This window comes from Platalea leucorodia, assembly GCF_965183815.1.
Source record: "Platalea leucorodia genome assembly, chromosome: 9".
NCBI lineage: Eukaryota > Metazoa > Chordata > Aves > Pelecaniformes > Threskiornithidae > Platalea > Platalea leucorodia.
Genome location: NC_138831.1, coordinates 27,661,666 through 27,732,356, shown reverse-complemented (window position 1 = coordinate 27,732,356; position 70,691 = coordinate 27,661,666).

Genomic DNA, 70,691 nt, shown 5'->3' with positions numbered 1-70,691 from the left:
CAGGATTATCCCAGCAGAGGAAGGCAGTCCAGCTTGTGCAACCCATAGCAAGCTGCTTTGGGTCCTTCTGCCAGCTCTCCCCTCTGTTGAACCTCATCCGCTGCCCTCTCTCTTGGTCCCCTCGATCGGCAAGGTCAGGAGCTCAGCTAGGACTGCAGCCAAGAGTAAGGATATGTGGTTAATGGCTGCTTAGCGTGAGCCACAAGGTGAGAAACAGGAGAGGCAACAACTTACACAGGCAGACTGACAGGCTGTCCAACACGGGGGTGAAAGGAGGCAGCAGCAGAGACCGCAGGTGCAAGCATCGACCCACCGATCGCTGGTCCATGCACGTACTCTGTGAGGTGCAATGTTGAAGAGGTTCTGCTGGAAACTTTGTAACCAGGTGTAATTAGGCAAAAGGAAGATTGTCACAGGTTACCAGCCTGGGTCTTGCAAGAGAGGGCATGCCAGGCTTGCGCAAAGCGCTCTGCCACTCCCTTGAAAGGCCCTGTGAGTAGAGAGTGCCCGGTGGCCGTGGAGGAATGCTGGACTTGGCGATGGCCAGGGGGGATGGAGAAACTGCCAGGCTCAGCCAGGACCATACGGCTTTGTGAGGGTGGCCACAGGGGAAAGGGAGCCCCGGGTCAGGTGGTCCCATGGTGTAATGGTGAGCACTCTGGACTCTGAATCCAGCGATCTGAGTTCAAATCTCAGTGGGACCTCAAGCTTTTGGCTCCTGCAGGGCTTTCCTCCGCGTGCCTACACCTTAACAGCCTTGCTGTTGGGTCACTCATTTAATGCACTCTGATCATCCTTCCTTTCCTGTGCTCCCAGACGTGGGACTGACGTCAGTGCCCCTTCTCCTGCCCTGTGCCCACCACACCTCTGCAGCTTTCCTGAGCGCTGACCCCTGCCCCCTCTCTGCATCCATGGGTTGACGGCTGCTCCTGAATGAGAAGATCCAGCAGAATCTCAGCAAATCACACCACAGCTGAGGTGGAGATGGTGCAGTCCAAGCCCGGCTCAAAGCACGGTCAAGTACAGGAGGTTTTCCATGGCCTTGTCTGCTGGGATGTTGGACATCTCCAAAGGTGCAGAATCTACAACTTCCCTGGGCAACCGTTTCCCATATTTCACCACCCTCACGGCGTTATTGTGTGTGACGTTACTTGTGCTTCCACCCCTGTCCGTTGCTTCTTGCTCCCTCCATTCCTCTGACGCTTTTCTGTCTCTCTTTTGCCTGCTTACTTATTTTTGATACTCTCATATCACTTCAGGGAGCTTCACCCTCAACTGGCAGTGCTCCATGCTTGGGGATATAATTGATGCCATTGGAGAGGGTTGATTCTTGGAGGGCAAGAGGAGGATGCCTGGAGCAGCACAGGCTTTTGTGCTGTGTTCCAGAGCCCTGGGGGGGGGTGGGTGGGGTGGGGGGTGTCACAATCATTCCTTGCTCATGAAGCATCTAAACACCTAGTAGTTGCCGCTTGCCGGTGACCACCTCGCTGGTGATTAAGCCCTTGTCTCTTTCACTTGAAATGTTTTTCTCCCACTTCATACCACCTAGAATTATAGAATGAAGCATAGAATGGTTTGGGGTTGGAAGGGCACTTACAGATCATCTAGTTCCAACGCCATTGCCATGGGCGTTGGAACCGTCCACTAGATCAGGTTGCTCAAAGGCCCATCCAACCTGGCTTGAACAGTGCCAGGGAGGGGGCAACCACAACTTCTCTGGATGACCTGTTCCACTGTCTCACCACCCTCCCAGGAAAGAATTTCTTCCTAATACCTAACCTAAATCTGCCCTCTTTCAGTTTCAAGCCATTACTCCTCGTCCTATCACTACACTCTCTGATAAAGAGTCCCTCCCCATCTTTGCTGAAGGTCTCTCGGGAACCTGCTCTTCTCTAGGCTAAACCACCCCAACTCTCTCAGCCTGTCCTCCTAGGGCAGGTACTCCAACCTCTTGATCATCCTTGTGGCCCTCCTCTGCACCCACTCGAGGAGGTCCATCTCTTTCTTATGCTGGGCGCCCTGGAGCTGAACACGGTATTCCAGGTGGGGTCTCACGAGAGTGGTGTAGGGGGGAGAATCACCTCCCTCCACCTGCTAGCCACGCTTCTTTTGATGCAGCCCAGGATATGACTGGTTTTCTGGGCCGCAAGCGTGCACTGCCAGCTCATATTCAGTTTTTCATCCGCCAGTACCCGCAAGTCCTTCCCCGCCCGGCTGCTCTCAATCCACTCATGGCCCAGCCTGTATCCATGTTTGGGATTGCCACGACCCACGTGCAGGACCTTGCACTTGGCCTTGTTGAACTTCATGAGATTCGCATGGGCCCACCTCTCTAGCCTGTCAAGGTCCCTCTGGATGGCTTCTCTTCCCTCTAGAGTATCAACCACACCACTCAGCTTGGTGTCATCTGCAAACTTGCTGAGGGTGCACTCAATCCTACTGTCCATGTCCCCGACAAAGATGTTAAATAATACTGGTCCCAGTACGGACCCCTGAGGGACACCACTCATCACTGGTCTCCACCCGGACACAGAGCCATTGACTGCAACTCTTTGAGTGTGACCATCCAGCCAATTCCTTATCCACTGAGTGGTCCACCCGTCAAATCCATGTCTCTCTGGTTTAGAGACAAGGATGTTGTGCGGGGCAGTATCAAATGCTTCACACAAATCCAGGTAGACGATGTCAGTCGCCCTTCCTTTATCTGCCAATGTGGTAACCCTGTCGTAGAGGGCCACTAAGTTTGTCAGGCACGACTGGCCCTTAGGAAAGCCATGTTGGCTGTCACCAATCACCTCTCTGTTTCCCACGTGCCTTAGCATAGTTTCCAGGAGGATCTGCTCCGGCACAGAGGTGAGACTGGCCAGCCTGCAGTTCACCAGGTCCTCCTTTTTTCCCTTTTTAAAAATGGGGGTGTGTGTGTGTGTGTGTGTTTACATTTCCCCTTTTCCAGTCACTGGGAACTTCACCAGTCTGCCATGACTTTTCAAATTTGGTGGATAGTGCCTTAGCAACTTCTTCTGCCAGTTCCTTCAGGACCCTCGGATGCATCTCATCAGGTCCCATGGGCTTGTGCACATGCAGGTTCCTTAGATGGTCTCGAACCTAATCTTCCCCTACAGTGGGTGGTACTTCATTCTCCCGGTCCCTGCCTTTGGATTCTGTGAATTGGGACAATGTTGTTGAGTGCCTCAGCCTTCTCCATGTCGGCTATAGCTAGGTCTCCCGTTTCGCTCTTTGAGAGGGGAGGGGTACAGTTTCTGTCACCTTCCTTTGTTGTCCTATGTTCCTGAAGAAACCCTTCTTGTTAGTTTTCACGTCCCTAGCCAAGTTCAGCTCCAGCTGTGCCTTGGTTTCCTGATCCCTTCCTTGCACTCCTGGGCCGTTTCCCTATAATCTGCCCGGGATGTGTGTCCCTGCCTCCACTGCCTATGCGTTTTGGTTTTGCGTTTTAGTTTGGCTACGAGGTCTTGACTTAGCCAAGCTGGCCTCCTCTCTCCCCTGTCTGATTGATAAGGCCAATTAACTCGGAGGTCTCAGGTTAGCGTGGAGGAAGATTTTAAGTGGGTTTGTGTCATACGGATTGCCATTGTCACATTGCCCTCTTCATGGTGAGTGTGGCCACCAGTCGCGGTGAAATTCAGCCATGAGCTCTCAAGTGCAGGCACTCAAGCTAATCCTAAGAGACGTTTCTCCAGTGGGTCATCGTAGACACGCAGGAGACAGTGGGTCAGTTCAGGCAGAAGGTCAAGACTGCACAATCCCATACGGGAGAAGAGACGCACCTCTCCAGGCATGTAGCAAAGCTCAGTGGCAAAGAAGGATCATTGTGGGCTGGAGGGAAGCCCCTTGCGGGCAGGACTGAAGGCCACGAGGACCTTGCTTACCGTCATCAGGCTCTGCCACAGCCTGTTTTCCTGGTTTTTCTGCCCACAAGCCCAGGGAACAAAGGCAGATGCATAGCGATGAAGAGCAGACCAGAGGGTCAGGCAGGTCTCTTTCAAGTGACTTCTCCCTGGGATCTCCACTGCCACGTCCCTTGACGACTTGGCCAGGCCCTCACGCTTCTTCCAACCAGGGGTCTGGGCCCAGCTTGGGAAGTGGAGAACCTCTTGGAAACAGGCCTGTGGAGCCAGTTGCCACCTCACACCTAACATCCAAGCCACGTTCTGGCTTCTGGCCAGTCAGGTACTCAGGTAGCAGGGAGCTCCCTTGCAGATAGATACCCATGCCGTCCTCCTGCTGCCAGCTCGTGAAGCACTCAGGCAAGGAGGACTTCTGGAAGAGGCCACTCTGGATTGCCTTTGCAAGGTGACAGCAATTGGCAGAGGTTCCTGAGGCCTGGAAGAAAGTCAGTGTCACTCCTGTCTTCCAGAAGGGCACAAAGGAGGACCTGGGGAACTGCAGGCTGGCCAGCCTCACCTCGATCCCTGGGAATGGGAAGGAGCAAGTCATCCTGGAAACCCTTTCCAGACACATGAAGAACATGAAGGTGATTCTTTTTGTCATTACCGTCTTTCATCAATGAGCTTGTGTTGGAAGGGAGCTTTCGAGATGCCCCCCTCCAACCATGTATCCACCAAACAGGCACGCTTTCACCTGAGCAGGGGCTTGAGGCATGGTCCCCATCCTACCAGCCAGGGGCTCTCACAGCTGTGCCTCCCAGGCCCACAAGTGGGCCACCAGAAGACGACAGTGAGGGTGGCAGCGCTGGTGAGAAGATTCCAGGGTTATGGGGTAATGTCTGGTGGTGGGCAGGAGGTAACTATAGGATTAGGAGTGAAGGCTTCCTTTGGGATTTGCAGTGAAAGCTGTGAGCCAGACTCTTCTAAGAGGTGCACTGCAAAAGGGCAAGAGGCAACAACCACAAGTCGGAACAAGGGAAATACCAGCTGTCTTTGTGGGAGAAGAAGTGACAGGGGGCATGGTGCTGCCCTGCAAGGGCTGCCCAAGAGGCAGTGAGCTCTCTGACAGTGGCAGTGTTCAGAAGTCGACGGGCAAGGCCCAGGGCTTCCTGAGGTAAATGGGAAGCTTAGTCTGCTCGGAGCAGGAAGGCGTCCCAGAGAACCACCAGAGGTCCCTTCTAACCTTCGTTATTCTGGGGTGCACGGAGTCTCATGGGCCCTTGATGAGCCACTGAAAGGCAATGCCTTGGAAGGCGGCAGCAGCATGAAGTGCCATGGAAGCACCAGTTGTTTCAGGAACGGTGCTAGGACCTGAGGAAACGCCCTTGAGGAAAGTGGCACTTTGGGAGGAATGAGGCTTGGAGCTCTGGTATCCCCGGCGTGCCCGAGACCAGGGCACGGTGTCCACTGAAGTCCACAGCAGGGTGACTCATGTTTGCCTGGAGCTGAGGGTTTTCCCCAACTCTTCCACATCCCGATGACTCCCAGGTGCTCTGGGAGACTGATGCAGTGTCCCTTTGTAGTTGGAAATGCATCCTTTCCATCCAGGGATTTTCCATCCCTTACCCAGGAAAAAGGGCCATGAGCTTTGGGCTCCCTGCCCTGCGGCTCTCCTCAAAAGCAGGCCATCCAGGCTGTTGGCCTCTGGGATGACCGTGCTGAGCAAAACAGGTCAATTTGGGTGTGGGTCTCTTTCAGGGAAGGACACGGGCATCTCTTTGATCACAAAACCAGGCCATGGTAGAGCCTGATGAGCGTAAGCAAGGTCGCCTTGGCTGTCACTCCTGCCCGCAGGGGACTTCCCTCCAGCCCACCATGGTCTTTCCTTGCCATTGAGCTTTGCCACATCCCCGGAGAGGTGCGTCTCTTCTCCCATATGGGATTGTGCAGTCTTGACCTTCTGCCTGATCTTACCCACTGTTTCCTGTGTGTCTACTATAACCCATGAGGAGATATGCCTCTCAGGGTTAGCCTGAGTGCTTGCACTGAAAGAACTTCAGAGCTGACTTGCAATGCCCTTCATGGTTGAATTTCACCGTGGTTCATGTACAAGCTCACCGTGAAGACGGCAAAGAGACAAAGGCAACCCATATGACACAAACCCACTTAAAATCTCCTCGTACACTAGCCTGACACCTCCAAATTAATGGGCCTTATGAGGCGGGGAAACGATGAATCGTTTCGATGTTTGATGGTATGAAAAGGGAGTACAAAATTTCAGATGAAAGAGGCAAGGGCTTAATCACCAGCGAGGTGGTCACCGGCAAGCGGCAACTACTAGGTGTTTAGATGCTTCATGAGCGAGGAATGTTTGAGGCCCCATGGGGCACCTGGGACACAGCATAAAAGCCTGTGCTGCTCCAGGCTCTGCACCCTCCTCTCTTGCCTCCCTTTCCTCGAGGAACGAGGTAAGCCTCAGTCCGCTCCATCTCTCCCTGTGGGCTGAACTGCTGTCACGGTGGCTACTCAGGTTGACACTGGGGCTGCCTCAGCTTGGCCTTGCAACAGAACAGTTGAAGGGCTGTCACCTCTTGCCCTTTTGGTGGAGGTGGCTGGGGAGAGGTGGGAAGAGGGGAGTTCTTTCCAGCAGAAGGGGATCAATGGGGCTCCGCTGCAGGGTGGTCTGCCCACCAGAATTACTGCCTAAAGGCAGGTGGTCTCTAGGCAAATGGCCAAGTGCATCCAGTGCCTCCTGCAATGCAGCAATGTTTGTTCTGGAGATGGGGTATGATCAGTCTTTCCACAGGTGCTTTAAAGCCCCTGTGCCGGGTCCTGTCCCAAAAGCGGGTCAGCCCTCCTGTGCTGTGCAACTCGCAGGGCACGATGAGGGCCGTGGGAGCTGCAGGTACAGTGTGTGTTTTTGAAAACAAAGAGTGTCCACGGAGAGAGCTGAGGAAAAGAAAGACAGAGTGATACTGAGGTTCGTGTTCCCTGCCTGCTCTGTGTTTCAGCTTTGCCTCCCTCACTGAGAGATGTCTTGCTTCAGACCCTGTCTCCCACGTCCCTGTGGTGCTTCTGGCCCAACCCCACTTGCAAGCAGCTGCAGTGAGCCCTGTGTCGCCCGCTGCGCTGACTCAACGGTGGCCATTGAGGCCTCCCCGGTGGTGGTGACCCTGCCGGGCCCCATCCTCACCTCTTTCCCTCAGAGCACAGCCGTGGGATCCTCTCTGTCAGCTGCTGTTGGGAGCTCCCTCAGCGCCGCGGGGGTTCCCATCTCTTCTGGGGGCTCCCTTGGTCTGGGGGGGGCAGGGCTGTGTCTGCCTCCCCCTCGCTGCAGTCTGAACTGCTGAAGGCAGCGGATCATCCCCTTCGGAGTGGGAAGGAAGACGGGGACCCTGCAGCACCAGGAGCGTGGCCACGGCTTGCAGATGGGCTTGGGTGTCCGCATCCCAGCTGGCAGGAGGGACCTGTGCCCACTGCTCCTCGCTGCACGGCAGGCCTCGCCGTGCCTCCTCTGGCTCTGCTTTGCTCTGAGCTCCTTGAGAAAGAGCTCGTTCTCTTCCACTTTGCTGAACCTCCTGCTGATGGGTGGAGGGTGTCGGAGATAGGGCCTGCTCTTGGTGGGCTGGGATTGCCAGCAGGGAGAGCAGAACGGGGAGAGGCAAGCGCTTTGCGTGGAGCTTGTTGTTGGGAAATGGGCCATTCTCTGTGCCTCCCTGAACCCTGCAGACGTGTTTCTTGGTCTCTGTTCTGTGCCACCGCATTTGCTCCTTCTCATTAAAGACTTTGTGCAGCATAGCTGGAGACTCGTGCTGGTTTGCTCTTCTCCCCCTTCCGTTAGCCACCTGCTCTGCAAGGAAGAGGGAGAATCTGCTCTCTCCCAGGACAGGCGCCTCCGGTGCTGCTCCTCCCTTTGCGACGCTGCAGGGAGGACACTTTGTGTCCCCCTTACAGGCTTCAGTGGGAAGCCAAGAACTCCCAGAGCTCCCCAGAACGTGGGAGCTGCAGCTCAGGCCAGGCTGACCCACACAGGAGGCCAGGCCACTCCTGGGCCCTGCGCTCCCGAGCTCTATCTGGCTGAGGGCAGGCCTTGGCAAGCCAGACAGCCACCTTCACACAGCAGAAGACTGCAGCCAGGTGCCCCTTCACCTTCTCTTCTCCAGGCTGAACAAACCCGGCTCCCTCAGCAACTCCCTCAATCACCACGTGCTCCGGCATGCTCTCATACCACCTTGTGCATGTCCCCCCTTCCTCTTCCCATGTACACAGGAAGACCTCTTCTATGGCTCATACTTCCCGACTGCGGTCCTTCTGAAAAATGCCACCAGTGCTCAGGCAACCTGTGGTGGGATGGCGTGAGGATGTCTCTGTCCTGTCAGTGGTGTTGGAGAGAAATGCCCCAGAGCCTGCAATGTCCCTGGAAGGAAGCTTTGTGGGTTGAAATCCTGCTGGTCGATGCCACATCCTAGATTGGCACCTACAGAATGTGCCACTGGGCCTGACATGGGGAAGGATGCATCTCAGGAGCTCTCCAGCTTCGGGAGCAGAGGGCGGAGGGGCTCCCAGGTGCCTACCGAGAGGGAAAAGTTGCCCCAGTCTCCAAGAAAGGGGAAAAAGGACTACCTGGGGAACCAAGGAAAGGTGATGATAAAGTGGAGCAAGTTCAGCGGAGGATCCGTAGGATAGTCAGGGGCCGGGGGCTCTGGCCTTGTGAGGAGAGGCTGAGGACCCAAGGCGTGCTTAGCTGGGAGAAGAAAAGGCTTTGCGGGGAGCTAATAGGAGCCTCCCAGTGCCTACAAGGAGGCTACTGAGATGGCTGGGGGATGAGAGCCGACGGTCAGAAATTGAACAGGCCGCTTGTGACTGGCTAGAGGAACAAAAAGGATCACCCAGAGGGTGCCTAAGCAAGGGAACAGGGGTCCAGAGAGGCTGTGAAATGTCTGTCCTCAAGGCATTTTATGAGGCGAGAGGACAAAGCACCCATCAGCTGGTGTGAGCCTACTTGAAGCACTCTCTTGGCTCCCTGAAAGGCCTTCCGAGGCAGAAGGGTTGTTGGAGTGTAAAGTGGCGACAGGGAAAGAGAGTATTTTGTGGGTGAATGTTTGAAGACTATCCAAGCGCCTCATTTTAGGTGAGAGGCATGCAGAACGTGAGTTCTGTAGGGGAGAGTGGAAACGTGGGAACCCTCCAGCCATGTTTCTCTTCTAAGCCTCCCTAGCTAGTGGCGGCAGCTGGGACATGCAGCAAGAGAGAAGAGGCTGTCAGGAGTGCGACTCGAACCCACGTCTCCCTGCGAGACTGCAACCTGAATGCAGCGCCTTAGACCGCTCGGCCATCCTGACCCACCACTGCTACTTCTGCTGCAGCTGCTGCTGCCACTGCTGCTGCTGCCGCTGCTGCTGCCGCTGCTGCCGCTGCTGCCGCTGCTGCTGCCGCCGCCTCTGCCACTCCTCCCTCCACAGCTGCCAGAGCCAGCCCAGCTCAGCCAGCCTCCTCCGGGCACTGCTGCAGGGGGAGCTGGCTCTAGGGAGCACCCTTGCCCTGCTCCCACCAAGGGCTGCTGATAGGCAACCGCAGCTCCTACACGCACTTCCGACCACCCAGTACCCAGCACGCTTTTTGTTCCTTCCTCCTCTCTCTGTCTGGTGCTTTCTGCCCTTTCTGGAATACGTTTTCACAGAGGGGCCGCAACCTTTGCTGATGGCTCAGCTGTGTTGTGCGGTGGGTCCACTGTGGAGCTGGAACTGGCTGTGTCTGACACAGGGCAGCCCCTTACCTTGTCTCACAGAGGCCACCCTGCAGCACCCCCTAACGCCTCCACTTCCAAAACCTTGCCATACGGAGCCGACACAACGCCCATTGGGAATACCATAGGGCATAACACTGAGCTAGCACAGGTCTCCCTGTGCCCCAGACGGAGGCACATTCACGCTGTCCCAGGCGAACGTGTGCTAGCATAATGTGCCCTTTGGTTGAATTAGAAAGGCACAGCAACTAGCCTGGATTTCTTCTTAGGCACCGGATATGTCCATATCATGTACACTTGCCTAGTGTACATCGGCTCGGCAATCGGTGAGTGAAAAGCAGGCAATGCTAGGGTAACGATTCTCTGCCCTGTCGTATAATGTGCAAGTAGGCCAGGTGGATCATTTCTAGCACAGGTTTCTCGGCCTATATAACTTGGTTGGATATGAGCATCTGCCACATGCCATGCTGCATGCCCATAAGTAATTTGTTTTGCAGGACTCTACCCATTACCCGTTCCCGGGCTGACAGCCGTTTCGTGACCCCGTCATACCCCCCTGCTCTCAGGCAGACCTGTGGTTGGCTGTCAGGACCAGCCAACCCTACCCGTGTGCCCAGAAGCACATCTGGAAAGGCAGCCCCCACTCACCACATACAGGGAAGAGGCAACTTTTGACAGCGTCATTCCCCGTGGGTTCTCGTATTGCTCTGTGGTTGCCTGACGACCATTTTGGACACCGTCATGCCCGCATGTTCTCAGTTCTCCCTCCGATGGGCTGTCCACTTCCTTTGCACCAAGAAGTGTTCGGATATACAAAGATACACCATGCAGCGGTATCCACTATGGAATGAACGGAAGCACCTAGCGCAACCTATGTTCCTGTGGATGGCCCATTGCCTGCAGAGCCAGAGGTGACCTCACAGTCAACATCCAAGCCATCTTCTGGCCTCTGGCCCATCAGGTACTCAGGTAGCAGGGAGCTCCCTTGCAGATAGATACCCATGCCGTCCTCCTGCTGCCAGCTCACGGAAGCACTCAGACAAGGAGGACTTCTGGAAGAGGCCACTCTCGATTGTCTTTGAAGGGTCATGGCAATTGAAAGGTCATGGCCTGGCAAGAGAAGGAGCAACTCATTCTGGAGCTCCATCACGGGTGCTCTCCATGCCACAAACTTCACAGACGGCTCGGTGTTGTGGAGGCAGCTGGAACCAGCTCTGTCTGACACAGGGCAACCCCTTACCTCTTCTCACAGAGGCCACCCTGCAGCACCCGCTCTCCCCTCCACTACCAGCACCTAGCCACATATAGCCAATACGGTGCCCATTGGGCATACCTGCTCAGCCCTGCCCCTGGCTGGACCTGCGCGTGGGCAGGGCAGCAAAGAGACTAGGATGGAGAAAACCCCCAGATGGTCAAGCTGATCGCACTGTTGTTTGCCAAAACAGCACCAGCCTTGTCCTTCTCCCCACCTGCAGATCCCTGGAGGTTGTGCTTGTGGCTGGGAAGTTGGGATTGAGCTGCCTGATGGGAAGGGAGAAACACCTGTGTCTCCAGGACGCTCACTGCCCTTTGGGGAGAGCTCTGCCTGCTGCTCCACACCCACCCGTCTGCCTTGCTGTGGGGCGCTTTGGGAGTGCTGGGTCCTCAGAAGGCAAAGGAGAAAGAAGGTGGCAGTGGCAGAGAGAAGGAGCGGAGGGAACAGGAGAGCCATGGGCATGGGTGCCCAGAGGGCTGCAGCAGTGCAGGTTAAAAGTTGCTTGGGAGAGGCAGTAGCTGCCAGGCGCAGGCGAAAAAGGGCAATTAGCAGAGGATGGTTTCGATCCATCGACCTCTGGGTTATGGGCCCAGCACGCTTCCGCTGCGCCACTCTGCTCCCCCCAGCGCCTCAGCTGGGACCTCCCACAGCCCTGCCTGATGCTCCCTGGCACTGCCAGCACTCCTGCCTCCTTCCCTTCCTCTTACCTGCGACCTCACCTGCGCAGGAAAATTGTCTCCCTGGAAACTTTGCCTGCTTGGGGCCTGTGGTGGGTAGCTCAAGGGTCTTGCTTTGCCCTTCTCCCCACACCTCCTGCACATAACCCTGCAGGGGGACTTTCTCTTTGACCACCCGGGCTGGCTCGGCAGGCGCTGAAGGGAACCGCCGGTGCGAGAGGGCAGCCCTGTTGCTTTGCAGGGCGAAGAGGAGCTGCTCTCCAGCGAGCTCATGAGCGCTGCAACCTGTCACGTCCCACCTGGGGGAAGAGGGCGAGTGACTAAGATTCGCAAATCCCCTCGGTGTGGATTCAGGTGAGCCAACACTCAAGGTCCGTACGCAAACACCAACTTTAATCGAAAGCTTCTACAGAAACAAGTATCGAGTACGAATATTTGATGCTCGCCAGCCCTCTCGCGATTATATCTACCCCGGCTATGCGGCTAAGCTAGGCAGCTTTATGGAAAATTGAGGCAGGCCGTGCAGTACTTCACGACAATTTAACAACCTTAACAACTTAATAACCTTAGGAGAAGTGAAAGAGAGAGGGGGAGAGAGGGAGAGAGAGAGAAAGAGGAAAGAAGAGGAGAATCACCGGTCCTGGATCCAGCGCTGGACCTGCCAGTGGGGGTATTCGCTCCCTATTTATAGATTGCCGTCTCTGGACCTCTGGAACCTCGTCTCGTCCCAGTTCCAGGAGTGGTAGAGATACCAGTCGCATTAAGAGGGGCAACCAGTCAAACCAAGAGGATTGATACCAGGTCCCTCCCCCAGGCCGCATGTGTGGGGAGAAATAAGACACTTCATAGACCGCGGGGGATGGGGCCGAGGCAAGACCGTCCCACCTTCGCAGGACTCCCTCCCTCAGCCCCACTCCTGGTACCTTCGCAGGACTCCCTCCCTCAGCCCCACTCCTGGTACTGTCCGGTCCTGCAGTCCTAGCGACCGCTGCTCTACGTTGTGGTTTTAGCAGCCGTTGAGCACCAAGGCTGTTTGAGACATCTCGTTGTTTCGCACTAGCGGTTCTCTACACCACCCTGCTTGGCAATTCAGCTCCCAGGGGGCTGGGGCACTGTGCCCGGCGTAAAAGGCAGTTCTTTGCTGGCCAAGGAGGGAGACAAATTGCATAGCAGTTAGCGCCTTGCCTTTCATACCAGCTGGGAGGGCCTTGCCCTGCCCGTGCTGCGCTGTACTCCTACAGAGCTCCCGGCTTGTCCTCCCTCCTGGCACAGCCCCGCCCTTGCTGCTCCCTGACAGCCAACTGCTGCCCCCGCCACCATGCAGGGTGCCAGAGAGCCAGAGAAAATCCCCAACCCCTCCTCTCCATGCCTGGTGCCATTCCTGTCCTGCCCAACACTGCTGGAGGTGGAGGTGGTTCCCAGTCACCACGGGGCAGGGCTGGCCCAGCTGGACTGGGTGGTGGCCAGTCTTAAATGCTGCAAGGCATCCCAGGAAGGCTCTGGGCAGCCTGAGCTGGTAGAGCCTCCTGGTGAGAGGGAGGGATGAGGTGGCACTGCTGAGGCCTGCATTTTTGGGCTCTGTCTGCTCATTTCCTGTCCCATCCACAGGCCAGAGAATGCAGCAACCAGGCAGAGGAGACAAGCAAAAGCGGGATGGACATGGCTGGCATGTGGGTGCAGACATGAGCATGGGGAGTGTGGCCCCAGCCTGCGTGCTGCAGGGGCTATTGCTCAGCGGAAGGTATTTCACTGCAGATCAAGAGGTCCCTGGCACAGCTCCAGGTGCCCTCGCCATTGGCCCCTTTCCTTCTCCATTCATACTGACAATCTCTCTGAGCTTCTTTTTCCCTTGCAGTGCTTCCCTCACCCACAGTGGAACGGCTGCGGGGAACGGACAACGCACCAGCAACCAACCGTCAGGGTTTCCCTTTTCCTTAGGATGCTGCACCATCCAGGCAGGCTACCAGCAGCTCCTCCTCTGCTGCCGCTCTGTTGGGAGCAGCTGCGTAAGGGACTGAAAGAAGCCCTCTGGGAAGCCTCCAGCTCTTTTCTATCCCACCCATCAGGGTCTGTGATGGCAGGGGATGGTCTCCTGATGCCACAGTCACCACCATGTCCTCTTTTGCACTTCCACATCTTTCCCAGAAGAGGCGGAGACAGGAGAAACCCACCCCTCGTCATCTCATCCTTAGGTTAAATTTGGAAAGCCCCTTGAGAAAGCTTGTCCATGTGTGCAAGGGCTGGGGAGGGGTCAGGCAGAATACCCCCAGAACGCCAGACAAGATCTCAGACCTGTGGTGTGTCTTCACTTCATCGTTAGCACTGCGGCCCATGTATGCACAGAAGGACCTCTTCTGTAGGTCATAGTCAGTGCTGTCCCCTTCTCTTCCCGCCACTTGCTTGCTGCTCCACACCAGTGTGCCTGCCTTCGTGACACCTAAAGTCAGGGGCACTTTGTGAGTGCTGGCAAGATCTCAGATCCATGAGGTGTCTTCCCTGCTTTGTTAGTGTCCTGGTTTCAGCTGAGATAGAGTTAATTTTCTTCTTGGTAGCCGGTATGGGGCCGTGTTTTGGGTTTAGAATGAGAACAATGTCGATGATACACTGACGTTTTGTTCTTGCTATGTAGTTGCTAAGTGGCACTCACAGTGGTCAAGGACTTTTCAGCTGCCCATGCTCTGCCGGGCGCACAAGAAGCTGGGAGGGGGCACAGCCAGGACAGCTGACCCAGGCTGGCCAAGGGGCTATTCCATACCATGTGACGTCATGCTCAGTATATAAACTGGGGGAGTTAGCCGGGGGAGGGGCAACGATCGCTGCTTGGGGGACGGGCTGGGCATCGGTTGGCGGGTGGTGAGCAATTGCAGAGTGTATCGCTTGCTTTGTGTTACTATTGTACTATTGTTACTTGTTTTTATTATTGTTGTTATTATTACTATTACTGCTGTTCTATTTTTATTTTACTTTAGTTATTAAACTGTTCTTATCTCAACCCACGAGCTTTTCCCTTTTGCCCTTCCGATCCTCTCCCCCGTCCCACCGGTGGGGGAGTGATCGAGGGGCTGCGTGGTGCTTAGTTGCCGGCTCGGGTTAAACCACGACAGTTAGCAATGAGGGCCATGTTGTGGAAGCTCTCTTTGGAGATGAGCTGCTGTAGTTTCAGGTGTAGGGAAGACAGCTGGTGAGGCTGTGCTGCTTGGGATGTCAGGTGAGACCAGGCTCTTAAGGTCTGCTCAACAACCACCAACAGTGGACCCCTCATCATGGCTCATACTCAGCACTGGTCCGTTCCCTTCCCCCGACTTGCCCACCTTGTCAATGGGAGCAGAATTTCCCATTAATCCAGGAATTTGGGGGGGGAGGGGCGAGGACAAGTGCAGCAGGCAAGCGGGTTTTGCTGTCTCCCTGGGCACCAGGTACAACGTGGAGCTGAGTCCCGCAGCTGCAGTGGGGTCAACTGCAGGCAGCCCAAAAGGGGATTGCGCTCCGTAGTTGGCAGGATTCGAACCTGCGCGGGGAAACCCCAATGGATTTCTAGTCCATCGCCTTCACCACTCGGCCACAACTACCTGCTCCAGCCCTCTCTGACATGCTGATCACAGGCCCTCTGCAATGGCACCGGCCTCCCTGGCAGTTTCAAGGCCAGGCCTCATGCGAAGCCCTGCGGTTCAGACCTCCACTGAGCATGATGGGCACCTGGTGCCAGGCTTCCAGAGCCCTCGAGAGGCGTAACGCCAGGGGCTACAGCTGCAGCTCCCAGCGCCTTGTCCTCAGCCGGGCACCTGGGATATCCTGCCACGGGGGATGTTTTCACTCCCAAGACGGCATCTCATCTGCTCCCAGGGAAGAAATGAAGGCTGCTGTGTGGAGGCAACCAGGGATGGCTGTGACTGTGGGGTGGGCTATTAGACCCCGCTTTGCTTCTCAGATTTATCTGAGGGGGACTCCAAGCCTGCTGTGAGCACTAGGGTGGAGACGCCCCTGCAGGGAAGATGGTGACCTCCTGGCAACACCTCCAGCCTCTTGGGGACGTAAGGTGGTGTCAACCCTTGAACAAAACCCACAGCTGCCATGCAGGCTGCTGGTGTGTAGAGGGAACGGTTTGCAAGAGTGGGAGAGATCTATGGAAAGGGCAAGGTGGAGCCTGGCTGAGGAAAAGTGTGGACGGGAAAGGGAGAGTAAATGGGAGGTGTGGATGACTTAAAGGGAGAGAGGAGAGACTTTGTTTTGGTGGAATAGGAGTGTCTAGGTCTTTTTCCAGCTCTGGCCAGCATTGTCCAATTCCTGAACATGGACTAAAATACCAAGCGGCCTGCAAAACTGATCATTTCCATCACTAGATGAAAGTAGCTCCTATTCCCTTTTGGCTGTGGAGCAGGACTTATTGGGAAAGGGCGTTGAGTAGTTGGTGCGGAGGTAGTACATGTGGCAGTGCGTGTCTGCATGCAGAGCAAGGGTAGGAGGTGGTTGCAGTCGAGAGGCTGAGCATGAGGAGTGACTTGAGGAAGTCGGGGGGGACGGTGCTGGAAGGAGGAAGTCAGCCAATCTGTGAAGTGGAGGAGCAGGAGGCAGGCCAGGCTCTGATCTGGAGGAGCAGGAGGCAGTGCCGCCCACAGGTGCATTGGTGGTACAGTGCTGAGCGGAGCTGCCTTCCAAGCAGTTGATCCGGTTTCTATTCCTGGCCGATGCTGGCAAACGTCTCTTCAGCCTGGCTCCAGGGTGCCTTATATCTTCCGCAGGTAGCCTCTCCTGCTGAAATACCACCCAGCTTTCCCCTGAGGGTTCAAGCCATTCCCCTCACCTCCCTGCAGCCTTGAGACCAACTGAGACCTGTGCTTTCTGCCTGCAGGGAGGGCTGCAGGCTGGGCTTTGGACTGCGGTGCTGGTACAGGAGCCAGGAGAGAGGCTTTTTAGTCCTGGAACTGCTGGTGCTGCTAGCTGCAACAGGCAGGAAAAGCATGCTGCTGGGGCAGGGTACAAATGAAGATCAACAATGCCTAGGTAGTCATCAAGGCACAGACTGGGCTTCATGAGGCCACCTATGCAATTTTGGAGTGCGGTGGGAGGAGGTCTGTTCTTCATGTAATGGCTCAAAGGCCTGTCTGTCTGATCTGAAGTCACCCTGGAGATGCTGACCTACCCCGTCCAGGCTCCGGCATTGCAGAGACATCCTGAAGGTTACTGGAACTGGGTTTAATGATATTCCTGGTAACTAAGAGGTTACCAGGTGCCCTCATTTTCTTCGCAGCTTATGGCCTGTGGGCCGAGGGAAACACAAGGAGCCTCTCTCAACAAGACTTTCTACCTAAAGGGGACAAAGCTTCCTAAGCCTCCGATTCCAAGGTTGCTTAAAGAAAAAAACCAACGTTCTTTGCTGTGCTCTCAGGGTCGTATGGGGGGTTTGTGTTAGCACAGTATTTACAGACTCCCACTCTGTCGTCAGCAATGCTACAAGTAGGTGGAACTACAAAGAGGGGGATCGTGGCTGCGCATGCTCCGTTCCCTACTGAAATGCCCACCCTAACCCCACCTTGCAGTCACGCTGCCTACGTCCAGACCTGAAAACCAGCGCTTTCCTCCTTTCCACTCCATACCCATCCCCTGGGTTTATTCCCACAACACCAATGAAAGAGCGAATTGCAATGGCTGTTTTTCATACAAAGACTGCGAACAACAATTGAGAGGACCTATCAAAAGGGCCGTATCAACATTCACATCTGACCAGCGGGGACACTGACCACCCTCACAGTAAAACAGGGTTACTATGTGTGACATTTCTCGTATTTCCACCTCTGTCCATCGCCTCTTGCCCTCTCACTGGGCACCACTGACAAAAGGATGGCGCTCTCTTCTTTACTCTGCCTGTCCACCCTCCCGTCCCAGCTGTTCAGACAGACGCCTAAGACGCCACCTCAGCCTTCCCTTCCCCTGGCTAACCAACCCCAGCTCTCCCAGCCCGTCCTTGTATGACAGATGAGCCAAGTCCTTGATCACCTCAGCGTCCCTTTGGCAGGGCTGACAGAGCCCTAGCTGTGCAGAAGGTGGAATCAGCCACACAACGACACCCATGGAGTCCCTATAAAGGCACCTGGCATGCCGATGTCCAGGTCTCCTGCAGAGGAAGGAAACTTTGCAGAAGGCTTTCCACTTGCTCCCAGGAGCAGATTAGTCCAAGAGAGAAAGCGGAAGCAACAGCATTCAGTCAGGGGAAGACGTGCACCTGCCCCAGGGCTGATGCACCTTAAGCAGCAATGACTGCTGAGAGGCTTTGGTGGCGCAGTGTTGAGGAGAGTAATGCATCATCGGGGAGACTAAGCAGCGACACTGGATCTCGCTTTGTGCTTCGCTGCACGCTTGCATGTAGGGGGCCCTGGTTTACTGCTGAGCAGCTTAGGTGATTTTGCCTCCAAAACACCTGCAACAAGGTGCATCACCAAAAGGAAAGGAGCTATAAAACCTGACTTCCAAATGCCAGGGCTCTGGCTGAGATTCAGGCTCAGAAAGGCAAGTTGTCCCAGCATGTTTCTGAGGGCACCCTCCACAACTCAGCTGAGCACGCGTGTCCACTATTTCCTGTGGCCTCAGAAGTGTTGTCACTTCAGCCCAGTTCATAAGCCTGCTTCTGTCCTCTGTCAGGGGCTACTCAGGGCAGGCAGTGAAAAGTCACTGCTTCCTGAGCATACGTGCAAGACACGCTGGGTGCACTGGCAGAAGAAATTACGTTAGCTCTTGAATGCTTTCCGTGGCGGTACTCAAGGCTGGCCCTGAGAAAAATCACAGGTCTGTGATCACCAGATTACAGACTCAGGCTCCATTTCTCTGAGAATTTTAGTCTTTCTCCTCCCTGATTGCTTATTTTTCATGCTCTGGTATCACTTCAGGGAGGTCTTTTCACAACTGGTGGTAAGCTCAGCACAGAATCCACTATTCTTCCTTGCAGAGCAGGTGGCTAGCTGACGGGGGAGAAGAACAAACCAGCACAAGTCTCCAGCTATGCTGCACAAAGTCTTTAATGAGAAAGAGCAAATGCGGTGGCACAGAACAGAGACCAAGAAACACGTCTGCAGGGTTCAGGGAGGCACAGAGAATGGCCCATTTCCCAACAACAAGCTCCACGCAAAGCGCTTGCCTCTCCCCGTTCTGCTCTCCCTGCTGGCAATCCCAGCCCACCAAGAGCAGGCCCTATCTCCGACACCCTCCACCCATCAGCAGGAGGTTCAGCAAAGTGGAAGAGAACGAGCTCTTTCTCAAGGAGCTCAGAGCAAAGCAGAGCCAGAGGAGGCACGGCGAGGCCTGCCGTGCAGCGAGGAGCAGTGGGCACAGGTCCCTCCTGCCAGCTGGGATGAGGACACCCAGCCCGTCTGCAAGCCGTGGCCACGCTCCTGGTGCTGCAGGGTCCCCGTCTTCCTTCCCGCTCCGAAGGGGATGATCCGCTGCCTTCAGCAGTTCAGACTGCAGCGAGGGGGAGGCAGACACAGCCCTGCCCCCCCCAGACCAAGGGAGCCCCCAGAAGAGATGGGAACCCCCGCGGCGCTGAGGGAGCTCCCAACAGCAGCTGACAGAGAGGATCCCACGGCTGTGCTCTGAGGGAAAGAGGTGAGGATGGGGCCCGGCAGGGTCACCACCACCGGGGAGGCCTCAATGGCCACCGTTGAGTCAGCGCAGCGGGCGACACAGGGCTCACTGCAGCTGCTTGCAAGTGGGGTTGGGCCAGAAGCACCACAGGGACGTGGGAGACAGGGTCTGAAGCAAGACATCTCTCAGTGAGGGAGGCAAAGCTGAAACACAGAGCAGGCAGGGAACACGAACCTCAGTATCACTCTGTCTTTTCCTCAGCTCTCTCCGTGGACACTCTTTGTTTTCAAAAACACACACTGTACCTACAGCTCCCACGGCCCTCATCGTGCCCTGCGAGTTGCACAGCACAGGAAGGCTGACCCGCTTTTGGGACAGGACCCGGCACAGGGGCTTTAAAGCACCTGTGGAAAGACTGATCATACCCCATCTCCAGAACAAACATTGCTGCATTGCAGGAGGCACTGGATGCACTTGGCCATTTGCCTAGAGACCACCTGCCTTTAGGCAGTAATTCTGGTGGGCAGACCACCCTGCAGCGGAGCCCCATTGATCCCCTTCTGCTGGAAAGAACTCCCCTCTTCCCACCTCTCCCCAGCCACCTCCACCAAAAGGGCAAGAGGTGACAGCCCTTCAACTGTTCTGTTGCAAGGCCAAGCTGAGGCAGCCCCAGTGTCAACCTGAGTAGCCACCGTGACAGCAGTTCAGCCCACAGGGAGAGATGGAGCGGACTGAGGCTTACCTCGTTCCTCGAGGAAAGGGAGGCAAGAGAGGAGGGTGCAGAGCCTGGAGCAGCACAGGCTTTTATGCTGTGTCCCAGGTGCCCCATGGGGCCTCAAACATTCCTCGCTCATGAAGCATCTAAACACCTAGTAGTTGCCGCTTGCCGGTGACCACCTCGCTGGTGATTAAGCCCTTGCCTCTTTCATCTGAAATTTTGTACTCCCGTTTCATACCATCAAACATCGAAACGATTCATCGTTTCCCCGCCTCATAAGGCCCATTAATTTGGAGGTGTCAGGCTAGTGTACGAGGAGATTTTAAGTGGGTTTGTGTCATATGGGTTGCCTTTGTCTCTTTGCCGTCTTCACGGTGAGCTTGTACATGAACCACGGTGAAATTCAACCATGAAGGGCATTGCAAGTCAGCTCTGAAGTTCTTTCAGTGCAAGCACTCAGGCTAACCCTGAGAGACATATCTCCTCATGGGTTATAGTAGACACACAGGAAACAGTGGGTAAGATCAGGCAGAAGGTCAAGACTGCACAATCCCATATGGGAGAAGAGACGCACCTCTCCGGGGATGTGGCAAAGCTCAATGGCAAGGAAAGACCATGGTGGGCTGGAGGGAAGTCCCCTGCGGGCAGGAGTGACAGCCAAGGCGACCTTGCTTACGCTCATCAGGCTCTACCATGGCCTGGTTTTGTGATCAGAGAGATGCCCGTGTCCTTCCCTGAAAGAGACCCACACCCAAATTGACCTGTTTTGCTCAGCACGGTCATCCCAGAGGCCAACAGCCTGGATGGCCTGCTTTTGAGGAGAGCCGCAGGGCAGGGAGCCCAAAGCTCATGGCCCTTTTTCCTGGGTAAGGGATGGAAAATCCCTGGATGGAAAGGATGCATTTCCAACTACAAAGGGACACTGCATCAGTCTCCCAGAGCACCTGGGAGTCATCGGGATGTGGAAGAGTTGGGGAAAACCCTCAGCTCCAGGCAAACATGAGTCACCCTGCTGTGGACTTCAGTGGACACCGTGCCCTGGTCTCGGGCACGCCGGGGATACCAGAGCTCCAAGCCTCATTCCTCCCAAAGTGCCACTTTCCTCAAGGGCGTTTCCTCAGGTCCTAGCACCGTTCCTGAAACAACTGGTGCTTCCATGGCACTTCATGCTGCTGCCGCCTTCCAAGGCATTGCCTTTCAGTGGCTCATCAAGGGCCCATGAGACTCCGTGCACCCCAGAATAACGAAGGTTAGAAGGGACCTCTGGTGGTTCTCTGGGACGCCTTCCTGCTCCGAGCAGACTAAGCTTCCCATTTACCTCAGGAAGCCCTGGGCCTTGCCCGTCGACTTCTGAACACTGCCACTGTCAGAGAGCTCACTGCCTCTTGGGCAGCCCTTGCAGGGCAGCACCATGCCCCCTGTCACTTCTTCTCCCACAAAGACAGCTGGTATTTCCCTTGTTCCGACTTGTGGTTGTTGCCTCTTGCCCTTTTGCAGTGCACCTCTTAGAAGAGTCTGGCTCACAGCTTTCACTGCAAATCCCAAAGGAAGCCTTCACTCCTAATCCTATAGTTACCTCCTGCCCACCACCAGACATTACCCCATAACCCTGGAATCTTCTCACCAGCGCTGCCACCCTCACTGTCGTCTTCTGGTGGCCCACTTGTGGGCCTGGGAGGCACAGCTGTGAGAGCCCCTGGCTGGTAGGATGGGGACCATGCCTCAAGCCCCTGCTCAGGTGAAAGCGTGCCTGTTTGGTGGATACATGGTTGGAGGGGGGCATCTCGAAAGCTCCCTTCCAACACAAGCTCATTGATGAAAGACGGTAATGACAAAAAGAATCACCTTCATGTTCTTCATGTGTCTGGAAAGGGTTTCCAGGATGACTTGCTCCTTCCCATTCCCAGGGATCGAGGTGAGGCTGGCCAGCCTGCAGTTCCCCAGGTCCTCCTTTGTGCCCTTCTGGAAGACAGGAGTGACACTGACTTTCTTCCAGGCCTCAGGAACCTCTGCCAATTGCTGTCACCTTGCAAAGGCAATCCAGAGTGGCCTCTTCCAGAAGTCCTCCTTGCCTGAGTGCTTCACGAGCTGGCAGCAGGAGGACGGCATGGGTATCTATCTGCAAGGGAGCTCCCTGCTACCTGAGTACCTGACTGGCCAGAAGCCAGAACGTGGCTTGGATGTTAGGTGTGAGGTGGCAACTGGCTCCACAGGCCTGTTTCCAAGAGGTTCTCCACTTCCCAAGCTGGGCCCAGACCCCTGGTTGGAAGAAGCGTGAGGGCCTGGCCAAGTCGTCAAGGGACGTGGCAGTGGAGATCCCAGGGAGAAGTCACTTGAAAGAGACCTGCCTGACCCTCTGGTCTGCTCTTCATCGCTATGCATCTGCCTTTGTTCCCTGGGCTTGTGGGCAGAAAAACCAGGAAAACAGGCTGTGGCAGAGCCTGATGACGGTAAGCAAGGTCCTCGTGGCCTTCAGTCCTGCCCGCAAGGGGCTTCCCTCCAGCCCACAATGATCCTTCTTTGCCACTGAGCTTTGCTACATGCCTGGAGAGGTGCGTCTCTTCTCCCGTATGGGATTGTGCAGTCTTGACCTTCTGCCTGAACTGACCCACTGTCTCCTGCGTGTCTACGATGACCCACTGGAGAAACGTCTCTTAGGATTAGCTTGAGTGCCTGCACTTGAGAGCTCATGGCTGAATTTCACCGCGACTGGTGGCCACACTCACCATGAAGAGGGCAATGTGACAATGGCAATCCGTATGACACAAACCCACTTAAAATCTTCCTCCACGCTAACCTGAGACCTCCGAGTTAATTGGCCTTATCAATCAGACAGGGGAGAGAGGAGGCCAGCTTGGCTAAGTCAAGACCTCGTAGCCAAACTAAAACGCAAAACCAAAACGCATAGGCAGTGGAGGCAGGGACACACATCCCGGGCAGATTATAGGGAAACGGCCCAGGAGTGCAAGGAAGGGATCAGGAAACCAAGGCACAGCTGGAGCTGAACTTGGCTAGGGACGTGAAAACTAACAAGAAGGGTTTCTTCAGGAACATAGGACAACAAAGGAAGGTGACAGAAACTGTACCCCTCCCCTCTCAAAGAGCGAAACGGGAGACCTAGCTATAGCCGACATGGAGAAGGCTGAGGCACTCAACAACATTGTCCCAATTCACAGAATCCAAAGGCAGGGACCGGGAGAATGAAGTACCACCCACTGTAGGGGAAGATTAGGTTCGAGACCATCTAAGGAACCTGAATGTGCACAAGCCCATGGGACCTGATGAGATGCATCCGAGGGTCCTGAAGGAACTGGCAGAAGAAGTTGCTAAGGCACTATCCACCAAATTTGAAAAGTCATGGCAGACTGGTGAAGTTCCCAGTGACTGGAAAAGGGGAAATGTAAACACACACACACACCCCCCCCCCATTTTTAAAAAGGGAAAAAAGGAGGACCTGGTGAACTGCAGGCTGGCCAGTCTCACCTCTGTGCCGGAGCAGATCCTCCTGGAAACTATGCTAAGGCACGTGGGGAACAGAGAGGTGATTGGTGACAGCCAACATGGCTTTCCTAAGGGCCAGTCGTGCCTGACAAACTTAGTGGCCCTCTACGACAGGGTTACCACATTGGCAGATAAAGGAAGGGCGACTGACATCGTCTACCTGGATTTGTGTGAAGCATTTGATACTGCCCCGCACAACATCCTTGTCTCTAAACCAGAGAGACATGGATTTGACGGGTGGACCACTCAGTGGATAAGGAATTGGCTGGATGGTCACACTCAAAGAGTTGCAGTCAATGGCTCTGTGTCCGGGTGGAGACCAGTGATGAGTGGTGTCCCTCAGGGGTCCGTACTGGGACCAGTATTATTTAACATCTTTGTCGGGGACATGGACAGTAGGATTGAGTGCACCCTCAGCAAGTTTGCAGATGACACCAAGCTGAGTGGTGTGGTTGATACTCTAGAGGGAAGAGAAGCCATCCAGAGGGACCTTGACAGGCTAGAGAGGTGGGCCCATGCGAATCTCATGAAGTTCAACAAGGCCAAGTGCAAGGTCCTGCACGTGGGTCGTGGCAATCCCAAACATGGATACAGGCTGGGCCATGAGTGGATTGAGAGCAGCCGGGCGGGGAAGGACTTGCGGGTACTGGCGGATGAAAAACTGAATATGAGCTGGCAGTGCACGCTTGCGGCCCAGAAAACCAGTCATATCCTGGGCTGCATCAAAAGAAGCGTGGCTAGCAGGTGGAGGGAGGTGATTCTCCCCCCTACACCACTCTCGTGAGACCCCACCTGGAATACCGTGTTCAGCTCCAGGGCGCCCAGCATAAGAAAGAGATGGACCTCCTCGAGTGGGTGCAGAGGAGGGCCACAAGGATGATCAAGAGGTTGGAGTACCTGCCCTAGGAGGACAGGCTGAGAGAGTTGGGGTGGTTTAGCCTAGAGAAGAGCAGGTTCCCGAGAGACCTTCAGCAAAGATGGGGAGGGACTCTTTATCAGAGAGTGTAGTGATAGGACGAGGAGTAATGGCTTGAAACTGAAAGAGGGCAGATTTAGGTTAGGTATTAGGAAGAAATTCTTTCCTGGGAGGGTGGTGAGACAGTGGAACAGGTCATCCAGAGAAGTTGTGGTTGCCCCCTCCCTGGCACTGTTCAAGCCAGGTTGGATGGGCCTTTGAGCAACCTGATCTAGTGGACGGTTCCAACGCCCATGGCAATGGCGTTGGAACTAGATGATCTGTAAGTGCCCTTCCAACCCCAAACCATTCTATGCTTCATTCTATAATTCTAGGTGGTATGAAGTGGGAGAAAAACATTTCAAGTGAAAGAGACAAGGGCTTAATCACCAGCGAGGTGGTCACCGGCAAGCGGCAACTACTAGGTGTTTAGATGCTTCATGAGCAAGGAATGTTTGAGGCCCCATGGGGCACCTGGGACACAGCATAAAAGCCTGTGCTGCTCCAGGCTCTGCACCCTCCTCTCTTGCCTCCCTTTCCTCGAGGAACGAGGTAAGCCTCAGTCCGCTCCATCTCTCCCTGTGGGCTGAACTGCTGTCACGGTGGCTACTCAGGTTGACACTGGGGCTGCCTCAGCTTGGCCTTGCAACAGAACAGTTGAAGGGCTGTCACCTCTTGCCCTTTTGGTGGAGGTGGCTGGGGAGAGGTGGGAAGAGGGGAGTTCTTTCCAGCAGAAGGGGATCAATGGGGCTCCGCTGCAGGGTGGTCTGCCCACCAGAATTACTGCCTAAAGGCAGGTGGTCTCTAGGCAAATGGCCAAGTGCATCCAGTGCCTCCTGCAATGCAGCAATGTTTGTTCTGGAGATGGGGTATGATCAGTCTTTCCACAGGTGCTTTAAAGCCCCTGTGCCGGGTCCTGTCCCAAAAGCGGGTCAGCCTTCCTGTGCTGTGCAACTCGCAGGGCACGATGAGGGCCGTGGGAGCTGTAGGTACAGTGTGTGTTTTTGAAAACAAAGAGTGTCCACGGAGAGAGCTGAGGAAAAGACAGAGTGATACTGAGGTTCGTGTTCCCTGCCTGCTCTGTGTTTCAGCTTTGCCTCCCTCACTGAGAGATGTCTTGCTTCAGACCCTGTCTCCCACGTCCCTGTGGTGCTTCTGGCCCAACCCCACTTGCAAGCAGCTGCAGTGAGCCCTGTGTCGCCCGCTGCGCTGACTCGACGGTGGCCATTGAGGCCTCCCCGGTGGTGGTGACCCTGCCGGGCCCCATCCTCACCTCTTTCCCTCAGAGCACAGCCGTGGGATCCTCTCTGTCAGCTGCTGTTGGGAGCTCCCTCAGCACCGCGGGGGTTCCCATCTCTTCTGGGGGCTCCCTTGGTCTGGGGGGGGCAGGGCTGTGTCTGCCTCCCCCTCGCTGCAGTCTGAACTGCTGAAGGCAGCGGATCATCCCCTTCGGAGCGGGAAGGAAGACGGGGACCCTGCAGCACCAGGAGCGTGGCCACGGCTTGCAGATGGGCTGGGTGTCCTCATCGCACCTGGCAGGAGGGACCTGTGCCCACTGCTCCTCACTGCACGGCAGGCCTCGCCGTGCCTCCTCTGGCTCTGCTTTGCTCTGAGCTCCTTGAGAAAGAGCTCGTTCTCTTCCACTTTGCTGAACCTCGTGCTGATGGGTGGAGGGTGTCGGAGATAGGGCCTGCTCTTGGTGGGCTGGGATTGCCAGCAGGGAGAGCAGAACGGGGAGAGGCAAGCGCTTTGCGTGGAGCTTGTTGTTGGGAAATGGGCCATTCTCTGTGCCTCCCTGAACCCTGCAGACGTGTTTCTTGGTCTCTGTTCTGTGCCACCGCATTTGCTCTTTCTCATTAAAGACTTTGTGCAGCATAGCTGGAGACTCGTGCTGGTTTGCTCTTCTCCCCCTTCCGTTAGCCACCTGCTCTGCAAGGAAGAGGGAGAATCTGCTCTCTCCCAGGACAGGCGCCTCCGATGCTGCTCCTCCCTTTGCGACGCTGCAGGGAGGACACTTTGTGTCCCCCTTACAGGCTTCAGTGGGAAGCCAAGAACTCCCAGAGCTCCCCAGAACGTGGGAGCTGCAGCTCAGGCCAGGCTGACCCACACAGGAGGCCAGGCCACTCCTGGGCCCTGCGCTCCCGAGCTCTATCTGGCTGAGGGCAGGCCTTGGCAAGCCAGACAGCCACCTTCACACAGCAGAAGACTGCAGCCAGGTGCCCCTTCACCTTCTCTTCTCCAGGCTGAACAAACCCGGCTCCCTCAGCAACTCCCTCAATCACCACGTGCTCCGGCATGCTCTCATACCACCTTGTGCATGTCCCCCCTTCCTCTTCCCATGTACACAGGAAGACCTCTTCTATGGCTCATGCTTCCCGACTGCATTCCTTCTGAAAAATGCCACCAGTGCTCAGGCAACCTGTGGTGGGATGGCGTGAGGATGTCTCTGTCCTGTCAGCGGTGTTGGAGAGAAATGCCCCAGAGCCTGCAATGTCCCTGGAAGGAAGCTTTATGGGTTGAAATCCTGCTGGTCGATGCCACATCCTAGATTGGCACCTACAGAATGTGCCACTGGGCCTGACATGGGGAAGGATGCATCTCAGGAGCCCTCCAGCTTCGGGAGCAGAGGGCGGAGGGGCTCCCAGGTGCCTACCGAGAGGGAAAAGTTGCCCCAGTCTCCAAGAAAGGGGAAAAAGGACTACCTGGGGAACCAAGGAAAGGTGATGATAAAGTGGAGCAAGTTCAGCGGAGGATCCGTAGGATAGTCAGGGGCCGGGGGCTCTGGCCTTGTGAGGAGAGGCTGAGGACCCAAGGCGTGCTTAGCTGGGAGAAGAAAAGGCTTTGCGGGGAGCTAATAGGAGCCTCCCAGTGCCTACAAGGAGGCTACTGAGATGGCTGGGGGATGAGAGCCGACGGTCAGAAATTGAACAGGCCGCTTGTGACTGGCTAGAGGAACAAAAAGGATCACCCAGAGGGTGCCTAAGCAAGGGAACAGGGGTCCAGAGAGGCTGTGAAATGTCTGTCCTCAAGGCATTTTATGAGGCGAGAGGACAAAGCACCCATCAGCTGGTGTGAGCCTACTTGAAGCACTCTCTTGGCTCCCTGAAAGGCCTTCCGAGGCAGAAGGGTTGTTGGAGTGTAAAGTGGCGACAGGGAAAGAGAGTATTTTGTGGGTGAATGTTTGAAGACTATCCAAGCGCCTCATTTTAGGTGAGAGGCATGCAGAACGTGAGTTCTGTAGGGGAGAGTGGAAACGTGGGAACCCTCCAGCCATGTTTCTCTTCTAAGCCTCCCTAGCTAGTGGCGGCAGCTGGGACATGCAGCAAGAGAGAAGAGGCTGTCAGGAGTGGGACTCGAACCCACGCCTCCCTGCGAGACTGCAACCTGAATGCAGCGCCTTAGACCGCTCGGCCATCCTGACCCACCACTGCTACTTCTGCTGCTGCTGCTGCTGCCGCTGCTGCTTCTGCTGCAGCTGCTGCTGCCACTGCTGCCGCTGCTGCTGCCGCTGCTGCTGCCGCTGCCGCTGCTGCTGCCGCCGCCTCTGCCACTCCTCCCTCCACAGCTGCCAGAGCCAGCCCAGCTCAGCCAGCCTCCTCCGGGCACTGCTGCAGGGGGAGCTGGCTCTAGGGAGCACCCTTGCCCTGCTCCCACCAAGGGCTGCTGATAGGCAACCGCAGCTCCTACACGCACTTCCGACCACCCAGTACCCAGCACTCTTTTTGTTCCTTCCTCCTCTCTCTGTCTGGTGCTTTCTGCCCTTTCTGGAATACGTTTTCACAGAGGGGCCACAACCTTTGCTGATGGCTCAGCTGTGTTGTGCGGTGGGTCCACTGTGGAGCTGGAACTGGCTGTGTCTGACACAGGGCAGCCCCTTACCTTGTCTCACAGAGGCCACCCTGCAGCACCCCCTAACGCCTCCACTTCCAAAACCTTGCCATATGGAGCCGACACAACGCCCATTGGGAATACCATAGGGCATAACACTGAGCTAGCACAGGTCTCCCTGTGCCCCAGACGGAGGCACATTCACGCTGTCCCAGGCGAACGTGTGCTAGCATAATGTGCCCTTTGGTTGAATTAGAAAGGCACAGCAACTAGCCTGGATTTCTTCTTAGGCACCGGATATGTCCATATCATGTACACTTGCCTAGTGTACATCGGCTCGGCAATCGGTGAGTGAAAAGCAGGCAATGCTAGGGTAACGATTCTCTGCCCTGTCGTATAATGTGCAAGTAGGCCAGGTGGATCATTTCTAGCACAGGTTTCTCGGCCTATATAACTTGGTTGGATATGAGCATCTGCCACATGCCATGCTGCATGCCCATAAGTAATTTGTTTTGCAGGACTCTACCCATTACCCGTTCCCGGGCTGACAGCCGTTTCGTGACCCCGTCATACCCCCCTGCTCTCAGGCAGACCTGTGGTTGGCTGTCAGGACCAGCCAACCCTACCCATGTGCCCAGAAGCACATCTGGAAAGGCAGCCCCCACTCACCACATACGGGGAAGAGGCAACTTTTGACAGCGTCATTCCCCGTGGGTTCTCGTATTGCTCTGTGATTGCCTGACGACCATTTTGGACACCGTCATGCCCGCATGTTCTCAGTTCTCCCTCCGATGGGCTGTCCACTTCCTTTGCACCAAGAAGTGTTCGGATATACAAAGATACACCATGCAGCGGTATCCACTATGGAATGAACGGAAGCACCTAGCGCAACCTATGTTCCTGTGGATGGCCCATTGCCTGCAGAGCCAGAGGTGACCTCACAGTCAACATCCAAGCCATCTTCTGGCCTCTGGCCCATCAGGTACTCAGGTAGCAGGGAGCTCCCTTGCAGATAGATACCCATGCCGTCCTCCTGCTGCCAGCTCACGGAAGCACTCAGACAAGGAGGACTTCTGGAAGAGGCCACTCTCGATTGTCTTTGAAGGGTCATGGCAATTGAAAGGTCATGGCCTGGCAAGAGAAGGAGCAACTCATTCTGGAGCTCCATCACGGGTGCTCTCCATGCCACAAACTTCACAGACGGCTCGGTGTTGTGGAGGCAGCTGGAACCAGCTCTGTCTGACACAGGGCAACCCCTTACCTCTTCTCACAGAGGCCACCCTGCAGCACCCGCTCTCCCCTCCACTACCAGCACCTAGCCACATATAGCCAATACGGTGCCCATTGGGCATACCTGCTCAGCCCTGCCCCTGGCTGGACCTGCGCGTGGGCAGGGCAGCAAAGAGACTAGGATGGAGAAAACCCCCAGATGGTCAAGCTGATCGCACTGTTGTTTGCCAAAACAGCACCAGCCTTGTCCTTCTCCCCACCTGCAGATCCCTGGAGGTTGTGCTTGTGGCTGGGAAGTTGGGATTGAGCTGCCTGATGGGAAGGGAGAAACACCTGTGTCTCCAGGACGCTCACTGCCCTTTGGGGAGAGCTCTGCCTGCTGCTCCACACCCACCCGTCTGCCTTGCTGTGGGGCGCTTTGGGAGTGCTGGGTCCTCAGAAGGCAAAGGAGAAAGAAGGTGGCAGTGGCAGAGAGAAGGAGCGGAGGGAACAGGAGAGCCATGGGCATGGGTGCCCAGAGGGCTGCAGCAGTGCAGGTTAAAAGTTGCTTGGGAGAGGCAGTAGCTGCCAGGCGCAGGCGAAAAAGGGCAATTAGCAGAGGATGGTTTCGATCCATCGACCTCTGGGTTATGGGCCCAGCACGCTTCCGCTGCGCCACTCTGCTCCCCCCAGCGCCTCAGCTGGGACCTCCCACAGCCCTGCCTGATGCTCCCTGGCACTGCCAGCACTCCTGCCTCCTTCCCTTCCTCTTACCTGCGACCTCACCTGCGCAGGAAAATTGTCTCCCTGGAAACTTTGCCTGCTTGGGGCCTGTGGTGGGTAGCTCAAGGGTCTTGCTTTGCCCTTCTCCCCACACCTCCTGCACATAACCCTGCAGGGGGACTTTCTCTTTGACCACCCGGGCTGGCTCGGCAGGCGCTGAAGGGAACCGCCGGTGCGAGAGGGCAGCCCTGTTGCTTTGCAGGGCGAAGAGGAGCTGCTCTCCAGCGAGCTCATGAGCGCTGCAACCTGTCGCGTCCCACCTGGGGGAAGAGGGCGAGTGACTAAGATTCGCAAATCCCCTCGGTGTGGATTCAGGTGAGCCAACACTCAAGGTCCGTACGCAAACACCAACTTTAATCGAAAGCTTCTACAGAAACAAGTATCGAGTACGAATATTTGATGCTCGCCAGCCCTCTCGCGATTATATCTACCCCGGCTATGCGGCTAAGCTAGGCAGCTTTATGGAAAATTGAGGCAGGCCGTGCAGTACTTCACGACAATTTAACAACCTTAACAACTTAATAACCTTAGGAGAAGTGAAAGAGAGAGGGGGAGAGAGGGAGAGAGAGAGAAAGAGGAAAGAAGAGGAGAATCACCGGTCCTGGATCCAGCGCTGGACCTGCCAGTGGGGGTATTCGCTCCCTATTTATAGATTGCCGTCTCTGGACCTCTGGAACCTCGTCTCGTCCCAGTTCCAGGAGTGGTAGAGATACCAGTCGCATTAAGAGGGGCAACCAGTCAAACCAAGAGGATTGATACCAGGTCCCTCCCCCAGGCCGCATGTGTGGGGAGAAATAAGACACTTCATAGACCGCGGGGGATGGGGCCGAGGCAAGACCGTCCCACCTTCGCAGGACTCCCTCCCTCAGCCCCACTCCTGGTACCTTCGCAGGACTCCCTCCCTCAGCCCCACTCCTGGTACTGTCCGGTCCTGCAGTCCTAGCGACCGCTGCTCTACGTTGTGGTTTTAGCAGCCGTTGAGCACCAAGGCTGTTTGAGACATCTCGTTGTTTCGCACTAGCGGTTCTCTACACCACCCTGCTTGGCAATTCAGCTCCCAGGGGGCTGGGGCACTGTGCCCGGCGTAAAAGGCAGTTCTTTGCTGGCCAAGGAGGGAGACAAATTGCATAGCAGTTAGCGCCTTGCCTTTCATACCAGCTGGGAGGGCCTTGCCCTGCCCGTGCTGCGCTGTACTCCTACAGAGCTCCCGGCTTGTCCTCCCTCCTGGCACAGCCCCGCCCTTGCTGCTCCCTGACAGCCAACTGCTGCCCCCGCCACCATGCAGGGTGCCAGAGAGCCAGAGAAAATCCCCAACCCCTCCTCTCCATGCCTGGTGCCATTCCTGTCCTGCCCAACACTGCTGGAGGTGGAGGTGGTTCCCAGTCACCACGGGGCAGGGCTGGCCCAGCTGGACTGGGTGGTGGCCAGTCTTAAATGCTGCAAGGCATCCCAGGAAGGCTCTGGGCAGCCTGAGCTGGTAGAGCCTCCTGGTGAGAGGGAGGGATGAGGTGGCACTGCTGAGGCCTGCATTTTTGGGCTCTGTCTGCTCATTTCCTGTCCCATCCACAGGCCAGAGAATGCAGCAACCAGGCAGAGGAGACAAGCAAAAGCGGGATGGACATGGCTGGCATGTGGGTGCAGACATGAGCATGGGGAGTGTGGCCCCAGCCTGCGTGCTGCAGGGGCTATTGCTCAGCGGAAGGTATTTCACTGCAGATCAAGAGGTCCCTGGCACAGCTCCAGGTGCCCTCGCCATTGGCCCCTTTCCTTCTCCATTCATACTGACAATCTCTCTGAGCTTCTTTTTCCCTTGCAGTGCTTCCCTCACCCACAGTGGAACGGCTGCGGGGAACGGACAACGCACCAGCAACCAACCGTCAGGGTTTCCCTTTTCCTTAGGATGCTGCACCATCCAGGCAGGCTACCAGCAGCTCCTCCTCTGCTGCCGCTCTGTTGGGAGCAGCTGCGTAAGGGACTGAAAGAAGCCCTCTGGGAAGCCTCCAGCTCTTTTCTATCCCACCCATCAGGGTCTGTGATGGCAGGGGATGGTCTCCTGATGCCACAGTCACCACCATGTCCTCTTTTGCACTTCCACATCTTTCCCAGAAGAGGCGGAGACAGGAGAAACCCACCCCTCGTCATCTCATCCTTAGGTTAAATTTGGAAAGCCCCTTGAGAAAGCTTGTCCATGTGTGCAAGGGCTGGGGAGGGGTCAGGCAGAATACCCCCAGAACGCCAGACAAGATCTCAGACCTGTGGTGTGTCTTCACTTCATCGTTAGCACTGCGGCCCATGTATGCACAGAAGGACCTCTTCTGTAGGTCATAGTCAGTGCTGTCCCCTTCTCTTCCCGCCACTTGCTTGCTGCTCCACACCAGTGTGCCTGCCTTCGTGACACCTAAAGTCAGGGGCACTTTGTGAGTGCTGGCAAGATCTCAGATCCATGAGGTGTCTTCCCTGCTTTGTTAGTGTCCTGGTTTCAGCTGAGATAGAGTTAATTTTCTTCTTGGTAGCCGGTATGGGGCCGTGTTTTGGGTTTAGAATGAGAACAATGTCGATGATACACTGACGTTTTGTTCTTGCTATGTAGTTGCTAAGTGGCACTCACAGTGGTCAAGGACTTTTCAGCTGCCCATGCTCTGCCGGGCGCACAAGAAGCTGGGAGGGGGCACAGCCAGGACAGCTGACCCAGGCTGGCCAAGGGGCTATTCCATACCATGTGACGTCATGCTCAGTATATAAACTGGGGGAGTTAGCCGGGGGAGGGGCAACGATCGCTGCTTGGGGGACGGGCTGGGCATCGGTTGGCGGGTGGTGAGCAATTGCAGAGTGTATCGCTTGCTTTGTGTTACTATTGTACTATTGTTACTTGTTTTTATTATTGTTGTTATTATTACTATTACTGCTGTTCTATTTTTATTTTACTTTAGTTATTAAACTGTTCTTATCTCAACCCACGAGCTTTTCCCTTTTGCCCTTCCGATCCTCTCCCCCGTCCCACCGGTGGGGGAGTGATCGAGGGGCTGCGTGGTGCTTAGTTGCCGGCTCGGGTTAAACCACGACAGTTAGCAATGAGGGCCATGTTGTGGAAGCTCTCTTTGGAGATGAGCTGCTGTAGTTTCAGGTGTAGGGAAGACAGCTGGTGAGGCTGTGCTGCTTGGGATGTCAGGTGAGACCAGGCTCTTAAGGTCTGCTCAACAACCACCAACAGTGGACCCCTCATCATGGCTCATACTCAGCACTGGTCCGTTCCCTTCCCCCGACTTGCCCACCTTGTCAATGGGAGCAGAATTTCCCATTAATCCAGGAATTTGGGGGGGGAGGGGCGAGGACAAGTGCAGCAGGCAAGCGGGTTTTGCTGTCTCCCTGGGCACCAGGTACAACGTGGAGCTGAGTCCCGCAGCTGCAGTGGGGTCAACTGCAGGCAGCCCAAAAGGGGATTGCGCTCCGTAGTTGGCAGGATTCGAACCTGCGCGGGGAAACCCCAATGGATTTCTAGTCCATCGCCTTCACCACTCGGCCACAACTACCTGCTCCAGCCCTCTCTGACATGCTGATCACAGGCCCTCTGCAATGGCACCGGCCTCCCTGGCAGTTTCAAGGCCAGGCCTCATGCGAAGCCCTGCGGTTCAGACCTCCACTGAGCATGATGGGCACCTGGTGCCAGGCTTCCAGAGCCCTCGAGAGGCGTAACGCCAGGGGCTACAGCTGCAGCTCCCAGCGCCTTGTCCTCAGCCGGGCACCTGGGATATCCTGCCACGGGGGATGTTTTCACTCCCAAGACGGCATCTCATCTGCTCCCAGGGAAGAAATGAAGGCTGCTGTGTGGAGGCAACCAGGGATGGCTGTGACTGTGGGGTGGGCTATTAGACCCCGCTTTGCTTCTCAGATTTATCTGAGGGGGACTCCAAGCCTGCTGTGAGCACTAGGGTGGAGACGGTCCTGCAGGGAAGATGGTGACCTCCTGGCAACACCTCCAGCCTCTTGGGGACGTAAGGTGGTGTCAACCCTTGAACAAAACCCACAGCTGCCATGCAGGCTGCTGGTGTGTAGAGGGAACGGTTTGCAAGAGTGGGAGAGATCTATGGAAAGGGCAAGGTGGAGCCTGGCTGAGGAAAAGTGTGGACGGGAAAGGGAGAGTAAATGGGAGGTGTGGATGACTTAAAGGGAGAGAGGAGAGACTTTGTTTTGGTGGAATAGGAGTGTCTAGGTCTTTTTCCAGCTCTGGCCAGCATTGTCCAATTCCTGAACATGGACTAAAATACCAAGCGGCCTGCAAAACTGATCATTTCCATCACTAGATGAAAGTAGCTCCTATTCCCTTTTGGCTGTGGAGCAGGACTTATTGGGAAAGGGCGTTGAGTAGTTGGTGCGGAGGTAGTACATGTGGCAGTGCGTGTCTGCATGCAGAGCAAGGGTAGGAGGTGGTTGCAGTCGAGAGGCTGAGCATGAGGAGTGACTTGAGGAAGTCGGGGGGGACGGTGCTGGAAGGAGGAAGTCAGCCAATCTGTGAAGTGGAGGAGCAGGAGGCAGGCCAGGCTCTGATCTGGAGGAGCAGGAGGCAGTGCCGCCCACAGGTGCATTGGTGGTACAGTGCTGAGCGGAGCTGCCTTCCAAGCAGTTGATCCGGTTTCTATTCCTGGCCGATGCTGGCAAACGTCTCTTCAGCCTGGCTCCAGGGTGCCTTATATCTTCCGCAGGTAGCCTCTCCTGCTGAAATACCACCCAGCTTTCCCCTGAGGGTTCAAGCCATTCCCCTCACCTCCCTGCAGCCTTGAGACCAACTGAGACCTGTGCTTTCTGCCTGCAGGGAGGGCTGCAGGCTGGGCTTTGGACTGCGGTGCTGGTACAGGAGCCAGGAGAGAGGCTTTTTAGTCCTGGAACTGCTGGTGCTGCTAGCTGCAACAGGCAGGAAAAGCATGCTGCTGGGGCAGGGTACAAATGAAGATCAACAATGCCTAGGTAGTCATCAAGGCACAGACTGGGCTTCATGAGGCCACCTATGCAATTTTGGAGTGCGGTGGGAGGAGGTCTGTTCTTCATGTAATGGCTCAAAGGCCTGTCTGTCTGATCTGAAGTCACCCTGGAGATGCTGACCTACCCCGTCCAGGCTCCGGCATTGCAGAGACATCCTGAAGGTTACTGGAACTGGGTTTAATGATATTCCTGGTAACTAAGAGGTTACCAGGTGCCCTCATTTTCTTCGCAGCTTATGGCCTGTGGGCCGAGGGAAACACAAGGAGCCTCTCTCAACAAGACTTTCTACCTAAAGGGGACAAAGCTTCCTAAGCCTCCGATTCCAAGGTTGCTTAAAGAAAAAAACCAACGTTCTTTGCTGTGCTCTCAGGGTCGTATGGGGGGTTTGTGTTAGCACAGTATTTACAGACTCCCACTCTGTCGTCAGCAATGCTACAAGTAGGTGGAACTACAAAGAGGGGGATCGTGGCTGCGCATGCTCCGTTCCCTACTGAAATGCCCACCCTAACCCCACCTTGCAGTCACGCTGCCTACGTCCAGACCTGAAAACCAGCGCTTTCCTCCTTTCCACTCCATACCCATCCCCTGGGTTTATTCCCACAACACCAATGAAAGAGCGAATTGCAATGGCTGTTTTTCATACAAAGACTGCGAACAACAATTGAGAGGACCTATCAAAAGGGCCGTATCAACATTCACATCTGACCAGCGGGGACACTGACCACCCTCACAGTAAAACAGGGTTACTATGTGTGACATTTCTCGTATTTCCACCTCTGTCCATCGCCTCTTGCCCTCTCACTGGGCACCACTGACAAAAGGATGGCGCTCTCTTCTTTACTCTGCCTGTCCACCCTCCCGTCCCAGCTGTTCAGACAGACGCCTAAGACGCCACCTCAGCCTTCCCTTCCCCTGGCTAACCAACCCCAGCTCTCCCAGCCCGTCCTTGTATGACAGATGAGCCAAGTCCTTGATCACCTCAGCGTCCCTTTGGCAGGGCTGACAGAGCCCTAGCTGTGCAGAAGGTGGAATCAGCCACACAACGACACCCATGGAGTCCCTATAAAGGCACCTGGCATGCCGATGTCCAGGTCTCCTGCAGAGGAAGGAAACTTTGCAGAAGGCTTTCCACTTGCTCCCAGGAGCAGATTAGTCCAAGAGAGAAAGCGGAAGCAACAGCATTCAGTCAGGGGAAGACGTGCACCTGCCCCAGGGCTGATGCACCTTAAGCAGCAATGACTGCTGAGAGGCTTTGGTGGCGCAGTGTTGAGGAGAGTAATGCATCATCGGGGAGACTAAGCAGCGACACTGGATCTCGCTTTGTGCTTCGCTGCACGCTTGCATGTAGGGGGCCCTGGTTTACTGCTGAGCAGCTTAGGTGATTTTGCCTCCAAAACACCTGCAACAAGGTGCATCACCAAAAGGAAAGGAGCTATAAAACCTGACTTCCAAATGCCAGGGCTCTGGCTGAGATTCAGGCTCAGAAAGGCAAGTTGTCCCAGCATGTTTCTGAGGGCACCCTCCACAACTCAGCTGAGCACGCGTGTCCATTATTTCCTGTGGCCTCAGAAGTGTTGTCACTTCAGCCCAGTTCATAAGCCTGCTTCTGTCCTCTGTCAGGGGCTACTCAGGGCAGGCAGTGAAAAGTCACTGCTTCCTGAGCATACGTGCAAGACACGCTGGGTGCACTGGCAGAAGAAATTACGTTAGCTCTTGAATGCTTTCCGTGGCGGTACTCAAGGCTGGCCCTGAGAAAAATCACAGGTCTGTGATCACCAGATTACAGACTCAGGCTCCATTTCTCTGAGAATTTTAGTCTTTCTCCTCCCTGATTGCTTATTTTTCATGCTCTGGTATCACTTCAGGGAGGTCTTTTCACAACTGGTGGTAAGCTCAGCACAGAATCCACTATTCTTCCTTGCAGAGCAGGTGGCTAGCTGACGGGGGAGAAGAACAAACCAGCACAAGTCTCCAGCTATGCTGCACAAAGTCTTTAATGAGAAAGAGCAAATGCGGTGGCACAGAACAGAGACCAAGAAACACGTCTGCAGGGTTCAGGGAGGCACAGAGAATGGCCCATTTCCCAACAACAAGCTCCACGCAAAGCGCTTGCCTCTCCCCGTTCTGCTCTCCCTGCTGGCAATCCCAGCCCACCAAGAGCAGGCCCTATCTCCGACACCCTCCACCCATCAGCAGGAGGTTCAGCAAAGTGGAAGAGAACGAGCTCTTTCTCAAGGAGCTCAGAGCAAAGCAGAGCCAGAGGAGGCACGGCGAGGCCTGCCGTGCAGCGAGGAGCAGTGGGCACAGGTCCCTCCTGCCAGGTGGGATGCGGACACCCAAGCCCATCTGCAAGCCGTGGCCACGCTCCTGGTGCTGCAGGGTCCCCGTCTTCCTTCCCGCTCCGAAGGGGATGATCCGCTGCCTTCAGCAGTTCAGACTGCAGCGAGGGGGAGGCAGACACAGCCCTGCCCCCCCCAGACCAAGGGAGCCCCCAGAAGAGATGGGAACCCCCGCGGCGCTGAGGGAGCTCCCAACAGCAGCTGACAGAGAGGATCCCACGGCTGTGCTCTGAGGGAAAGAGGTGAGGATGGGGCCCGGCAGGGTCACCACCACCGGGGAGGCCTCAATGGCCACCGTTGAGTCAGCGCAGCGGGCGACACAGGGCTCACTGCAGCTGCTTGCAAGTGGGGTTGGGCCAGAAGCACCACAGGGACGTGGGAGACAGGGTCTGAAGCAAGACATCTCTCAGTGAGGGAGGCAAAGCTGAAACACAGAGCAGGCAGGGAACACGAACCTCAGTATCACTCTGTCTTTTCCTCAGCTCTCTCCGTGGACACTCTTTGTTTTCAAAAACACACACTGTACCTACAGCTCCCACGGCCCTCATCGTGCCCTGCGAGTTGCACAGCACAGGAAGGCTGACCCGCTTTTGGGACAGGACCCGGCACAGGGGCTTTAAAGCACCTGTGGAAAGACTGATCATACCCCATCTCCAGAACAAACATTGCTGCATTGCAGGAGGCACTGGATGCACTTGGCCATTTGCCTAGAGACCACCTGCCTTTAGGCAGTAATTCTGGTGGGCAGACCACCCTGCAGCGGAGCCCCATTGATCCCCTTCTGCTGGAAAGAACTCCCCTCTTCCCACCTCTCCCCAGCCACCTCCACCAAAAGGGCAAGAGGTGACAGCCCTTCAACTGTTCTGTTGCAAGGCCAAGCTGAGGCAGCCCCAGTGTCAACCTGAGTAGCCACCGTGACAGCAGTTCAGCCCACAGGGAGAGATGGAGCGGACTGAGGCTTACCTCGTTCCTCGAGGAAAGGGAGGCAAGAGAGGAGGGTGCAGAGCCTGGAGCAGCACAGGCTTTTATGCTGTGTCCCAGGTGCCCCATGGGGCCTCAAACATTCCTCGCTCATGAAGCATCTAAACACCTAGTAGTTGCCGCTTGCCGGTGACCACCTCGCTGGTGATTAAGCCCTTGTCTTTTTCACTTGAAATGTTTTTCTCCCACTTCATACCACCTAGAATTATAGAATGAAGCATAGAATGGTTTTGGGTTGGAAGGGCACTTACAGATCATCTAGTTCCAACGTTTCAAGTGCAACATCCAGTTTCAAGTGCAATGATGTTCCTGGTAACTAAGAACTGAGACGCCCTCATTTCTCTTGCAGCTTATGGCCTGCAGGCCAAGGGAAACACGAGGAGCCTCTCTCAACTAGAATCTCAACCTGAAGGGGGCAAAGCTTCTCAAGTGACTGATTCCAGGGTTGCATAAAGAAAAAAAAGCAATGTTCATCACTGTGCTGACAGTCAAAACACCAATCTGGCCGGTGGAGTCATATGCAGGGTTTGGGTTAGTGCAGAATTTAGACTCCCACTATGTCATCGGCAATGCTACAAGCAAGTGGAGTTACGAAGAGGGCGACCATTATTGCACAGGCTCTGTTCCCTACTGAAATGCCCACCCTAATCCTGTCTTGGAGTCACTCTAACTACGTCCAGGCCTGAAAACCTGAAAACCAGCACTTTCCTCCTTTCCACTCCACACTCATCCCCTGGAGTATATTAACATTCACATCTGAACAGCTGTTATCAATCCACATCTCCTGTGACCTCATCCAACACTCATAAAGCCTAAAAGGCCTGTATCATGACACTGAATGGTGTCATGCAACACTATGGCGACAGGCAGTCTTTTTAGGGAGACTCGGTAGAATGCTGTTAGAACCAAATGTGTCATCCTGACTCTCCTGGGTGCGCAGGACCCCTTCAAAGCAGAAGGGTGACCTGTGGCTAAAGGCTGCTTGCTCAACAAGATGGCGTACCAGGGATTAGGAGTAGGATGCACCGGTCAGAAAGGCATCTGGGAACTGAAATTATTTTTACGCTCCAGTATAAGAAACTTGTATAACTTCTTGTGTCTCCCACTATGCTCTTTTCCAATAAAGACAGGATGAGAAAATGAAGACTGGACACTGAGACAGCTTGTCCTGGGTCTTCATCACCAGCTTTGCCAGAGCCCTGGTTTTAAGACAAGCTCCTTCCTGGTGATGCTGGTGGCTTTGCCTGAGAGAGGCGGTTGGTGCCAGGCCTGTACTTGGCTCCTGGCACAGCGTCTGGTGTGGTCACTACGTGGTGGGAAGGAAGGGCTCGGCGCTGCTGAGCTCCTCCAAAGCCCTGCAACACCCAGGGCTCCTAATGGGCTGCAGGAGGCCCCTGCAAGAGTGCTATGCCTTCCTGCAAATGTTGGTGGGGATGAGAGCGGGTAGCTTTTTCCCATCTACCCTGTGCCTCTCCCCTGTGGGCATGCAATGGAAGCCCTGGAAGTTTTCCCAGGCTTTGGCTCCCAGCAGACACCTTCATCTGACCCACATCTCAGCCCAATGGGGCTCCCAACAGCCTGCAAGGCCAGAGGCATATGGACAAGCCGCTCTCTTGCTTTCAACGGCCTGCTCTCAGCCAGAAAGACCTGAGGAAGGGCTTCCCAACTTCTGCGGAGAACAACAGCCCCGCTGGTCCCATACCGCAAAACCAGAACCTGCAGAAAGGCCAAGGAGGAAGCAGGCAAATGTCTGGACAGGAAGGACTCAGCCCAGTGGAGCTTTCAGCATCTTTGAGATTTATTGCTGCCTGTAACCCATGTGTGCACAGCCATCCAGGGGAGCAGCCCTGCTGGAAACCATATAGTAGGGGCTGGACCCCTGACAAGGAGAAGTCAGGGCATGGGGCAGATCTGGTCTTCAGGGCCAACCCCAGCATGTTCTGATACAACCTTTTGCATGTCCCCACTTCTTGATAAACGTGTGCACAGGAAGACCCCATCTGTGGCTCATACTTCCTGATCACGGTCCTTCTGAAAAAAGCCACCAGTTCTTGTGCAGTCTGCAGTGGGATGGCATAGGGATGTCTCTCTCTTGAAGAGACATGCCTGGGCTGTTCTGCTGGATTATCTCAGGAAAAGGACTGACATATGCCCGATGACACCATGGCGGTGACATCCTTACTCCCAATTTCCCCTCTTCCCACTGGTGCTGGTTGTATTTGCAGGTGAGGAACTGCCAGTTCAGGTAAAATTTCTGGGTTCAAAACCTGCTGGTGAAAACCAGGTGTAATTAGGCAAAAGGAAGATTGTCACAGGTTACCAGCCTGGGTCTTGCAAGAGAGGGCATGCCAGGCTTGCGCAAAGCGCTCTGCCACTCCCTTGAAAGGCCCTGTGAGTAGAGAGTGCCCGGTGGCCGTGGAGGAATGCTGGACTTGGCGATGGCCAGGGGGGATGGAGAAACTGCCAGGCTCAGCCAGGACCATACGGCTTTGTGAGGGTGGCCACAGGGGAAAGGGAGCCCCGGGTCAGGTGGTCCCATGGTGTAATGGTGAGCACTCTGGACTCTGAATCCAGCGATCTGAGTTCAAATCTCAGTGGGACCTCAAGCTTTTGGCTCCTGCAGGGCTTTCCTCCGCGTGCCTACACCTTAACAGCCTTGCTGTTGGGTCACTCATTTAATGCACTCTGATCATCCTTCCTTTCCTGTGCTCCCAGACGTGGGACTGACGTCAGTGCCCCTTCTCCTGCCCTGTGCCCACCACACCTCTGCAGCTTTCCTGAGCGCTGACCCCTGCCCCCTCTCTGCATCCATGGGTTGACGGCTGCTCCTGAATGAGAAGATCCAGCAGAATCTCAGCAAATCACACCACAGCTGAGGTGGAGATGGTGCAGTCCAAGCCCGGCTCAAAGCACGGTCAAGTACAGGAGGTTTTCCATGGCCTTGTCTGCTGGGATGTTGGACATCTCCAAAGGTGCAGAATCTACAACTTCCCTGGGCAACCGTTTCCCATATTTCACCACCCTCACGGCGTTATTGTGTGTGACGTTACTTGTGCTTCCACCCCTGTCCGTTGCTTCTTGCTCCCTCCATTCCTCTGACGCTTTTCTGTCTCTCTTTTGCCTGCTTACTTATTTTTGATACTCTCATATCACTTCAGGGAGCTTCACCCTCAACTGGCAGTGCTCCATGCTTGGGGATATAATTGATGCCATTGGAGAGGGTTGATTCTTGGAGGGCAAGAGGAGGATGCCTGGAGCAGCACAGGCTTTTGTGCTGTGTTCCAGAGCCCTGGGGGGGGGTGGGTGGGGTGGGGGGTGTCACAATCATTCCTTGCTCATGAAGCATCTAAACACCTAGTAGTTGCCGCTTGCCGGTGACCACCTCGCTGGTGATTAAGCCCTTGTCTCTTTCACTTGAAATGTTTTTCTCCCACTTCATACCACCTAGAATTATAGAATGAAGCATAGAATGGTTTGGGGTTGGAAGGGCACTTACAGATCATCTAGTTCCAACGCCATTGCCATGGGCGTTGGAACCGTCCACTAGATCAGGTTGCTCAAAGGCCCATCCAACCTGGCTTGAACAGTGCCAGGGAGGGGGCAACCACAACTTCTCTGGATGACCTGTTCCACTGTCTCACCACCCTCCCAGGAAAGAATTTCTTCCTAATACCTAACCTAAATCTGCCCTCTTTCAGTTTCAAGCCATTACTCCTCGTCCTATCACTACACTCTCTGATAAAGAGTCCCTCCCCATCTTTGCTGAAGGTCTCTCGGGAACCTGCTCTTCTCTAGGCTAAACCACCCCAACTCTCTCAGCCTGTCCTCCTAGGGCAGGTACTCCAACCTCTTGATCATCCTTGTGGCCCTCCTCTGCACCCACTCGAGGAGGTCCATCTCTTTCTTATGCTGGGCGCCCTGGAGCTGAACACGGTATTCCAGGTGGGGTCTCACGAGAGTGGTGTAGGGGGGAGAATCACCTCCCTCCACCTGCTAGCCACGCTTCTTTTGATGCAGCCCAGGATATGACTGGTTTTCTGGGCCGCAAGCGTGCACTGCCAGCTCATATTCAGTTTTTCATCCGCCAGTACCCGCAAGTCCTTCCCCGCCCGGCTGCTCTCAATCCACTCATGGCCCAGCCTGTATCCATGTTTGGGATTGCCACGACCCACGTGCAGGACCTTGCACTTGGCCTTGTTGAACTTCATGAGATTCGCATGGGCCCACCTCTCTAGCCTGTCAAGGTCCCTCTGGATGGCTTCTCTTCCCTCTAGAGTATCAACCACACCACTCAGCTTGGTGTCATCTGCAAACTTGCTGAGGGTGCACTCAATCCTACTGTCCATGTCCCCGACAAAGATGTTAAATAATACTGGTCCCAGTACGGACCCCTGAGGGACACCACTCATCACTGGTCTCCACCCGGACACAGAGCCATTGACTGCAACTCTTTGAGTGTGACCATCCAGCCAATTCCTTATCCACTGAGTGGTCCACCCGTCAAATCCATGTCTCTCTGGTTTAGAGACAAGGATGTTGTGCGGGGCAGTATCAAATGCTTCACACAAATCCAGGTAGACGATGTCAGTCGCCCTTCCTTTATCTGCCAATGTGGTAACCCTGTCGTAGAGGGCCACTAAGATTGTCAGGCACGACTGGCCCTTAGGAAAGCCATGTTGGCTGTCACCAATCACCTCTCTGTTCCCCACGTGCCTTAGCATAGTTTCCAGGAGGATCTGCTCCGGCACAGAGGTGAGACTGGCCAGCCTGCAGTTCACCAGGTCCTCCTTTTTTCCCTTTTTAAAAATGGGGGGGGGGAGGGGGGTGGGGTGTTTACATTTCCCCTTTTCCAGTCACTGGGAACTTCACCAGTCTGCCATGACTTTTCAAATTTGGTGGATAGTGCCTTAGCAACTTCTTCTGCCAGTTCCTTCAGGACCCTCGGATGCATCTCATCAGGTCCCATGGGCTTGTGCACATTCAGGTTCCTTAGATGGTCTCGAACCTAATCTTCCCCTACAGTGGGTGGTACTTCATTCTCCCGGTCCCTGCCTTTGGATTCTGTGAATTGGGACAATGTTGTTGAGTGCCTCAGCCTTCTCCATGTCGGCTATAGCTAGGTCTCCCGTTTCGCTCTTTGAGAGGGGAGGGGTACAGTTTCTGTCACCTTCCTTTGTTGTCCTATGTTCCTGAAGAAACCCTTCTTGTTAGTTTTCACGTCCCTAGCCAAGTTCAGCTCCAGCTGTGCCTTGGTTTCCTGATCCCTTCCTTGCACTCCTGGGCCGTTTCCCTATAATCTGCCCGGGATGTGTGTCCCTGCCTCCACTGCCTATGCGTTTTGGTTTTGCGTTTTAGTTTGGCTACGAGGTCTTGACTTAGCCAAGCTGGCCTCCTCTCTCCCCTGTCTGATTGATAAGGCCAATTAACTCGGAGGTCTCAGGTTAGCGTGGAGGAAGATTTTAAGTGGGTTTGTGTCATACGGATTGCCATTGTCACATTGCCCTCTTCATGGTGAGTGTGGCCACCAGTCGCGGTGAAATTCAGCCATGAGCTCTCAAGTGCAGGCACTCAAGCTAATCCTAAGAGACGTTTCTCCAGTGGGTCATCGTAGACACGCAGGAGACAGTGGGTCAGTTCAGGCAGAAGGTCAAGACTGCACAATCCCATACGGGAGAAGAGACGCACCTCTCCAGGCATGTAGCAAAGCTCAGTGGCAAAGAAGGATCATTGTGGGCTGGAGGGAAGCCCCTTGCGGGCAGGACTGAAGGCCACGAGGACCTTGCTTACCGTCATCAGGCTCTGCCACAGCCTGTTTTCCTGGTTTTTCTGCCCACAAGCCCAGGGAACAAAGGCAGATGCATAGCGATGAAGAGCAGACCAGAGGGTCAGGCAGGTCTCTTTCAAGTGACTTCTCCCTGGGATCTCCACTGCCACGTCCCTTGACGACTTGGCCAGGCCCTCACGCTTCTTCCAACCAGGGGTCTGGGCCCAGCTTGGGAAGTGGAGAACCTCTTGGAAACAGGCCTGTGGAGCCAGTTGCCACCTCACACCTAACATCCAAGCCACGTTCTGGCTTCTGGCCAGTCAGGTACTCAGGTAGCAGGGAGCTCCCTTGCAGATAGATACCCATGCCGTCCTCCTGCTGCCAGCTCGTGAAGCACTCAGGCAAGGAGGACTTCTGGAAGAGGCCACTCTGGATTGTCTTTGCAAGGTGACAGCAATTGGCAGAGGTTCCTGAGGCCTGGAAGAAAGTCAGTGTCACTCCTGTCTTCCAGAAGGGCACAAAGGAGGACCTGGGCTGGCCAGCCTCACCTCGATCCCTGGGAATGGGAAGGAGCAAGTCATCCTGGAAACCCTTTCCAGACACATGAAGAACATGAAGGTGATTCTTTTTGTCATTACCGTCTTTCATCAATGAGCTTGTGTTGGAAGGGAGCTTTCGAGATGCCCCCCTCCAACCATGTATCCACCAAACAGGCACGCTTTCACCTGAGCAGGGGCTTGAGGCATGGTCCCCATCCTACCAGCCAGGGGCTCTCACAGCTGTGCCTCCCAGGCCCACAAGTGGGCCACCAGAAGACGACAGTGAGGGTGGCAGCGCTGGTGAGAAGATTCCAGGGTTATGGGGTAATGTCTGGTGGTGGGCAGGAGGTAACTATAGGATTAGGAGTGAAGGCTTCCTTTGGGATTTGCAGTGAAAGCTGTGAGCCAGACTCTTCTAAGAGGTGCACTGCAAAAGGGCAAGAGGCAACAACCACAAGTCGGAACAAGGGAAATACCAGCTGTCTTTGTGGGAGAAGAAGTGACAGGGGGCATGGTGCTGCCCTGCAAGGGCTGCCCAAGAGGCAGTGAGCTCTCTGACAGTGGCAGTGTTCAGAAGTCGACGGGCAAGGCCCAGGGCTTCCTGAGGTAAATGGGAAGCTTAGTCTGCTCGGAGCAGGAAGGCGTCCCAGAGAACCACCAGAGGTCCCTTCTAACCTTCGTTATTCTGGGGTGCACGGAGTCTCATGGGCCCTTGATGAGCCACTGAAAGGCAATGCCTTGGAAGGCGGCAGCAGCATGAAGTGCCATGGAAGCACCAGTTGTTTCAGGAACGGTGCTAGGACCTGAGGAAACGCCCTTGAGGAAAGTGGCACTTTGGGAGGAATGAGGCTTGGAGCTCTGGTATCCCCGGCGTGCCCGAGACCAGGGCACGGTGTCCACTGAAGTCCACAGCAGGGTGACTCATGTTTGCCTGGAGCTGAGGGTTTTCCCCAACTCTTCCACATCCCGATGACTCCCAGGTGCTCTGGGAGACTGATGCAGTGTCCCTTTGTAGTTGGAAATGCATCCTTTCCATCCAGGGATTTTCCATCCCTTACCCAGGAAAAAGGGCCATGAGCTTTGGGCTCCCTGCCCTGCGGCTCTCCTCAAAAGCAGGCCATCCAGGCTGTTGGCCTCTGGGATGACCGTGCTGAGCAAAACAGGTCAATTTGGGTGTGGGTCTCTTTCAGGGAAGGACACGGGCATCTCTTTGATCACAAAACCAGGCCATGGTAGAGCCTGATGAGCGTAAGCAAGGTCGCCTTGGCTGTCACTCCTGCCCGCAGGGGACTTCCCTCCAGCCCACCATGGTCTTTCCTTGCCATTGAGCTTTGCCACATCCCCGGAGAGGTGCGTCTCTTCTCCCATATGGGATTGTGCAGTCTTGACCTTCTGCCTGATCTTACCCACTGTTTCCTGTGTGTCTACTATAACCCATGAGGAGATATGTCTCTCAGGGTTAGCCTGAGTGCTTGCACTGAAAGAACTTCAGAGCTGACTTGCAATGCCCTTCATGGTTGAATTTCACCGTGGTTCATGTACAAGCTCACCGTGAAGACGGCAAAGAGACAAAGGCAACCCATATGACACAAACCCACTTAAAATCTCCTCGTACACTAGCCTGACACCTCCAAATTAATGGGCCTTATGAGGCGGGGAAACGATGAATCGTTTCGATGTTTGATGGTATGAAACGGGAGTACAAAATTTCAGATGAAAGAGGCAAGGGCTTAATCACCAGCGAGGTGGTCACCGGCAAGCGGCAACTACTAGGTGTTTAGATGCTTCATGAGCGAGGAATGTTTGAGGCCCCATGGGGCACCTGGGACACAGCATAAAAGCCTGTGCTGCGCCAGGCTCTGCACCCTCCTCTCTTGCCTCCCTTTCCTCGAGGAACGAGGTAAGCCTCAGTCCGCTCCATCTCTCCCTGTGGGCTGAACTGCTGTCACGGTGGCTACTCAGGTTGACACTGGGGCTGCCTCAGCTTGGCCTTGCAACAGAACAGTTGAAGGGCTGTCACCTCTTGCCCTTTTGGTGGAGGTGGCTGGGGAGAGGTGGGAAGAGGGGAGTTCTTTCCAGCAGAAGGGGATCAATGGGGCTCCGCTGCAGGGTGGTCTGCCCACCAGAATTACTGCCTAAAGGCAGGTGGTCTCTAGGCAAATGGCCAAGTGCATCCAGTGCCTCCTGCAATGCAGCAATGTTTGTTCTGGAGATGGGGTATGATCAGTCTTTCCACAGGTGCTTTAAAGCCCCTGTGCCGGGTCCTGTCCCAAAAGCGGGTCAGCCTTCCTGTGCTGTGCAACTCGCAGGGCACGATGAGGGCCGTGGGAGCTGTAGGTACAGTGTGTGTTTTTGAAAACAAAGAGTGTCCACGGAGAGAGCTGAGGAAAAGAAAGACAGAGTGATACTGAGGTTCGTGTTCCCTGCCTGCTCTGTGTTTCAGCTTTGCCTCCCTCACTGAGAGATGTCTTGCTTCAGACCCTGTCTCCCACGTCCCTGTGGTGCTTCTGGCCCAACCCCACTTGCAAGCAGCTGCAGTGAGCCCTGTGTCGCCCGCTGCGCTGACTCGACGGTGGCCATTGAGGCCTCCCCGGTGGTGGTGACCCTGCCGGGCCCCATCCTCACCTCTTTCCCTCAGAGCACAGCCGTGGGATCCTCTCTGTCAGCTGCTGTTGGGAGCTCCCTCAGCGCCGCGGGGGTTCCCATCTCTTCTGGGGGCTCCCTTGGTCTGGGGGGGGCAGGGCTGTGTCTGCCTCCCCCTCGCTGCAGTCTGAACTGCTGAAGGCAGCGGATCATCCCCTTCGGAGCGGGAAGGAAGACGGGGACCCTGCAGCACCAGGAGCGTGGCCACGGCTTGCAGATGGGCTGGGTGTCCTCATCGCACCTGGCAGGAGGGACCTGTGCCCACTGCTCCTCACTGCACGGCAGGCCTCGCCGTGCCTCCTCTGGCTCTGCTTTGCTCTGAGCTCCTTGAGAAAGAGCTCGTTCTCTTCCACTTTGCTGAACCTCGTGCTGATGGGTGGAGGGTGTCGGAGATAGGGCCTGCTCTTGGTGGGCTGGGATTGCCAGCAGGGAGAGCAGAACGGGGAGAGGCAAGCGCTTTGCGTGGAGCTTGTTGTTGGGAAATGGGCCATTCTCTGTGCCTCCCTGAACCCTGCAGACGTGTTTCTTGGTCTCTGTTCTGTGCCACCGCATTTGCTCTTTCTCATTAAAGACTTTGTGCAGCATAGCTGGAGACTCGTGCTGGTTTGCTCTTCTCCCCGTTCCGTTAGCCACCTGCTCTGCAAGGAAGAGGGAGAATCTGCTCTCTCCCAGGACAGGCGCCTCCGATGCTGCTCCTCCCTTTGCGACGCTGCAGGGAGGACACTTTGTGTCCCCCTTACAGGCTTCAGTGGGAAGCCAAGAACTCCCAGAGCTCCCCAGAACGTGGGAGCTGCAGCTCAGGCCAGGCTGACCCACACAGGAGGCCAGGCCACTCCTGGGCCCTGCGCTCCCGAGCTCTATCTGGCTGAGGGCAGGCCTTGGCAAGCCAGACAGCCACCTTCACACAGCAGAAGACTGCAGCCAGGTGCCCCTTCACCTTCTCTTCTCCAGGCTGAACAAACCCGGCTCCCTCAGCAACTCCCTCAATCACCACGTGCTCCGGCATGCTCTCATACCACCTTGTGCATGTCCCCCCTTCCTCTTCCCATGTACACAGGAAGACCTCTTCTATGGCTCATGCTTCCCGACTGCATTCCTTCTGAAAAATGCCACCAGTGCTCAGGCAACCTGTGGTGGGATGGCGTGAGGATGTCTCTGTCCTGTCAGCGGTGTTGGAGAGAAATGCCCCAGAGCCTGCAATGTCCCTGGAAGGAAGCTTTGTGGGTTGAAATCCTGCTGGTCGATGCCACATCCTAGATTGGCACCTACAGAATGTGCCACTGGGCCTGACATGGGGAAGGATGCATCTCAGGAGCCCTCCAGCTTCGGGAGCAGAGGGCGGAGGGGCTCCCAGGTGCCTACCGAGAGGGAAAAGTTGCCCCAGTCTCCAAGAAAGGGGAAAAAGGACTACCTGGGGAACCAAGGAAAGGTGATGATAAAGTGGAGCAAGTTCAGCGGAGGATCCGTAGGATAGTCAGGGGCCGGGGGCTCTGGCCTTGTGAGGAGAGGCTGAGGACCCAAGGCGTGCTTAGCTGGGAGAAGAAAAGGCTTTGCGGGGAGCTAATAGGAGCCTCCCAGTGCCTACAAGGAGGCTACTGAGATGGCTGGGGGATGAGAGCCGACGGTCAGAAATTGAACAGGCCGCTTGTGACTGGCTAGAGGAACAAAAAGGATCACCCAGAGGGTGCCTAAGCAAGGGAACAGGGGTCCAGAGAGGCTGTGAAATGTCTGTCCTCAAGGCATTTTATGAGGCGAGAGGACAAAGCACCCATCAGCTGGTGTGAGCCTACTTGAAGCACTCTCTTGGCTCCCTGAAAGGCCTTCCGAGGCAGAAGGGTTGTTGGAGTGTAAAGTGGCGACAGGGAAAGAGAGTATTTTGTGGGTGAATGTTTGAAGACTATCCAAGCGCCTCATTTTAGGTGAGAGGCATGCAGAACGTGAGTTCTGTAGGGGAGAGTGGAAACGTGGGAACCCTCCAGCCATGTTTCTCTTCTAAGCCTCCCTAGCTAGTGGCGGCAGCTGGGACATGCAGCAAGAGAGAAGAGGCTGTCAGGAGTGGGACTCGAACCCACGCCTCCCTGCGAGACTGCAACCTGAATGCAGCGCCTTAGACCGCTCGGCCATCCTGACCCACCACTGCTACTTCTGCTGCTGCTGCTGCTGCCGCTGCTGCTTCTGCTGCAGCTGCTGCTGCCACTGCTGCCGCTGCTGCTGCCGCTGCTGCTGCCGCTGCCGCTGCTGCTGCCGCCGCCTCTGCCACTCCTCCCTCCACAGCTGCCAGAGCCAGCCCAGCTCAGCCAGCCTCCTCCGGGCACTGCTGCAGGGGGAGCTGGCTCTAGGGAGCACCCTTGCCCTGCTCCCACCAAGGGCTGCTGATAGGCAACCGCAGCTCCTACACGCACTTCCGACCACCCAGTACCCAGCACTCTTTTTGTTCCTTCCTCCTCTCTCTGTCTGGTGCTTTCTGCCCTTTCTGGAATACGTTTTCACAGAGGGGCCACAACCTTTGCTGATGGCTCAGCTGTGTTGTGCGGTGGGTCCACTGTGGAGCTGGAACTGGCTGTGTCTGACACAGGGCAGCCCCTTACCTTGTCTCACAGAGGCCACCCTGCAGCACCCCCTAACGCCTCCACTTCCAAAACCTTGCCATATGGAGCCGACACAACGCCCATTGGGAATACCATAGGGCATAACACTGAGCTAGCACAGGTCTCCCTGTGCCCCAGACGGAGGCACATTCACGCTGTCCCAGGCGAACGTGTGCTAGCATAATGTGCCCTTTGGTTGAATTAGAAAGGCACAGCAACTAGCCTGGATTTCTTCTTAGGCACCGGATATGTCCATATCATGTACACTTGCCTAGTGTACATCGGCTCGGCAATCGGTGAGTGAAAAGCAGGCAATGCTAGGGTAACGATTCTCTGCCCTGTCGTATAATGTGCAAGTAGGCCAGGTGGATCATTTCTAGCACAGGTTTCTCGGCCTATATAACTTGGTTGGATATGAGCATCTGCCACATGCCATGCTGCATGCCCATAAGTAATTTGTTTTGCAGGACTCTACCCATTACCCGTTCCCGGGCTGACAGCCGTTTCGTGACCCCGTCATACCCCCCTGCTCTCAGGCAGACCTGTGGTTGGCTGTCAGGACCAGCCAACCCTACCCGTGTGCCCAGAAGCACATCTGGAAAGGCAGCCCTTGTCTTTTTCACTTGAAATGTTTTTCTCCCACTTCATACCACCTAGAATTATAGAATGAAGCATAGAATGGTTTTGGGTTGGAAGGGCACTTACAGATCATCTAGTTCCAACGTTTCAAGTGCAACATCCAGTTTCAAGTGCAATGATGTTCCTGGTAACTAAGAACTGAGACGCCCTCATTTCTCTTGCAGCTTATGGCCTGCAGGCCAAGGGAAACACGAGGAGCCTCTCTCAACTAGAATCTCAACCTGAAGGGGGCAAAGCTTCTCAAGTGACTGATTCCAGGGTTGCATAAAGAAAAAAAAGCAATGTTCATCACTGTGCTGACAGTCAAAACACCAATCTGGCCGGTGGAGTCATATGCAGGGTTTGGGTTAGTGCAGAATTTAGACTCCCACTATGTCATCGGCAATGCTACAAGCAAGTGGAGTTACGAAGAGGGCGACCATTATTGCACAGGCTCTGTTCCCTACTGAAATGCCCACCCTAATCCTGTCTTGGAGTCACTCTAACTACGTCCAGGCCTGAAAACCTGAAAACCAGCACTTTCCTCCTTTCCACTCCACACTCATCCCCTGGAGTATATTAACATTCACATCTGAACAGCTGTTATCAATCCACATCTCCTGTGACCTCATCCAACACTCATAAAGCCTAAAAGGCCTGTATCATGACACTGAATGGTGTCATGCAACACTATGGCGACAGGCAGTCTTTTTAGGGAGACTCGGTAGAATGCTGTTAGAACCAAATGTGTCATCCTGACTCTCCTGGGTGCGCAGGACCCCTTCAAAGCAGAAGGGTGACCTGTGGCTAAAGGCTGCTTGCTCAACAAGATGGCGTACCAGGGATTAGGAGTAGGATGCACCGGTCAGAAAGGCATCTGGGAACTGAAATTATTTTTACGCTCCAGTATAAGAAACTTGTATAACTTCTTGTGTCTCCCACTATGCTCTTTTCCAATAAAGACAGGATGAGAAAATGAAGACTGGACACTGAGACAGCTTGTCCTGGGTCTTCATCACCAGCTTTGCCAGAGCCCTGGTTTTAAGACAAGCTCCTTCCTGGTGATGCTGGTGGCTTTGCCTGAGAGAGGCGGTTGGTGCCAGGCCTGTACTTGGCTCCTGGCACAGCGTCTGGTGTGGTCACTACGTGGTGGGAAGGAAGGGCTCGGCGCTGCTGAGCTCCTCCAAAGCCCTGCAACACCCAGGGCTCCTAATGGGCTGCAGGAGGCCCCTGCAAGAGTGCTATGCCTTCCTGCAAATGTTGGTGGGGATGAGAGCGGGTAGCTTTTTCCCATCTACCCTGTGCCTCTCCCCTGTGGGCATGCAATGGAAGCCCTGGAAGTTTTCCCAGGCTTTGGCTCCCAGCAGACACCTTCATCTGACCCACATCTCAGCCCAATGGGGCTCCCAACAGCCTGCAAGGCCAGAGGCATATGGACAAGCCGCTCTCTTGCTTTCAACGGCCTGCTCTCAGCCAGAAAGACCTGAGGAAGGGCTTCCCAACTTCTGCGGAGAACAACAGCCCCGCTGGTCCCATACCGCAAAACCAGAACCTGCAGAAAGGCCAAGGAGGAAGCAGGCAAATGTCTGGACAGGAAGGACTCAGCCCAGTGGAGCTTTCAGCATCTTTGAGATTTATTGCTGCCTGTAACCCATGTGTGCACAGCCATCCAGGGGAGCAGCCCTGCTGGAAACCATATAGTAGGGGCTGGACCCCTGACAAGGAGAAGTCAGGGCATGGGGCAGATCTGGTCTTCAGGGCCAACCCCAGCATGTTCTGATACAACCTTTTGCATGTCCCCACTTCTTGATAAACGTGTGCACAGGAAGACCCCATCTGTGGCTCATACTTCCTGATCACGGTCCTTCTGAAAAAAGCCACCAGTTCTTGTGCAGTCTGCAGTGGGATGGCATAGGGATGTCTCTCTCTTGAAGAGACATGCCTGGGCTGTTCTGCTGGATTATCTCAGGAAAAGGACTGACATATGCCCGATGACACCATGGCGGTGACATCCTTACTCCCAATTTCCCCTCTTCCCACTGGTGCTGGTTGTATTTGCAGGTGAGGAACTGCCAGTTCAGGTAAAATTTCTGGGTTCAAAACCTGCTGGTGAAAACCAGGTGTAATTAGGCAAAAGGAAGATTGTCACAGGTTACCAGCCTGGGTCTTGCAAGAGAGGGCATGCCAGGCTTGCGCAAAGCGCTCTGCCACTCCCTTGAAAGGCCCTGTGAGTAGAGAGTGCCCGGTGGCCGTGGAGGAATGCTGGACTTGGCGATGGCCAGGGGGGATGGAGAAACTGCCAGGCTCAGCCAGGACCATACGGCTTTGTGAGGGTGGCCACAGGGGAAAGGGAGCCCTGGGTCAGGTGGTCCCATGGTGTAATGGTGAGCACTCTGGACTCTGAATCCAGCGATCTGAGTTCAAATCTCAGTGGGACCTCAAGCTTTTGGCTCCTGCAGGGCTTTCCTCCGCGTGCCTACACCTTAACAGCCTTGCTGTTGGGTCACTCATTTAATGCACTCTGATCATCCTTCCTTTCCTGTGCTCCCAGACGTGGGACTGACGTCAGTGCCCCTTCTCCTGCCCTGTGCCCACCACACCTCTGCAGCTTTCCTGAGCGCTGACCCCTGCCCCCTCTCTGCATCCATGGGTTGACGGCTGCTCCTGAATGAGAAGATCCAGCAGAATCTCAGCAAATCACACCACAGCTGAGGTGGAGATGGTGCAGTCCAAGCCCGGCTCAAAGCACGGTCAAGTACAGGAGGTTTTCCATGGCCTTGTCTGCTGGGATGTTGGACATCTCCAAAGGTGCAGAATCTACAACTTCCCTGGGCAACCGTTTCCCATATTTCACCACCCTCACGGCGTTATTGTGTGTGACGTTACTTGTGCTTCCACCCCTGTCCGTTGCTTCTTGCTCCCTCCATTCCTCTGACATTTTTCTGTCTCTCTTTTGCCTGCTTACTTATTTTTGATACTCTCATATCACTTCAGGGAGCTTCACCCTCAACTGGCAGTGCTCCATGCTTGGGGATATAATTGATGCCATTGGAGAGGGTTGATTCTTGGAGGGCAAGAGGAGGATGCCTGGAGCAGCACAGGCTTTTGTGCTGTGTTCCAGAGCCCTGGGGGGGGGTGGGTGGGGTGGGGGGTGTCACAATCATTCCTTGCTCATGAAGCATCTAAACACCTAGTAGTTGCCGCTTGCCGGTGACCACCTCGCTGGTGATTAAGCCCTTGTCTCTTTCACTTGAAATGTTTTTCTCCCACTTCATACCACCTAGAATTATAGAATGAAGCATAGAATGGTTTTGGGTTGGAAGGGCACTTACAGATCATCTAGTTCCAACGCCATTGCCATGGGCGTTGGAACCGTCCACTAGATCAGGTTGCTCAAAGGCCCATCCAACCTGGCTTGAACAGTGCCAGGGAGGGGGCAACCACAACTTCTCTGGATGACCTGTTCCACTGTCTCACCACCCTCCCAGGAAAGAATTTCTTCCTAATACCTAACCTAAATCTGCCCTCTTTCAGTTTCAAGCCATTACTCCTCGTCCTATCACTACACTCTCTGATAAAGAGTCCCTCCCCATCTTTGCTGAAGGTCTCTCGGGAACCTGCTCTTCTCTAGGCTAAACCACCCCAACTCTCTCAGCCTGTCCTCCTAGGGCAGGTACTCCAACCTCTTGATCATCCTTGTGGCCCTCCTCTGCACCCACTCGAGGAGGTCCATCTCTTTCTTATGCTGGGCGCCCTGGAGCTGAACACGGTATTCCAGGTGGGGTCTCACGAGAGTGGTGTAGGGGGGAGAATCACCTCCCTCCACCTGCTAGCCACGCTTCTTTTGATGCAGCCCAGGATATGACTGGTTTTCTGGGCCGCAAGCGTGCACTGCCAGCTCATATTCAGTTTTTCATCCGCCAGTACCCGCAAGTCCTTCCCCGCCCGGCTGCTCTCAATCCACTCATGGCCCAGCCTGTATCCATGTTTGGGATTGCCACGACCCACGTGCAGGACCTTGCACTTGGCCTTGTTGAACTTCATGAGATTCGCATGGGCCCACCTCTCTAGCCTGTCAAGGTCCCTCTGGATGGCTTCTCTTCCCTCTAGAGTATCAACCACACCACTCAGCTTGGTGTCATCTGCAAACTTGCTGAGGGTGCACTCAATCCTACTGTCCATGTCCCCGACAAAGATGTTAAATAATACTGGTCCCAGTACGGACCCCTGAGGGACACCACTCATCACTGGTCTCCACCCGGACACAGAGCCATTGACTGCAACTCTTTGAGTGTGACCATCCAGCCAATTCCTTATCCACTGAGTGGTCCACCCGTCAAATCCATGTCTCTCTGGTTTAGAGACAAGGATGTTGTGCGGGGCAGTATCAAATGCTTCACACAAATCCAGGTAGACGATGTCAGTCGCCCTTCCTTTATCTGCCAATGTGGTAACCCTGTCGTAGAGGGCCACTAAGTTTGTCAGGCACGACTGGCCCTTAGGAAAGCCATGTTGGCTGTCACCAATCACCTCTCTGTTTCCCACGTGCCTTAGCATAGTTTCCAGGAGGATCTGCTCCGGCACAGAGGTGAGACTGGCCAGCCTGCAGTTCACCAGGTCCTCCTTTTTTCCCTTTTTAAAAATGGGGGTGTGTGTGTGTGTGTGTGTTTACATTTCCCCTTTTCCAGTCACTGGGAACTTCACCAGTCTGCCATGACTTTTCAAATTTGGTGGATAGTGCCTTAGCAACTTCTTCTGCCAGTTCCTTCAGGACCCTCGGATGCATCTCATCAGGTCCCATGGGCTTGTGCACATGCAGGTTCCTTAGATGGTCTCGAACCTAATCTTCCCCTACAGTGGGTGGTACTTCATTCTCCCGGTCCCTGCCTTTGGATTCTGTGAATTGGGACAATGTTGTTGAGTGCCTCAGCCTTCTCCATGTCGGCTATAGCTAGGTCTCCCGTTTCGCTCTTTGAGAGGGGAGGGGTACAGTTTCTGTCACCTTCCTTTGTTGTCCTATGTTCCTGAAGAAACCCTTCTTGTTAGTTTTCACGTCCCTAGCCAAGTTCAGCTCCAGCTGTGCCTTGGTTTCCTGATCCCTTCCTTGCACTCCTGGGCCGTTTCCCTATAATCTGCCCGGGATGTGTGTCCCTGCCTCCACTGCCTATGCGTTTTGGTTTTGCGTTTTAGTTTGGCTACGAGGTCTTGACTTAGCCAAGCTGGCCTCCTCTCTCCCCTGTCTGATTGATAAGGCCAATTAACTCGGAGGTCTCAGGTTAGCGTGGAGGAAGATTTTAAGTGGGTTTGTGTCATACGGATTGCCATTGTCACATTGCCCTCTTCATGGTGAGTGTGGCCACCAGTCGCGGTGAAATTCAGCCATGAGCTCTCAAGTGCAGGCACTCAAGCTAATCCTAAGAGACGTTTCTCCAGTGGGTCATCGTAGACACGCAGGAGACAGTGGGTCAGTTCAGGCAGAAGGTCAAGACTGCACAATCCCATACGGGAGAAGAGACGCACCTCTCCAGGCATGTAGCAAAGCTCAGTGGCAAAGAAGGATCATTGTGGGCTGGAGGGAAGCCCCTTGCGGGCAGGACTGAAGGCCACGAGGACCTTGCTTACCGTCATCAGGCTCTGCCACAGCCTGTTTTCCTGGTTTTTCTGCCCACAAGCCCAGGGAACAAAGGCAGATGCATAGCGATGAAGAGCAGACCAGAGGGTCAGGCAGGTCTCTTTCAAGTGACTTCTCCCTGGGATCTCCACTGCCACGTCCCTTGACGACTTGGCCAGGCCCTCACGCTTCTTCCAACCAGGGGTCTGGGCCCAGCTTGGGAAGTGGAGAACCTCTTGGAAACAGGCCTGTGGAGCCAGTTGCCACCTCACACCTAACATCCAAGCCACGTTCTGGCTTCTGGCCAGTCAGGTACTCAGGTAGCAGGGAGCTCCCTTGCAGATAGATACCCATGCCGTCCTCCTGCTGCCAGCTCGTGAAGCACTCAGGCAAGGAGGACTTCTGGAAGAGGCCACTCTGGATTGTCTTTGCAAGGTGACAGCAATTGGCAGAGGTTCCTGAGGCCTGGAAGAAAGTCAGTGTCACTCCTGTCTTCCAGAAGGGCACAAAGGAGGACCTGGGCTGGCCAGCCTCACCTCGATCCCTGGGAATGGGAAGGAGCAAGTCATCCTGGAAACCCTTTCCAGACACATGAAGAACATGAAGGTGATTCTTTTTGTCATTACCGTCTTTCATCAATGAGCTTGTGTTGGAAGGGAGCTTTCGAGATGCCCCCCTCCAACCATGTATCCACCAAACAGGCACGCTTTCACCTGAGCAGGGGCTTGAGGCATGGTCCCCATCCTACCAGCCAGGGGCTCTCACAGCTGTGCCTCCCAGGCCCACAAGTGGGCCACCAGAAGACGACAGTGAGGGTGGCAGCGCTGGTGAGAAGATTCCAGGGTTATGGGGTAATGTCTGGTGGTGGGCAGGAGGTAACTATAGGATTAGGAGTGAAGGCTTCCTTTGGGATTTGCAGTGAAAGCTGTGAGCCAGACTCTTCTAAGAGGTGCACTGCAAAAGGGCAAGAGGCAACAACCACAAGTCGGAACAAGGGAAATACCAGCTGTCTTTGTGGGAGAAGAAGTGACAGGGGGCATGGTGCTGCCCTGCAAGGGCTGCCCAAGAGGCAGTGAGCTCTCTGACAGTGGCAGTGTTCAGAAGTCGACGGGCAAGGCCCAGGGCTTCCTGAGGTAAATGGGAAGCTTAGTCTGCTCGGAGCAGGAAGGCGTCCCAGAGAACCACCAGAGGTCCCTTCTAACCTTCGTTATTCTGGGGTGCACGGAGTCTCATGGGCCCTTGATGAGCCACTGAAAGGCAATGCCTTGGAAGGCGGCAGCAGCATGAAGTGCCATGGAAGCACCAGTTGTTTCAGGAACAGTGCTAGGACCTGAGGAAACGCCCTTGAGGAAAGTGGCACTTTGGGAGGAATGAGGCTTGGAGCTCTGGTATCCCCAGCGTGCCCGAGACCAGGGCACGGTGTCCACTGAAGTCCACAGCAGGGTGACTCATGTTTGCCTGGAGCTGAGGGTTTTCCCCAACTCTTCCACATCCCGATGACTCCCAGGTGCTCTGGGAGACTGATGCAGTGTCCCTTTGTAGTTGGAAATGCATCCTTTCCATCCAGGGATTTTCCATCCCTTACCCAGGAAAAAGGGCCATGAGCTTTGGGCTCCCTGCCCTGCGGCTCTCCTCAAAAGCAGGCCATCCAGGCTGTTGGCCTCTGGGATGACCGTGCTGAGCAAAACAGGTCAATTTGGGTGTGGGTCTCTTTCAGGGAAGGACACGGGCATCTCTTTGATCACAAAACCAGGCCATGGTAGAGCCTGATGAGCGTAAGCAAGGTCGCCTTGGCTGTCACTCCTGCCCGCAGGGGACTTCCCTCCAGCCCACCATGGTCTTTCCTTGCCATTGAGCTTTGCCACATCCCCGGAGAGGTGCGTCTCTTCTCCCATATGGGATTGTGCAGTCTTGACCTTCTGCCTGATCTTACCCACTGTTTCCTGTGTGTCTACTATAACCCATGAGGAGATATGTCTCTCAGGGTTAGCCTGAGTGCTTGCACTGAAAGAACTTCAGAGCTGACTTGCAATGCCCTTCATGGTTGAATTTCACCGTGGTTCATGTACAAGCTCACCGTGAAGACGGCAAAGAGACAAAGGCAACCCATATGACACAAACCCACTTAAAATCTCCTCGTACACTAGCCTGACACCTCCAAATTAATGGGCCTTATGAGGCGGGGAAACGATGAATCGTTTCGATGTTTGATGGTATGAAACGGGAGTACAAAATTTCAGATGAAAGAGGCAAGGGCTTAATCACCAGCGAGGTGGTCACCGGCAAGCGGCAACTACTAGGTGTTTAGATGCTTCATGAGCGAGGAATGTTTGAGGCCCCATGGGGCACCTGGGACACAGCATAAAAGCCTGTGCTGCGCCAGGCTCTGCACCCTCCTCTCTTGCCTCCCTTTCCTCGAGGAACGAGGTAAGCCTCAGTCCGCTCCATCTCTCCCTGTGGGCTGAACTGCTGTCACGGTGGCTACTCAGGTTGACACTGGGGCTGCCTCAGCTTGGCCTTGCAACAGAACAGTTGAAGGGCTGTCACCTCTTGCCCTTTTGGTGGAGGTGGCTGGGGAGAGGTGGGAAGAGGGGAGTTCTTTCCAGCAGAAGGGGATCAATGGGGCTCCGCTGCAGGGTGGTCTGCCCACCAGAATTACTGCCTAAAGGCAGGTGGTCTCTAGGCAAATGGCCAAGTGCATCCAGTGCCTCCTGCAATGCAGCAATGTTTGTTCTGGAGATGGGGTATGATCAGTCTTTCCACAGGTGCTTTAAAGCCCCTGTGCCGGGTCCTGTCCCAAAAGCGGGTCAGCCTTCCTGTGCTGTGCAACTCGCAGGGCACGATGAGGGCCGTGGGAGCTGTAGGTACAGTGTGTGTTTTTGAAAACAAAGAGTGTCCACGGAGAGAGCTGAGGAAAAGAAAGACAGAGTGATACTGAGGTTCGTGTTCCCTGCCTGCTCTGTGTTTCAGCTTTGCCTCCCTCACTGAGAGATGTCTTGCTTCAGACCCTGTCTCCCACGTCCCTGTGGTGCTTCTGGCCCAACCCCACTTGCAAGCAGCTGCAGTGAGCCCTGTGTCGCCCGCTGCGCTGACTCAACGGTGGCCATTGAGGCCTCCCCGGTGGTGGTGACCCTGCCGGGCCCCATCCTCACCTCTTTCCCTCAGAGCACAGCCGTGGGATCCTCTCTGTCAGCTGCTGTTGGGAGCTCCCTCAGCGCCGCGGGGGTTCCCATCTCTTCTGGGGGCTCCCTTGGTCTGGGGGGGGCAGGGCTGTGTCTGCCTCCCCCTCGCTGCAGTCTGAACTGCTGAAGGCAGCGGATCATCCCCTTCGGAGCGGGAAGGAAGACGGGGACCCTGCAGCACCAGGAGCGTGGCCACGGCTTGCAGACGGGCTGGGTGTCCTCATCCCAGCTGGCAGGAGGGACCTGTGCCCACTGCTCCTCGCTGCACGGCAGGCCTCGCCGTGCCTCCTCTGGCTCTGCTTTGCTCTGAGCTCCTTGAGAAAGAGCTCGTTCTCTTCCACTTTGCTGAACCTCGTGCTGATGGGTGGAGGGTGTCGGAGATAGGGCCTGCTCTTGGTGGGCTGGGATTGCCAGCAGGGAGAGCAGAACGGGGAGAGGCAAGCGCTTTGCGTGGAGCTTGTTGTTGGGAAATGGGCCATTCTCTGTGCCTCCCTGAACCCTGCAGACGTGTTTCTTGGTCTCTGTTCTGTGCCACCGCATTTGCTCTTTCTCATTAAAGACTTTGTGCAGCATAGCTGGAGACTTGTGCTGGTTTGTTCTTCTCCCCCGTCAGCTAGCCACCTGCTCTGCAAGGAAGAATAGTGGATTCTGTGCTGAGCTTACCACCAGTTGTGAAAAGACCTCCCTGAAGTGATACCAGAGCATGAAAAATAAGCAATCAGGGAGGAGAAAGACTAAAATTCTCAGAGAAATGGAGCCTGAGTCTGTAATCTGGTGATCACAGACCTGTGATTTTTCTCAGGGCCAGCCTTGAGTACCGCCACTGAAAGCATTCAAGAGCTAACGTAATTTCTTCTGCCAGTGCACCCAGCGTGTCTTGCACGTATGCTCAGGAAGCAGTGACTTTTCACATTCTCTGTGCCTCCCTGAACCCTGCAGACGTGTTTCTTGGTCTCTGTTCTGTGCCACCGCATTTGCTCTTTCTCATTAAAGACTTTGTGCAGCATAGCTGGAGACTCGTGCTGGTTTGCTCTTCTCCCCGTTCCGTTAGCCACCTGCTCTGCAAGGAAGAGGGAGAATCTGCTCTCTCCCAGGACAGGCGCCTCCGATGCTGCTCCTCCCTTTGCGACGCTGCAGGGAGGACACTTTGTGTCCCCCTTACAGGCTTCAGTGGGAAGCCAAGAACTCCCAGAGCTCCCCAGAACGTGGGAGCTGCAGCTCAGGCCAGGCTGACCCACACAGGAGGCCAGGCCACTCCTGGGCCCTGCGCTCCCGAGCTCTATCTGGCTGAGGGCAGGCCTTGGCAAGCCAGACAGCCACCTTCACACAGCAGAAGACTGCAGCCAGGTGCCCCTTCACCTTCTCTTCTCCAGGCTGAACAAACCCGGCTCCCTCAGCAACTCCCTCAATCACCACGTGCTCCGGCATGCTCTCATACCACCTTGTGCATGTCCCCCCTTCCTCTTCCCATGTACACAGGAAGACCTCTTCTATGGCTCATGCTTCCCGACTGCATTCCTTCTGAAAAATGCCACCAGTGCTCAGGCAACCTGTGGTGGGATGGCGTGAGGATGTCTCTGTCCTGTCAGCGGTGTTGGAGAGAAATGCCCCAGAGCCTGCAATGTCCCTGGAAGGAAGCTTTATGGGTTGAAATCCTGCTGGTCGATGCCACATCCTAGATTGGCACCTACAGAATGTGCCACTGGGCCTGACATGGGGAAGGATGCATCTCAGGAGCCCTCCAGCTTCGGGAGCAGAGGGCGGAGGGGCTCCCAGGTGCCTACCGAGAGGGAAAAGTTGCCCCAGTCTCCAAGAAAGGGGAAAAAGGACTACCTGGGGAACCAAGGAAAGGTGATGATAAAGTGGAGCAAGTTCAGCGGAGGATCCGTAGGATAGTCAGGGGCCGGGGGCTCTGGCCTTGTGAGGAGAGGCTGAGGACCCAAGGCGTGCTTAGCTGGGAGAAGAAAAGGCTTTGCGGGGAGCTAATAGGAGCCTCCCAGTGCCTACAAGGAGGCTACTGAGATGGCTGGGGGATGAGAGCCGACGGTCAGAAATTGAACAGGCCGCTTGTGACTGGCTAGAGGAACAAAAAGGATCACCCAGAGGGTGCCTAAGCAAGGGAACAGGGGTCCAGAGAGGCTGTGAAATGTCTGTCCTCAAGGCATTTTATGAGGCGAGAGGACAAAGCACCCATCAGCTGGTGTGAGCCTACTTGAAGCACTCTCTTGGCTCCCTGAAAGGCCTTCCGAGGCAGAAGGGTTGTTGGAGTGTAAAGTGGCGACAGGGAAAGAGAGTATTTTGTGGGTGAATGTTTGAAGACTATCCAAGCGCCTCATTTTAGGTGAGAGGCATGCAGAACGTGAGTTCTGTAGGGGAGAGTGGAAACGTGGGAACCCTCCAGCCATGTTTCTCTTCTAAGCCTCCCTAGCTAGTGGCGGCAGCTGGGACATGCAGCAAGAGAGAAGAGGCTGTCAGGAGTGGGACTCGAACCCACGCCTCCCTGCGAGACTGCAACCTGAATGCAGCGCCTTAGACCGCTCGGCCATCCTGACCCACCACTGCTACTTCTGCTGCTGCTGCTGCTGCCGCTGCTGCTTCTGCTGCAGCTGCTGCTGCCACTGCTGCCGCTGCTGCTGCCGCTGCCGCTGCTGCTGCCGCCGCCTCTGCCACTCCTCCCTCCACAGCTGCCAGAGCCAGCCCAGCTCAGCCAGCCTCCTCCGGGCACTGCTGCAGGGGGAGCTGGCTCTAGGGAGCACCCTTGCCCTGCTCCCACCAAGGGCTGCTGATAGGCAACCGCAGCTCCTACACGCACTTCCGACCACCCAGTACCCAGCACTCTTTTTGTTCCTTCCTCCTCTCTCTGTCTGGTGCTTTCTGCCCTTTCTGGAATACGTTTTCACAGAGGGGCCACAACCTTTGCTGATGGCTCAGCTGTGTTGTGCGGTGGGTCCACTGTGGAGCTGGAACTGGCTGTGTCTGACACAGGGCAGCCCCTTACCTTGTCTCACAGAGGCCACCCTGCAGCACCCCCTAACGCCTCCACTTCCAAAACCTTGCCATATGGAGCCGACACAACGCCCATTGGGAATACCATAGGGCATAACACTGAGCTAGCACAGGTCTCCCTGTGCCCCAGACGGAGGCACATTCACGCTGTCCCAGGCGAACGTGTGCTAGCATAATGTGCCCTTTGGTTGAATTAGAAAGGCACAGCAACTAGCCTGGATTTCTTCTTAGGCACCGGATATGTCCATATCATGTACACTTGCCTAGTGTACATCGGCTCGGCAATCGGTGAGTGAAAAGCAGGCAATGCTAGGGTAACGATTCTCTGCCCTGTCGTATAATGTGCAAGTAGGCCAGGTGGATCATTTCTAGCACAGGTTTCTCGGCCTATATAACTTGGTTGGATATGAGCATCTGCCACATGCCATGCTGCATGCCCATAAGTAATTTGTTTTGCAGGACTCTACCCATTACCCGTTCCCGGGCTGACAGCCGTTTCGTGACCCCGTCATACCCCCCTGCTCTCAGGCAGACCTGTGGTTGGCTGTCAGGACCAGCCAACCCTACCCGTGTGCCCAGAAGCACATCTGGAAAGGCAGCCCCCACTCACCACATACGGGGAAGAGGCAACTTTTGACAGCGTCATTCCCCGTGGGTTCTCGTATTGCTCTGTGATTGCCTGACGACCATTTTGGACACCGTCATGCCCGCATGTTCTCAGTTCTCCCTCCGATGGGCTGTCCACTTCCTTTGCACCAAGAAGTGTTCGGATATACAAAGATACACCATGCAGCGGTATCCACTATGGAATGAACGGAAGCACCTAGCGCAACCTATGTTCCTGTGGATGGCCCATTGCCTGCAGAGCCAGAGGTGACCTCACAGTCAACATCCAAGCCATCTTCTGGCCTCTGGCCCATCAGGTACTCAGGTAGCAGGGAGCTCCCTTGCAGATAGATACCCATGCCGTCCTCCTGCTGCCAGCTCACGGAAGCACTCAGACAAGGAGGACTTCTGGAAGAGGCCACTCTCGATTGTCTTTGAAGGGTCATGGCAATTGAAAGGTCATGGCCTGGCAAGAGAAGGAGCAACTCATTCTGGAGCTCCATCACGGGTGCTCTCCATGCCACAAACTTCACAGACGGCTCGGTGTTGTGGAGGCAGCTGGAACCAGCTCTGTCTGACACAGGGCAACCCCTTACCTCTTCTCACAGAGGCCACCCTGCAGCACCCGCTCTCCCCTCCACTACCAGCACCTAGCCACATATAGCCAATACGGTGCCCATTGGGCATACCTGCTCAGCCCTGCCCCTGGCTGGACCTGCGCGTGGGCAGGGCAGCAAAGAGACTAGGATGGAGAAAACCCCCAGATGGTCAAGCTGATCGCACTGTTGTTTGCCAAAACAGCACCAGCCTTGTCCTTCTCCCCACCTGCAGATCCCTGGAGGTTGTGCTTGTGGCTGGGAAGTTGGGATTGAGCTGCCTGATGGGAAGGGAGAAACACCTGTGTCTCCAGGACGCTCACTGCCCTTTGGGGAGAGCTCTGCCTGCTGCTCCACACCCACCCGTCTGCCTTGCTGTGGGGCGCTTTGGGAGTGCTGGGTCCTCAGAAGGCAAAGGAGAAAGAAGGTGGCAGTGGCAGAGAGAAGGAGCGGAGGGAACAGGAGAGCCATGGGCATGGGTGCCCAGAGGGCTGCAGCAGTGCAGGTTAAAAGTTGCTTGGGAGAGGCAGTAGCTGCCAGGCGCAGGCGAAAAAGGGCAATTAGCAGAGGATGGTTTCGATCCATCGACCTCTGGGTTATGGGCCCAGCACGCTTCCGCTGCGCCACTCTGCTCCCCCCAGCGCCTCAGCTGGGACCTCCCACAGCCCTGCCTGATGCTCCCTGGCACTGCCAGCACTCCTGCCTCCTTCCCTTCCTCTTACCTGCGACCTCACCTGCGCAGGAAAATTGTCTCCCTGGAAACTTTGCCTGCTTGGGGCCTGTGGTGGGTAGCTCAAGGGTCTTGCTTTGCCCTTCTCCCCACACCTCCTGCACATAACCCTGCAGGGGGACTTTCTCTTTGACCACCCGGGCTGGCTCGGCAGGCGCTGAAGGGAACCGCCGGTGCGAGAGGGCAGCCCTGTTGCTTTGCAGGGCGGAGAGGAGCTGCTCTCCAGCGAGCTCATGAGCGCTGCAACCTGTCACGTCCCACCTGGGGGAAGAGGGCGAGTGACTAAGATTCGCAAATCCCCTCGGTGTGGATTCAGGTGAGCCAACACTCAAGGTCCGTACGCAAACACCAACTTTAATCGAAAGCTTCTACAGAAACAAGTATCGAGTACGAATATTTGATGCTCGCCAGCCCTCTCGCGATTATATCTACCCCGGCTATGCGGCTAAGCTAGGCAGCTTTATGGAAAATTGAGGCAGGCCGTGCAGTACTTCACGACAATTTAACAACCTTAACAACTTAATAACCTTAGGAGAAGTGAAAGAGAGAGGGGGAGAGAGGGAGAGAGAGAGAAAGAGGAAAGAAGAGGAGAATCACCGGTCCTGGATCCAGCGCTGGACCTGCCAGTGGGGGTATTCGCTCCCTATTTATAGATTGCCGTCTCTGGACCTCTGGAACCTCGTCTCGTCCCAGTTCCAGGAGTGGTAGAGATACCAGTCGCATTAAGAGGGGCAACCAGTCAAACCAAGAGGATTGATACCAGGTCCCTCCCCCAGGCCGCATGTGTGGGGAGAAATAAGACACTTCATAGACCGCGGGGGATGGGGCCGAGGCAAGACCGTCCCACCTTCGCAGGACTCCCTCCCTCAGCCCCACTCCTGGTACCTTCGCAGGACTCCCTCCCTCAGCCCCACTCCTGGTACTGTCCGGTCCTGCAGTCCTAGCGACCGCTGCTCTACGTTGTGGTTTTAGCAGCCGTTGAGCACCAAGGCTGTTTGAGACATCTCGTTGTTTCGCACTAGCGGTTCTCTACACCACCCTGCTTGGCAATTCAGCTCCCAGGGGGCTGGGGCACTGTGCCCGGCGTAAAAGGCAGTTCTTTGCTGGCCAAGGAGGGAGACAAATTGCATAGCAGTTAGCGCCTTGCCTTTCATACCAGCTGGGAGGGCCTTGCCCTGCCCGTGCTGCGCTGTACTCCTACAGAGCTCCCGGCTTGTCCTCCCTCCTGGCACAGCCCCACCCTTGCTGCTCCCTGACAGCCAACTGCTGCCCCCGCCACCATGCAGGGTGCCAGAGAGCCAGAGAAAATCCCCAACCCCTCCTCTCCATGCCTGGTGCCATTCCTGTCCTGCCCAACACTGCTGGAGGTGGAGGTGGTTCCCAGTCACCACGGGGCAGGGCTGGCCCAGCTGGACTGGGTGGTGGCCAGTCTTAAATGCTGCAAGGCATCCCAGGAAGGCTCTGGGCAGCCTGAGCTGGTAGAGCCTCCTGGTGAGAGGGAGGGATGAGGTGGCACTGCTGAGGCCTGCATTTTTGGGCTCTGTCTGCTCATTTCCTGTCCCATCCACAGGCCAGAGAATGCAGCAACCAGGCAGAGGAGACAAGCAAAAGCGGGATGGACATGGCTGGCATGTGGGTGCAGACATGAGCATGGGGAGTGTGGCCCCAGCCTGCGTGCTGCAGGGGCTATTGCTCAGCGGAAGGTATTTCACTGCAGATCAAGAGGTCCCTGGCACAGCTCCAGGTGCCCTCGCCATTGGCCCCTTTCCTTCTCCATTCATACTGACAATCTCTCTGAGCTTCTTTTTCCCTTGCAGTGCTTCCCTCACCCACAGTGGAACGGCTGCGGGGAACGGACAACGCACCAGCAACCAACCGTCAGGGTTTCCCTTTTCCTTAGGATGCTGCACCATCCAGGCAGGCTACCAGCAGCTCCTCCTCTGCTGCCGCTCTGTTGGGAGCAGCTGCGTAAGGGACTGAAAGAAGCCCTCTGGGAAGCCTCCAGCTCTTTTCTATCCCACCCATCAGGGTCTGTGATGGCAGGGGATGGTCTCCTGATGCCACAGTCACCACCATGTCCTCTTTTGCACTTCCACATCTTTCCCAGAAGAGGCGGAGACAGGAGAAACCCACCCCTCGTCATCTCATCCTTAGGTTAAATTTGGAAAGCCCCTTGAGAAAGCTTGTCCATGTGTGCAAGGGCTGGGGAGGGGTCAGGCAGAATACCCCCAGAACGCCAGACAAGATCTCAGACCTGTGGTGTGTCTTCACTTCATCGTTAGCACTGCGGCCCATGTATGCACAGAAGGACCTCTTCTGTAGGTCATAGTCAGTGCTGTCCCCTTCTCTTCCCGCCACTTGCTTGCTGCTCCACACCAGTGTGCCTGCCTTCGTGACACCTAAAGTCAGGGGCACTTTGTGAGTGCTGGCAAGATCTCAGATCCATGAGGTGTCTTCCCTGCTTTGTTAGTGTCCTGGTTTCAGCTGAGATAGAGTTAATTTTCTTCTTGGTAGCCGGTATGGGGCCGTGTTTTGGGTTTAGAATGAGAACAATGTCGATGATACACTGACGTTTTGTTCTTGCTATGTAGTTGCTAAGTGGCACTCACAGTGGTCAAGGACTTTTCAGCTGCCCATGCTCTGCCGGGCGCACAAGAAGCTGGGAGGGGGCACAGCCAGGACAGCTGACCCAGGCTGGCCAAGGGGCTATTCCATACCATGTGACGTCATGCTCAGTATATAAACTGGGGGAGTTAGCCGGGGGAGGGGCAACGATCGCTGCTTGGGGGACGGGCTGGGCATCGGTTGGCGGGTGGTGAGCAATTGCAGAGTGTATCGCTTGCTTTGTGTTACTATTGTACTATTGTTACTTGTTTTTATTATTGTTGTTATTATTACTATTACTGCTGTTCTATTTTTATTTTACTTTAGTTATTAAACTGTTCTTATCTCAACCCACGAGCTTTTCCCTTTTGCCCTTCCGATCCTCTCCCCCGTCCCACCGGTGGGGGAGTGATCGAGGGGCTGCGTGGTGCTTAGTTGCCGGCTCGGGTTAAACCACGACAGTTAGCAATGAGGGCCATGTTGTGGAAGCTCTCTTTGGAGATGAGCTGCTGTAGTTTCAGGTGTAGGGAAGACAGCTGGTGAGGCTGTGCTGCTTGGGATGTCAGGTGAGACCAGGCTCTTAAGGTCTGCTCAACAACCACCAACAGTGGACCCCTCATCATGGCTCATACTCAGCACTGGTCCGTTCCCTTCCCCCGACTTGCCCACCTTGTCAATGGGAGCAGAATTTCCCATTAATCCAGGAATTTGGGGGGGGAGGGGCGAGGACAAGTGCAGCAGGCAAGCGGGTTTTGCTGTCTCCCTGGGCACCAGGTACAACGTGGAGCTGAGTCCCGCAGCTGCAGTGGGGTCAACTGCAGGCAGCCCAAAAGGGGATTGCGCTCCGTAGTTGGCAGGATTCGAACCTGCGCGGGGAAACCCCAATGGATTTCTAGTCCATCGCCTTCACCACTCGGCCACAACTACCTGCTCCAGCCCTCTCTGACATGCTGATCACAGGCCCTCTGCAATGGCACCGGCCTCCCTGGCAGTTTCAAGGCCAGGCCTCATGCGAAGCCCTGCGGTTCAGACCTCCACTGAGCATGACGGGCACCTGGTGCCAGGCTTCCAGAGCCCTCGAGAGGCGTAACGCCAGGGGCTACAGCTGCAGCTCCCAGCGCCTTGTCCTCAGCCGGGCACCTGGGATATCCTGCCACGGGGGATGTTTTCACTCCCAAGACGGCATCTCATCTGCTCCCAGGGAAGAAATGAAGGCTGCTGTGTGGAGGCAACCAGGGATGGCTGTGACTGTGGGGTGGGCTATTAGACCCCGCTTTGCTTCTCAGATTTATCTGAGGGGGACTCCAAGCCTGCTGTGAGCACTAGGGTGGAGACGGTCCTGCAGGGAAGATGGTGACCTCCTGGCAACACCTCCAGCCTCTTGGGGACGTAAGGTGGTGTCAACCCTTGAACAAAACCCACAGCTGCCATGCAGGCTGCTGGTGTGTAGAGGGAACGGTTTGCAAGAGTGGGAGAGATCTATGGAAAGGGCAAGGTGGAGCCTGGCTGAGGAAAAGTGTGGACGGGAAAGGGAGAGTAAATGGGAGGTGTGGATGACTTAAAGGGAGAGAGGAGAGACTTTGTTTTGGTGGAATAGGAGTGTCTAGGTCTTTTTCCAGCTCTGGCCAGCATTGTCCAATTCCTGAACATGGACTAAAATACCAAGCGGCCTGCAAAACTGATCATTTCCATCACTAGATGAAAGTAGCTCCTATTCCCTTTTGGCTGTGGAGCAGGACTTATTGGGAAAGGGCGTTGAGTAGTTGGTGCGGAGGTAGTACATGTGGCAGTGCGTGTCTGCATGCAGAGCAAGGGTAGGAGGTGGTTGCAGTCGAGAGGCTGAGCATGAGGAGTGACTTGAGGAAGTCGGGGGGGACGGTGCTGGAAGGAGGAAGTCAGCCAATCTGTGAAGTGGAGGAGCAGGAGGCAGGCCAGGCTCTGATCTGGAGGAGCAGGAGGCAGTGCCGCCCACAGGTGCATTGGTGGTACAGTGCTGAGCGGAGCTGCCTTCCAAGCAGTTGATCCGGTTTCTATTCCTGGCCGATGCTGGCAAACGTCTCTTCAGCCTGGCTCCAGGGTGCCTTATATCTTCCGCAGGTAGCCTCTCCTGCTGAAATACCACCCAGCTTTCCCCTGAGGGTTCAAGCCATTCCCCTCACCTCCCTGCAGCCTTGAGACCAACTGAGACCTGTGCTTTCTGCCTGCAGGGAGGGCTGCAGGCTGGGCTTTGGACTGCGGTGCTGGTACAGGAGCCAGGAGAGAGGCTTTTTAGTCCTGGAACTGCTGGTGCTGCTAGCTGCAACAGGCAGGAAAAGCATGCTGCTGGGGCAGGGTACAAATGAAGATCAACAATGCCTAGGTAGTCATCAAGGCACAGACTGGGCTTCATGAGGCCACCTATGCAATTTTGGAGTGCGGTGGGAGGAGGTCTGTTCTTCATGTAATGGCTCAAAGGCCTGTCTGTCTGATCTGAAGTCACCCTGGAGATGCTGACCTACCCCGTCCAGGCTCCGGCATTGCAGAGACATCCTGAAGGTTACTGGAACTGGGTTTAATGATATTCCTGGTAACTAAGAGGTTACCAGGTGCCCTCATTTTCTTCGCAGCTTATGGCCTGTGGGCCGAGGGAAACACAAGGAGCCTCTCTCAACAAGACTTTCTACCTAAAGGGGACAAAGCTTCCTAAGCCTCCGATTCCAAGGTTGCTTAAAGAAAAAAACCAACGTTCTTTGCTGTGCTCTCAGGGTCGTATGGGGGGTTTGTGTTAGCACAGTATTTACAGACTCCCACTCTGTCGTCAGCAATGCTACAAGTAGGTGGAACTACAAAGAGGGGGATCGTGGCTGCGCATGCTCCGTTCCCTACTGAAATGCCCACCCTAACCCCACCTTGCAGTCACGCTGCCTACGTCCAGACCTGAAAACCAGCGCTTTCCTCCTTTCCACTCCATACCCATCCCCTGGGTTTATTCCCACAACACCAATGAAAGAGCGAATTGCAATGGCTGTTTTTCATACAAAGACTGCGAACAACAATTGAGAGGACCTATCAAAAGGGCCGTATCAACATTCACATCTGACCAGCGGGGACACTGACCACCCTCACAGTAAAACAGGGTTACTATGTGTGACATTTCTCGTATTTCCACCTCTGTCCATCGCCTCTTGCCCTCTCACTGGGCACCACTGACAAAAGGATGGCGCTCTCTTCTTTACTCTGCCTGTCCACCCTCCCGTCCCAGCTGTTCAGACAGACGCCTAAGACGCCACCTCAGCCTTCCCTTCCCCTGGCTAACCAACCCCAGCTCTCCCAGCCCGTCCTTGTATGACAGATGAGCCAAGTCCTTGATCACCTCAGCGTCCCTTTGGCAGGGCTGACAGAGCCCTAGCTGTGCAGAAGGTGGAATCAGCCACACAACGACACCCATGGAGTCCCTATAAAGGCACCTGGCATGCCGATGTCCAGGTCTCCTGCAGAGGAAGGAAACTTTGCAGAAGGCTTTCCACTTGCTCCCGGGAGCAGATTAGTCCAAGAGAGAAAGCGGAAGCAACAGCATTCAGTCAGGGGAAGACGTGCACCTGCCCCAGGGCTGATGCACCTTAAGCAGCAATGACTGCTGAGAGGCTTTGGTGGCGCAGTGTTGAGGAGAGTAATGCATCATCGGGGAGACTAAGCAGCGACACTGGATCTCGCTTTGTGCTTCGCTGCACGCTTGCATGTAGGGGGCCCTGGTTTACTGCTGAGCAGCTTAGGTGATTTTGCCTCCAAAACACCTGCAACAAGGTGCATCACCAAAAGGAAAGGAGCTATAAAAC